This window comes from Panthera tigris, chromosome D1, assembly GCF_018350195.1.
Source record: "Panthera tigris isolate Pti1 chromosome D1, P.tigris_Pti1_mat1.1, whole genome shotgun sequence".
Classification (NCBI taxonomy): domain Eukaryota; kingdom Metazoa; phylum Chordata; class Mammalia; order Carnivora; family Felidae; genus Panthera; species Panthera tigris.
The window spans coordinates 61,981,965-62,054,053 of NC_056669.1; the positions used below are offsets into that span (position 1 = coordinate 61,981,965).

Genomic DNA, 72,089 nt, shown 5'->3' on the forward strand with positions numbered 1-72,089 from the left:
CTTTTTGCAGATGACATGGTATTATACATGGAAAATCTGATAGACTCCACCAAAAGTCTGCTAGAACTGATACATGAATTCAGCAAAGTTGCAGGATACAAAATCAATGTACAGAAATCAGTTGCATTCTTATACACTAACAATGAAGCAACAGAAAGACAAATAAAGAAACTGATCCCATTCACAATTGCACCAAGAAGCATAAAATACCTAGGAATAAATCTAATAAAGATGTAAAAGATCTGTATGCTGAAAACTATAGAAAGCTTATGAAGGAAATTGAAGAAGATATAAAGAAATGGAAAGACATTCCCTGCTCATGGATTGGAAGAATAAATATTGTCAAAATGTCAATACTACCCAAAACTATCTACACATTCAATGCAATCCCAATCAAAATGGCACCAACATTCTTCTCAAAACTAGAACAAGCCATCCTAAAATTCATATGGAACCACAAAAGGCCGCGAATAGCCAAAGTAATTTTGAAGAAGAAGACCAAAGCAGGAGGCATCACAATCCCAGACTTTAGCCTCTACTACAAAGCTGCCATCATCAAGACAGCATGGTATTGGCACAAAAACAGACACATAGACCAATGGAATAGAATAGAAACCCCAGAACTAGACCCACAAACGTATGGCCAACTCATCTTTCACAAGCAGGAAAGAACATCCAATGGAAAAAAGACAGTCTCTTTAACAGATGGTGCTGGGAGAACTGGACAGCAACATGCAGAAAGTTGAAACTAGACCACTTTCTCACACTATTCACAAAAATAAACTCAAAATGGATAAAGGACCTGAATGTGAGACAGGAAACCATCAAAACCTTAGAGGAGAAAGCAGGAAAAGACCTCTCTGACCTCAGCCGTAGCAATCTCTTACTTGGCACATCCCCAAAGGCAAGGGAATTAAAAGCAAAAGTGAATTACTGGGACCTTATGAAGATAAAAAGCTTCTGCACAGCAAGGAAACAACCAACAAAACTAAAAGGCAACCAACGGAATGGGAAAAGATATTTGCAAATGACATATCAGACAAAGGGCTAGTATCCAAAATCTATAAAGAGCTTAACAAACTCCACACCTGAAAAACAAATAACCTAGTGAAGAAATGGGCAGAAAACATGAATAGACACTTCTCTAAGGAAGACATCCGGATGGCCAACAGGCACATGAAAACATGTTCAACGTCGCTCCTCATCAGGGAAATACAAATCAAAACCACACTCAGCTATCACCTCACGCCAGTCAGAGTGGCCAAAATGAACAAATCAGGAGACTATAGATGCTGGAGAGGATGTGGAGAAACGGGAACCCTCTTGCACTGTTGGTGGGAATGCAAATTGGTGCAGCCAGTCTGGAAAACAGTGTGGAGGTTCCTCAGAAAATTAAAAATAGACCTACCCTATGACCCAGCAATAGCACTGCTAGGAATTTACCCAAGGGATACAGGAGTACTGATGCATAGGGGCACTTGTACCCCAATGTTTATAGCAGCACTCTCAACAATACCCAAATTATGGAAAGAGCCTAAATGTCCATCAACTGGTGAATGGATGAAGAAATTGTGGTTTATATACACAATGGAATACTACGTGGCAATGAGAAAAAATGAAATATGGCCTTTTGTAGCAACGTGGATGGAACTGGAGAGTGTGATGCTAAGTGAAATAAGCCATACAGAGAAAGACAGATACCATATGGTTTCACTCTTATGTGGATCCTGAGAAACTTAACAGAAACCCATGGGGGAGTGGAAGGGAAAAAAAAAAAAAAGAGGTTAGAGTGGGAGAGAACCAAAGCATAAGAGACTGTTAAAAAACTGAGAACAAACTGAGGGTTGATGGGGGGTGGGAGGGAGGGGAGGGTGGGTGATGGGTATTGAGGAGGGCACCTTTTGGGATGAGCACTGGGTGTTGTATGGAAACCAATTTGACAATAAATTTCATATATTAAAAAAAAAAAGAAAAGGAGTAAACTATATATGTTTGTAAATGATATAATCTTATATAAAGAAAATTATAAAGAATATACAAAACATCCATTAGAACTAATAAATGAATTCACAAAGTCACACAATACAATGTCAACATACAGAAATTAGATATATTTAAATTCCACCAGTGAATAATCAAAAAGAGAGTTGAGAAAAATTCCATTTACAATAGCTTTGAAAAATAAGAACATACATATTTAGGAATAAATTTAACCAAGAAAGTGCAAGATTTATATATTAAAAGCTATAAAACCCTGATAAAGGAAAGTACAATATATTCTCTAGATATATCTGGAGTTTGAAAATGGGACTACATATTGGAAATCTACAGGATTAATAAATTATATTCAGATTATTCTGGACTTGATATCAAGATTGGCTTTGTGTTTAAACCATAGATTATTCTAATTTCCTTTTCAAAATTTTCTAAATTTTGAAGGGCAACAGTATATATAGCAAACAAGGGAAATTTTAGGTACAATTCAATTGGAACTAGAAACAGAACACATATAATTATTCATATCTAAAATGACTTTGCTGTAACGAGGAAATAATGTCATGTATACCTAATCCTAAACTGTAGTCTCTTACATTAGCCAATTCTCAGAGACTGAATTTATTGGGTAAATAGTAAGAAGGAGAAAGAGAGAAACAGAGAGGTAGAGAAAGACAGAAAGAGAAAGAGAAAAATTGAAGGAATCGGGTTAAAAAGAAGAAAGGGAACAAAAATGACAGTAAGAACAAGATAGGGGAACCATTAAAATGAAAATGAGTAATGACTCTAGAGAAGGAAGGCAAAACTTGAGGATTAATATACAGAATATAAATCTGTGGAACAGATGCACTAATTTAGACACTGTCACCAAGCCATGGCTTATACCTTATTTTCCTCATCTACAAAGTGAGATTGTTGGATCAGTGTTCCTTCAGGGTCTGAACGTACCTAAAGAGAAGACACATGGAAAAATGGGGAGTGTTCTCATCTTTTCCCACCAGCCATTCTACTCCCAAACCACTGCTGCCTCCAGGACATCTTCCTTTTCCATCAGTGCTTTCCCTTCGTCCAGTTACATGGGGCGGGTGGGTAGAGCAGACAGCAAAGTTACCTGTCAACTCTAAATGAATTCCAATAAAAAATAAAAATCTGGCTACTGCTATCTACTCTAATAGGAAATTTGAAGCAGAGCTCAGATTATTAAAATGTGGGTGGTATGTGGATATATTTTCCAAATGTTGACACAGAACTATTATTTCTGTACAAATATCTTCACAACTCTCTCTCGGATGCGTTTGGTCCTGACTCCATAGATGACCGGATTAAGGGCCGGTGGGACAGCCACATAAAGATTAGCCAGAAGAATGTGCATATAGTGGGGAATGTTTCTGCCAAAACGGTGTGTCATAAAAGAAAAAAAAAGCTGGTGTGTAAAAGCACAGCATGACACAGACATGAGAACCACAGGTATTGAGAGCCTTTAGCCGGGCATCGTGAGAAGGAAGGCGGAAAACAGCTCGAAGGATAAGCACATAGGAGGAGGCAATCAGGATCACATCCACAATGATATTAGAAATCACCATGAGCCCATAGATAATGTTGACCTTGATGGGTGCACAGGCCAACCGGGCAAGACCCATGTGCTCACAGTACGTATGAGGGATGATGTGATGCCCACAGAAGGGCAACCTCAGAATGAGAAACACGAATGGAGTCACAAGAATTAAATTTCTTCCAACAACAAGAGAAGCTAGGATGCTGATGGTTTTATTGGTGAGGATCATGGTGTACTGGAGAGGGTTGCAGATGGCAACAAAGTGGTCATAAGCCATGGCCACCAGGAGAATGGTCTCCATTCCTGTGAACATGTGGATAAAGAACATCTGGGCAAGGCAGCCCCCAAAGTTGATCTCTTGTTGGTTGAACCAGAAGATGCCCAGCATTTTGGGGATGGTGGACGTGGACAGACCCAGATCGATCATAGACAACATGGCCAGGAAGTAGAACATGGGCTGGTGGAGACTGTGTTCAGTCTTGATCACAAAGAGAATGGTGATGTTCCCCACAAGGGCAATCAGGTACACAATGCAGAATGGGAAAGCAATCCAGATATGTACAGTTTCCAGTCCTGGGATTCCTAGCAGGTGAAACAAGGGGGGATGGAAGTGGGTGTCATTGATGGAAGTCATTCTCCCAGCAAGTGTCATTGAATTCCTGTTGAGGCATAGGTATCTCACTCTCGTTATGACCTTTTCTTTATCAAGGTCCTGGAAAGATGTAAGAACTCTGTGTGTGTTAGAGTGCTATGGGTGGTGTGCTACAGGTCTTGGTATGAGTAGTTGGTTACAAACATTAGAGATTCTGCTCTTTGCAAAGGGTAATTGGGTAACTCTCTTTTTTTTAAATAACTTTTATTTTTTAATATTTATTTATTTTGACAGAGAGAGATAGTGTGAGTGACTGGGGGAGGGGGCAGAGAGAGAGTGATAGAGAGAATCCCATGCAAGCTCTGCACTGTCAGCACAGAGCTTGACACAGGGCTTGAACTCACAAACCATGAGATCATGACCTGAGCTGAAAGCAAGAGTCAGAGACTAAACCGACTGAGCCACCCAAGCACCCCCTTTTAAAAAAATGTTTATTTACATATTTTGAGAAAGAGAGAGAGCAAGAGAAAGAATGTGAGCCAGGGAGAGGCAGAGAGAGGAAGACAGAGGATCCCAAGTGGGCTCTGCGCTGACAGTGGAGAGCCCAATGAGGGACTCAAACTCAGAAACCATGAGATCATGACCTGAGTTGAAGTCAGACACTTAACCCACTGAGCCACCCAGGCTCCATTCTGATTTCTTTTTAATCTCCCTTTTTTACTGATGCCCCAGGCCCTAGTAACCACCCTTCTACTTTATGTTACTGTCAGTTTGGCTTTTTTTTTTTCAAGATTCCATAATAACTGAGATTGTGTAATTTGTCTTTATGTGACTGGCTTATTTCACTTTGGTATTTTGTCCACAGATTCATCCATGTTGTTGCAATACAGGATATCCTTCTTTTTAAAGAATGTATAATATTCCATTGCATATATAGACCACCTTTTAAAGTTTCTTTCCCCACGTAGAAATTTAAGATAAATTGGCAAAAGTGAATGTTAATCAGTGAAGTTTCTTTCCCATATGAAGTTTCTTTTTCAGTAGCTGTTGACTTTTGTAACTGTTGAGAAAAATTTGAGATCAGATCTAATAATCTACTGCCTAGAGCTGGAAGAATGGGAAGTGATTGATTAATGGGCATAGGATTTCCTTTTGAATTGATGAAATTTTATAGAACTAGATACTGTTAACAGTTGTACAATGTTGTGAATGTACTAAGTGTCACTGAATTGTAAAGTTTAAAATGGTTAAAGTGGCACTTTCATTTATATTTTATAATTTAAAAAAATTTCTGGTTATATAGATACCCCAAAAAGCCCAAAGACTTAGTCCAAGCATTTCAAAGACTGAAAACAGAGAATAAGGAAAAAGAAGGAGAAAAATAAAGTAAAATACTACCTGTTGTATATTTTATGTGAAATAACAAGAACTGACAATCGACCAAATAGCAGACAGCAAGGTTCATGGGGATTTCCCTAGAGCTTCTCTTCAGCAAGTTTAATGACAAAAGGGAATTCCTATTCATTTTAATTTCAATGTCTGAGACTCTCTGGCACCTGGAGACTTCATTATAAATCCCCTCAACACACACACACAAGGACAATTTATAAACATCTCTTAGGGCATATTGAGGGTGTATAAATACATAATTTCAGTAATTAAATTCACAGTTGCCAAATGACTTCCTAAGATGGAACATAGGGAATGTGGTAAGTGTTTGTGATCAATGCATCTGCAATGTGTGCTTAAGATTGGAATTTGGCTTCACAGAAATTGAGTTAAGACCTAGAGTATTGGGACTGGGAATGGTACAGATCACTGGTCTGGAGAAAGGTAGGAGGAAGACTAAGACTGGAGAGGAAATATCTACACCTGTAATATTTCAGGCATATATAACCTCATCTACTCAACCCAATAATAATCTGAGATAGATAGTACTATGTTTATTTCCGGATGAAACTGAAATACAGAATATGTGTGACTGACATAAGGTCAGAAGGCCAGCAAGAATAGAATCAGGACTCTATCCCATGCCACAATGCAAGTGATATTACACGGTGTCTACTTCTGCTTCTTTTCCCATACTGCTTTGATAGTGAGACACAAAGTTTAAAAAAATAGTCATAGTAGGCAAAAAAGGAGAGAGTAATGAGTTTGAACTCCTTTATAATTGAACTGATTCTACACATTCTATACCCTTGATATAAAAAAGGACACAATATGGTAATCAGTTGTTGGTCTCTCTCCATGCTTTATATTTCGAAAGGATTAAACTGAATTCAAACTTGATTATTGGGAGACCCAAATTCATGATTGATGCCATGAGCCAAGATAAGCCAAGAGGTGAAACGCATAGCTTGTTACAATAACAAAAAATGTCTTTGGAACTAAATGAATAGATGTATAGTGAGGAATTTTGCCTTACCCAAAAAGAGGTCTGGCCTTTGTTTTTGGCTTCTAGGAAGTTATCTGTCATATCTGATAGGAGTTTAGGATGAGGGATGGTCAAACTATCTCAGTGTAAGGTCTGACCACACTATAAATACCAACAATATAACTTAGGGTGAGAACTTTGGGTCATGTGGCACCAACCAATCTAGAGATTGAGTTCAACCATGTGTGCAATCAATCAATCACATATACATAAATTTGGACACCAAAGCTCAGGTGAGCCTCCGTGGTTGGCAATATAACTATGCATATTGTCACACATTAATTCCAGGAGGGTAACTCATTGTGACTCCATGAGGGAGGACAATGGATACTTCACATTTGCAAACCTCACATTCTACCATCAGCATCTCTTCCTTTGTCTGATTTATGATTTTAATCTTTCCCTATAGTAAACTGTAACCATGAGTATAATAGCTTTCAGTGAGTTCTGTGAGTCGTTCTAGTAGATTAGTGAACCTGGAGGTAGTAGTATGGGAAACTTCCTGAACTTGCAGTTGATGTCAGAAGTGAGAACAGTGTCAAGAACTGTGCCCTCAAATTTGTGGTTTGGCCAGCTCCAGGAAGCAGATCAGATCTGATGTCACATTTCCCTCTCACCAGTTACAGAAGTCAACAGGTTCTTCAGAAAGATCTTTATATGGGGAAGAAACTTCACAGATTATCATTGCCCCTTGCCAACATATCTCAAAATTGCTACTTGGGCATACCCTAAGAATTATGTGGATCTCCTTCTAGATTCTCAGTTCTGTTCCATTGTCTCTTTTTCTTTCTTTCTTTTTTAAATAGCAACACTGCCATAATCATCATAGTTTTACAGAAAATCTCAACATTTGGTAATGAAAATCTTTCAGATTTATTCTTCTTTGAGGTAGTTTGGTTATTCTAGGTCCTTTATTTCTCCACCCCTTATCTTTCTCTCTCTCTCCTTTCACTACTTTCACTAACAAGTTTGCAAACACAGGTCCATATCAGTGTCACAAAGCTTAGTTTCTCTTAATTTCACATCTTGATTCTGCTGCTTATTAGCAATGGGAAGTTAATGAGCTTATCAAAACCTCTCTCTTCCATAAACGAGAACTTGTGTCACAGAATTGTGGGGGGAGAACTAAATGAGATAGTGTATGCAAATAATGACAACAACAATGTCTGAAAAATTCTAGGTACTCAATTAATGATAACCATGATTATTGTGCCGGCTATTATTATGATCAATTTTATTATCTCCTAATAGTATTTATTTCTTCAGGAAGAGGAAAATTAATGCATTTAATTCCTCTGAACCCATCATTTTAGGAAAGACACAATGTTAGCTTCTACATTCTTTACCACTTATGCTGCAGGTCAGGAGTGATACTGGGATTATTTATGGAGAGCTGAAAAGGGGTAAAGAATCAAAGGCCTTTAGAAAAATTTGTTCCTATTATGAATCCTTTGTTAAGGAATGTTTTTATCTTTAATTTTTGTAGATCTCAGTTAACTGTGGATGAATTGTCCAGTGGGAACCACCAACAACTTTTAAAAATCATACCATCGTCAGCCTGCTGGAGAATGTCTTCTCCCAATGTCACTGAACCCCATCCTTCTTCATTCCTATTGCTGGGGATTCCAGGGTTGGAAGTTGCACAAATCTGGCTTGTATTTCCCTTCTGTGCTGTGTATCTGATTGCTCTTGTTGGAAATGTTATCATTCTGTTTGTTATCTGGGTTGATCATAGCCTTCACCAACCTATGTTCTACTTTCTGACCATGCTGTCAGTGATTGGCCTAAGTCTCTCTACTACTACCATCTCCAAGATGCTGGGGATCTTCTGGTTCAGCCTTCAGGAGCTGTGCTTTGGGTGCTGTGTTGCTCAAGTGTTTTTTATCCACTTTTTTACAGTCATGGAGAGCATTGTACTTCTTGCCATGGGTTTTGATCATTATGTGGCTATTTGCAACCCCCTCAGGTACAGCATAATTCTTACCGACAGAGTGATTGGTGTGATTGCTGTGATAGTGGTACTAAGAAGCTTATGCATGATTGTTCCCATCATTTTTCTCCTCCTGAGGCTGCCTTACTGTGGACACAGAATCATCCCTCATACCTATTGTGAGCACATGGGAGTGGCACGTCTAGCTTGTGTCAGCATTAATGCCAATGTCTACTATGGTCTTGGAAATATTTCTATCTTGTTTCTGGATGTGCTTCTTATCATTGTCTCATATATTAGGATCTTATATGCTGTCTTCCACCTCCCTTCCCAAGATGCCCGCCTGAAAGCTCTGAATACCTGTAGCTCCCCTATTTGTGTTATCTTGGTCTTCTTTGGTCCAGCTCTCTTCTCTTTTCTCACTCACCGCTTTGGTCATGACATCCCCGAGTATATCCATATCCTCCTGGCTAACCTCTATGTAGTCATACCCCCTGCCCTCAACCCAGTCATTTATGGCATCAGGACCAAGTAGATCCAGGAACGGGTAGAGAGTCTCTTTGTTAAAACAAGATTGATGAGAGGTAATTGATTCAAGTCATGAAATTATAGGGTCTGAAAGGACTAAAATTTATGATAAAATTAATAAGTTTCTTTCACCAAAATTAATTTTCTCTCTATATAGATATCTATAGCTATAACTATAGATGATATATATAGATATAAGATGATATAGATATATAGATAGAGATAGAGATAGAGATAGAGATGATAGAGATAGAGATAGAGATGATAGAGATAGAGATGATAGAGATATAGACATAGATATAGATATATGTGAGATATATATCAGAAAAAATACTGCCTGTAATTGTTGGAGGTATGTACACTTCTGTGTGTCTGAATGTGTACTTGCAATGATACTCTCTGTTGACCTCTGGCAGAGAATATTACACACAAGAATAAATTTAAAGGAGGAAAACTTTGATTCACTGAAATAACTTTGTGTTAAACTGTTTGGTGTTCTAGATCTCTTTCAGGCAATAATAAGATTTCTTTGACAGAGGTGTTCAATTAGAGATCACATAACCAATTACAGGTATTAAGTAAACTGCAACAAGTTTCTATAATTAATAAAGTACTGCTTAAAAATAAATAGTACAGTTTTAACTAAAGCTTATGCAAGCAAAATATGGGAATTAGACTAGATTTTTTGGTGTTTTATTTTTTCCTTTTCTGTTCTCTCAAGTTCCTGATCCTATGAAGTTCCTTATAAGCCTAACCTTCAATATAATACACCCTCATTCTTTTTTTTTAAAGATTGTTTTTTAATGTTTATTTTTTCAGAGAGAAACAGAGTGCAAGTGGGGGAGAGGCAGAGAGAGAGGGAGACACAGAATCTGAAGCAGGTTCCAGACTCTGAGCTGTCAGCACAGAGCCTGATGCAGGGCTCAAACTCACAAACCGTGAGATCGTGACCTGAGCCGAAGTTGGACACTCAACCGACTGAACCACCCAGGCACCCCATTACTCTGGACATTCTTGGCACTATTATTTGGCACCTATGGAAGATATGCCATATTCTGGCTTCTCAGATCCTCCCAGAACCTGTTAAGATTTCCCATCTGTGCAGCCTCTCTGGGTGGCTTTCCTTTTTCATTCTCCCTCTCTCTCTCTCTCTCTCTCTCTCTCTTTTCTTTCTTTCTCTTCCTTCTTTCCTTCCTTCCTACTAAGATTCTTTTTTAAGTTTTTTGTTTGTTTGTTTCTTTGCTTACGATGGATATTGAGAATTTTTAGGGCTTTTGCAGTGGAGGGGGAGGAGTTGTACTGTTTGAAGTGTTATGTGTTCTTTTCTTCATTATCTTCATCTTCGTGACACTGTAATCCTCACATTATCCCATATACCTCCTATAAGGAACCTAGAAATTTCCATCACATTTCTGGCACAATCCCTTCCCAACTCTGTTCTGCCTATTAGGCCTCTATTCTGAGCTGTGGCTGGCTTAACTGTCAACAGTTTTCTAGGCATAGAAGCCTTAGGGTTTGACTTTCACAGATAAGTGCATTGAACTATTTTGGGATCCCCTCTTTAATGATGTCATGCATTAGTCCAATGTTTCCAAGGAATATTTTATAGTAGCAACCTGAGACTTCTCTTTTGAGACTTTGAAGTCCATAATTTTTCCAAACATCATTTGAATAACATTCTCAATTGGACTATCCTACTATCTTTTGTGTTGAAATGTATCTTTGGTAAATAATTTTATTGAAATTTAATATTTCTACAGTATTTTCTTTATGTATCATTTTGTCTTTTATTTTTCCAGTTTTGTTGAGATATAATTGACATATAACATTGTATTAGTTTAAGGTATACATCATGATGATTTTATATAGATGTATTGCAAACTGATTACCACAATAGGTTTAGTTTATATCCATCAACTCAGATAGTTACAACTCTTGTGACAAGAACCTTTTTTTTTAGGATGTCTTTTTTTTGGGGGGGCGGCACTAGACATCTGGTTCTTGTCTATATTTGGGAGGTGCATTTCTGCATGCACTTTTGAAATGTTAGGTTTTGAAAGAGCCTTTTTTGGGGTCTATTATATCACATTTCATAGCATTGGTCTCATCAAAATATCAAGATATTGAGTTAGCTGAGCTCTGTCTTTTGCTTTCATACTTTCCAATCTGTCATTTCCATGTGTCTACCTAATGTGCCAGACACTTTATATACATTCTTATTTTACCTATACATTTGCCCTGAGGAGTTTTCCTGTTGGTCCTAGATGAAGAAACTAAAGCTCACAGAGTCAAATGATTCCAAAGATTACAGCAATTGAGCCAAGATAAATCTATGTCACTTGGGTTCCTGAAACCTGACCTCTTTCCACACTACTAATCCCAACTTTGGCTGTGTAATAGCATAACCTAGTGAGTTACATAAAACTCCTGAGTTACATCCCAATTTTCTCATATCCCCAGCCCAAGCTTGGTATCTGACACTTAGTAGGCATATTGTAAATATTAATTTGATGCCCAGCATTTTGTGGCAGATAGAAAGCAATCTATAATACATTTGAGTCATAGAATGATCATACATTTATAAAGAAGCAGCAGTATAGCTGTTGAGAAGAGATGTGTCCTTATTTAGTGTATTACCACATTTAAAAATCATTTTACTAATTTTATATATTTGTTTTATTTAAAAATTTTTACCTTAAATTTCCACCACCTTTACCCATTTCCACGAGCCCTCCACCGTCCACCTCTGGCAACAATCAATCTGTTTTCTGTATTTATGAGTTGTTGTGTTTTTTTTTTCTATTCCACATATCAATGAGATCATACAGTATTTGTCTTTCTCTGATATAGATATGTAGAGAGATAGATACAGCCTCAGATGAGACTGGAGCCCTGGCCAACAATTGATTGCCTTCTGTGGAGACTTATGAAGCAGAAAACCAAACTAAGCCATGCCTCAAGTTATGACCTATAGAACTAAGCTTACAATTAAAAAAACTAAAAAAACAGCAAATCAGAAAAATTAAGCCCTAAAAAGATAGAAGACAAGAAATAGTACAAATATAAGCAAAAAACGATAAAACAAAGAATATATATAACAGAAAATATCAACAAGGCTGAAGTTATATTTAGAAAAATGATGAGATAAACTTTTAGAAAAATAAAAAACACAAATTTAAATTATCTAGTATTTAAAAACAACATTGAAAGTTACAGATATTTTAAAATATAATAAGACTACACTATGAACCACTATGATAATTAATTTGACAAGGACACAGTATAAAAATTCCTTGATAAATACAACTTTCCCCCCAAAATCTGCATTATTCTATATCTGTTAAAGATGATGAAATCATAATTAAAAGAGAAAAGCCTGGGCCTAGTTACCTTCGTGGTAAAGTCTTCTAAAGAGTGAAAGAAGAAATAACATAAATGCTTTCAGAAAACAGAAAAAGAGGGAACACTTTCCAGTATATTTTTTTGAAGTTATCATAAACCTGGCATAAACACTGACAGAAATTACATACAAGAAAATTACAAGCCAACACCTCTCATTAACTTAGATATACAAATTCTGAACAAAATATTTGAAATTGAGCCCAAGAAAACCAAAAATATATTATGAATAAGTGAGGTCTATTATGGGAATCAGAAGTTGCTTTAAACATTGAAAATTGATCTATATCTAATTCACCTCATTAACCTTAATAATGGAGGGAAAATAAAAATTTCTCAACAGATCTAGGAAAATTATGCAAAAAAAATTCACCATGAGCTGGTGTAAAAATAATCTCATAAATGTAAGAATATAAGGGAATTGCTTTATCTGTTAAAGGTTATCTTCCTCAAATCTACAGTGAATATCAATCATATGCACTGGTGAATTAGTAAATGCTTGGAAAAAATGTATAAAGATCGTAAAGAAGTAAATAAGTCATTATTTGCAAATAACTTTCATTCTGTGGATAGAAAAATTGACAAGTATCAATAAATAGAATATTTGAATTTATAAGTAAATTTAGTAAGATCGCTACATAGACCTTCAATACACAAAAATCAATTGCATTTCCAAACTCTAGAAAAAAATGGAAAATGAAATTCGTAAGTCAATACCATTTACAATTGCATCAAAAAATCAAATACCTAGGAATAAAGATGTCCCAAGTTGTTTGCACTGAAACTAGAATACGTTGGTGAGAAAAAATAAAGAAAACTTAAATAAATCGAGATACATTATGTATGTGGATTAGAAGTTTCAGTGATGCAATGGTGTTAATTTTCTCCAAATTGATATATAGATTTAATGAAATTCCAATAAAAATTTCAACAGATATTTTTGCATAAACTGGCAAGCTGATTTTCAAATGCACAAGGTAACACAAAGAATCTCACAAATAAGACTTATATGACTACACACTTCAAGAATTTTTATGCAACTGCCTAATTAAGATAGTGTGATATTTGTAAATAAACCAATTGATCAGAATGGGTAGTACAAGAAAAAACACATGATTATATTGTGATCTGATTTATGACAAATATGATATTGCAAGGAATTTCCTTTTCAATATATGGTGTTGGAGCAATAGATATCTGGATGCTACTGATTTTGATTCTGAAGGCCATTTCCCTAGTTTTTGCATTCCACCCAGGGTGATGGTTAATTTTATATGTCAATTTGATTGGGCTATCAGGTGTTTGGTTAAACATTATTTCTTTGTGTATCTGAGTGTGTTTCTGAAAGATGTTAGCATTTGGGGTGCCTGGGTGACTCAGTTGGTTGAGTGTCCTACTCTCAATTTTAGCTTGGGTCATGGTCTCACAGTTTGTGGGATCTAGAGCCTCCGTGGAATTCTCTCTTCCTCTCTCTATCTGCCCCTCTCCTGCATCTCTCTGTCTCTGTCTCTGGCTCTTTCAAAATAAATAAATAGATAAATATTAAAATAAAATGAAAGCAGTTAGCATTTGATTTGGAAGATTGAGTAAAGCAGATTGTTTTCCCCAATGTGGGTGGACCTCATTCAATCCATTGAGAACTTGAATAGAACAAAAAGGTAAAGGGAGACCTCTCTCTCTCTCTCTCCCTCCCTCCCTCCCCCTCCCTGCCTGTCTGCCTGAGCTGGACATCAGTCTTCTCCTACTCTTAGACTGGGACTTATACCATCAGAGGTTTTGATTCTCTGGCCTTTAGAGTTGGACCTGAAATTTACCACTGGCCTTCTGCATACTATTAATATGATCATTGGGCTAGAACTCATCATAGATATTTAAGATATCACATGATAGTAAACTGCCTAACTAGCAACCTCTGCCTCATTGTTATTATCATAGTTTGTGGCACAAATGCGGAGATCAAATCTGCACAAATAACCTGTGAATAAAGGGGAATACTCTGAAGTATTCATTAGAAAGAGTGCTGGGTGAGGAATTCAGTAGTCTTTGACTTTAGTTTCTTTTCTGGCACTGATTGCTATGACCTAATTCTGTCTCTTGATTTTTCTGAATTTTATTTCCTGTCAAATGGTAAACGGCTTCTATTGCTGATATCCCAGAGTCTACTGCAGAGACTTGTAAAAATGGTGAAATGATTTATAAAATAAGTCAGAACTCCTTATTGCATTTTGACCACTATGTGTAGCTCTCATGAAGTGACCTCACCCAGTGTCATCTTGGGCAGTATAAAGCCCACAAACAATGCGAAACCATGACTGGACTACTGAACCAAACTAACCCCAAGGAAAGAGTCAGCTTTAGCTTGGCAATGCAGGGACTCCTTTTTCTCATCCTTCAAGCTCTTGGGAGCCCCAGGGAACAAATGCAACTGGGAAGTATAAAAGTATCACTAAAATTCTTACTCACTATAAATATTACTCCACAAACCCTAGAGGTTGTAGCATCCAAACAGTGACCATTTTGGAGATGGCAGAGCTACTAAAACTCTGGTGAGTTGGCTCCCCATGGTATAATGGAGTTTCTATAATGGTAGAAACTAAGAGCAGAGAAATAAAGGACAGAAGAAGAGATCGTGGAAAGAGTAAGATGACTTAGAAGCATTTATTACAAAGTCCTTGAAAGAAGGAAAAGGGATAAAGGAAATTATTCTCAATGGATGTTTAAAATAGGAGAGAGAGGCGCCTGGGTGGCTCAGTCGGCTGAGCGTCTGACTTTGGCTCAGATCATGATCTCACAGCTCTGAGTTTGGGTGCCATGTCAGGCTCTGTGCTGACGGTTCAGAGCCCGGAGCCCAGAGCCTGCTTCAGATTCTGTGTCTCCCTCTCTCTCTGCCCTTCCCCCACTCGTGCCATGTCTCTGTCTCTCAAAAATAAACATTAAAAAATTTTTAAAAATAAAATAAAATAGGAGAGAATGGCATAGAGCATCCCAACTGTTATGAAAACCTAGGATGTGTCCATCTGTTTTACCCTACACCCAACGACTAAGGATAAGGTAACTCTTATTTTCTTTATTCTCACCCCACCCTCCCTCTCACACACACTCCAGAGTGGAATTGCCAACCATAATCCTATGTTTTTCATCATCACTTGGTGAACCATAAAATATTGGTACACCACCTCCAGAAAAACAATAAATTAGGATATCTATTGCTAATTCTTGTTTTTATAGTTTTTCCTCTTCATTCTTCCATCCATATATACAACACAGACGACATGTATCAAACACACTAATTACTCCCAAATGTATATAATCAGCTATGTCCTTTTTCTGAGCTTCAGGCATATATATCTAATTGTCTTTTTGACAAGTCTACCGGATATTTATTTCCTTTGGTAAATATCTAAGAATTAAGGTGCTGAATAATAGTGAAAATGTATTTTTAACTTCATAAGAAACAGGCCAAGTGTTTTCTAAAGTCGTTGTACATTTCACATACTTATTAGCAATGAATGAGAGTTTCTGTTATTTCACATCCTCTTCAACCAAAGATAATGTGAATCGTTTTTACTTTAGCCATTCCAGGAGTGTCAAATGGAATCACTTTGGATATTAATTTTCATTTCCCTGGTAACTAATGATGTTTTATTTGCTATTGAACATTTGTTGTCTTATATTAAACGTTTTCCCTATTAGGTTTTTTCCTTTTTAAATTGATGTGTTTCTATTCTTATTGTTGATTTTTAATTCTACTTAATTTTATTTCCATAATTATTATTAGCTAGAGTCATTTAATTATTTTTACATGCTTATTGTTTTCCTTGCTAACTTAGAATATAAGCATTACAAAAATAGAACTGTTTCTTTATCATCAGCATATATACCATAGCTATTCCTACCTCTAATAACAACAGCTACAAAGTAAATAAGTATTAAGTAAATAAATACTTGAAACATTTATGTCTCAAAAGCACGTAGAGTACCCAAGGCATCCAGTCTTTCCATTATAATAACTTCGTGTTCTCCTAAGAATTAAAATTTTAGCTCCCTAATTTCATGGATTTCTTATCATCACAACTTAAGGATATGCAGTAAATTCTTTTAAATTATTTTAATATTGAATTATAATTTAATTGCTTATTTGATGTTTGAAAAAAATGTTTTCAATGTTTATTTATTTTGGAGACAGAGAGAGGGAGACACAGTGCAAGTGGGGGAGGGGCAAAGAGAGAGGGAGGCAAAGAATTTGAGGCAGGCTCCAGGGTCCAGGTTCCAAGCTGTCAGCACAGCACAATGTGGGGCTCAAACCCATGAGACATGAGATCATGACCTGAGCAGAAGTCAGATGCTCAACCAACTGAGCCACCCAGGTACACCCAAAACAATATTTTCAACTTTGTTCACTCTACACTTTCCAAACATGTTTATCCCCCACCACCCCTAACCCTCAATTTTGGTATCATTCATTAACAATTGCTACTATTTAAAAGCTTTCCTGCTGCACTGTAGATTTTCATTTCTGAGGCTTTGCTACACGTCACTTAGGTAGAAAGTGAGTAATCCAAATAGAAATGAGTGACAGAGTGACATCAGTAAGGCTAATTTCTATGTAGCTTACAAGAAAATGCATGCAAAAACTCCATTCATCACCAGTGCATGGTCCAAAGCTATAACATGAGGGGCATGCTTAGAAACAGCAGGGTGTACTGACAGCCTTCCCAAAAAGGCAAAATTGGTTAGGTATTTATTCAATCTTTAGAGCTTTTTATAAACTTAATTTGTACAAAGTCATCAACACTGCAAAGCTTAGAAGGAGTAGTTCTGCCATTCTGTGCCCAATGCTGTGTTGAGCACTGGATACTGGTCATAATAGCTGAGATCATTGTCTGTGAAGCATTAGCATGCTTCAAGCCAATTGAAAAGGACCAACTTGTCTCTCATTTCAAAATTCTAGGCTTACTGAAATCTGGCTCTTTGTGTACAGTCACCATTTTTGCTAGATGAATATTTTCATCAGTGGCAATTCTGATGCTCCCTAATCATTTGTATGAAAATAAGATTTTTAACAATTTCATCTCAGAAAACAACTAAACAAGACGAATCCATATAAGCACACCTGCACTAAAGGGAGTGCTTATTTAACCACAGTAAGTATACTCTCAATATCTAGGTATGGGCTAATATATGATCTATTGTTCTCTTTCCTGTGTTTATATGATTACATATAAATCATAAATTTATATGATTGCCCAACTGTGGGACATTCTTTTGTTATTTTTGTAGCTAGGCGCAATTAAGAAACACTCAAGCCTTGCTTTCCTGAATATTGTTACACCCCATTTAGCTGTCTTTAGATATCTCTGTTCTGATCATAGCATTTATTGTATTATTTAACTCTCGTATGACAACATTATTCCCCCTTTCAAATCTTATGCTTTGATAAGAAAAACACCTCTGGAAGAGATTTCTTAAATTTAACTTTGGGTTTATTTCATACTAAAAGTAATAAAATAAGAGCAACTACCAGTGTTTATAGATGGCAAATAAACACTGAGAAAAGGAAGTGAAATAAACCAATTTGCCTTGGGTAATCATGAATAATCATCTAAATGTTTTAAATCTCAGGTGTGATTAGGGGCGCCTGGGTGGCTCAGTCGGTTGGGCGGCCGACTTCGGCTCAGGTCATGATCTCGCGGTCCGTGAGTTCAAGCCCCGCGTCGGGCTCTGTGCTGACAGCTCAGAGCCTGGAGCCTGTTTCAGATTCTGTGTCTCCCTCTCTCTGACCCTCCCCTGTTCATGCTCTGTCTCTCTCTGTCTCAAAAATAAATAAACGTTAAAAAAATAAATAAATAAATCTCAGGTGTGATTAGATTTTATTTCAACATACAAAACAAAGCATTTAAGCCCATAAAAATTAGATCACGTTTTTTTAAGTTTATTTATTTATTTTAAGAAAGAGAGAGAGGATGAATGAATGAATGGGAGAGGAGCAGAGACAGAGGGAGAGAGAATCCCAAGCAGGCTCCGCAATGGAGCCAGATGTGGGGCTCAAACTCATGAACCACGAGATCATGACTTGAGCCAAAATCAATAGTCAACACCTAACAGACTGAGCCACCCAGGCACCCCAATTAGACCACCTTTGAAATAAACTGATTTTAGGAGTATGTATGTCAATGAGAAGTAAACTCCTTCTTCTGATGTAGCAACCTAAGGAAATCTACTGAGAAACAAATTCGCACCTATGGTGGAGGGAAAGTAGGAAAAGTACTATAAGAAGTTTGACGCTGCTGTTATCTTGTGTTCTGCTTATTTAGATGACACTTTGGGACTGAGTCTGACTTCTCTGACTTTCATTAAACAAATAATTGAACTGCTGGGGGTGAAGAATATCAGCTAAGACATACTCTAAGAGGAGACACAACCATAATTGTCCTGTAATGACATCCATCCAAGGAAGAACACTCAGACATTGAGGTCAAAGGGGGGATTTGGATGACATGAATGATGTGGATAGTTGACATTGCCACACTCTCCTTTTACTGAGTAGGCACAATAAAACAGGCTCTTTTAAAACCCCGGTGTTGAATTCTTATTCAGATCTCAGCTTATAATAGTAGCTTAGAAAGGAAAGGAATATAGCAGATATGCTACACAGAATAATGCCCACACTAAAATATGCCCATGCCTTAGTCCCACAGACAATATTTAACCTGCTGTATTATTTTGTTTGATTTAGTCAATATTATACAATATATTTTAACACAGATATACAGGCAGGTGCACAAATAGAGAAAATACATGAATCCCCATATAACGTATTTATGAGATTATTTTTCCTGAAGACGTTTGATTTGTCATCTTTGAGAATGGCTCTTGTCTCTACCTCTTTCTTCTTTCGTTACCTGAGGGGGCTTTGAAGATACAGACATTCATTTACTATTGTCATATTCTCCCCAGTATGACTCTCCAGAGATTAAATATTATGAACATGGGGAAAAAACATGATAGTCTTAATCACTACATGAATCCTATGGTTTCTACAGGCACATGCATAGATTTTTGGTACTTTATAAACTCACTGAAGCCCTAAAACTGAGTTTCAACAATAGTGGGAACTTAACTGATATTCTGCCTATTGAGAATTGCTACTTGATTCAATACGAACTTCATATCTATTTATTTCAGGACTGATGTCAACACCTACTCTCATAAACTAAAGCAAAAAAGAATCACTCCCATGATGTTCTCTATCTCACTGAATAGCAGCAATATTTGCTCATTTGCCTAACACAGAATTCTGGAAGTGAAACGTGACTTATTGCTTTCTTTCATCCCCCAAATCACATCAAATACTGTTCTCTGTCAATTTGCTATATACTCCTTCACCTCTCCATCTCCATTATCATTTATTTAGATCAGGTTAGCATCATCGTTCACCCTACTTGCATCAAACTCCAATTGCCCCTGCAACCCATTCTCCATTGTAACATTACAGAAGTTCCTCTAAAATGTAAGCACATCATTTTACATCATTACAGTGATGTAATTTTACATCATTCTTAAGACTATTTGCAGAGTATCAAGTTTGGGATGTATCTTGGACAGAAAAACAAGATGTCCAGAATCTGGTGAGTTCTGTATTTGGGAGCTTTTAAAATCATTTATCACTTTTCACTCCAGGTTCTTCTACTAAGGATTAAGGTGGAGAATTAATTCCATGTCTCTGCATGGCCTGAAAGAATGACATGAATGAGATCGGAGTCGTGACACAATGTGAAAAAACTTACCAGCAACCATGAAGATGGCCTATCATAATACTACTCAATCCCATCCTTCTTCCTTTGTCCTGCTGGGGATTCCAGGCCTGGAAATTTTTTACATCTGGATTGGTTTCCCCTTTTGTATTGTATATCTGATTGCGCTCCTGGGGAATGTTATAATCCTCTTTATAATTCAGACTGAGCCTAGTCTCCATGTTTTACTTCCTAGCAATGTTGGCCTTCACTGACCTAAGCCTGTCCTCTGCCACTATTCCCAAGATGCTGAGCATCTTTTGGTTCAATTTCAGGGAAATTCTTTTTGGTGCCTGCCTTGCATAGATGTTTATGACTCATCTATGCACTGGCCTCAAGTCTGGGATACTGACAGTCATGGCCATAGATCGTTATGTTGCCACCTGCAATCTCCTGAGATATACTATGACTCTCAAAAACAAGGTGGTGACCATTCTAGGTATAGTCATGATCATGAGATCTTTAATCTTTGTTATTCCTTTTGTTTTCCTCATCTTACTATTGTCATTCTGTGGTGCCCATATCATCACCCACACTTACTGTGAGCACATGGGCATTGACCGTCTTTCCTGTACCAGTATCAGGACCAATAATTTACTTGGTATGGTTGCTTTTTCTATGGGATTAATTGACCTTATTGTAATTGGTTTTTTGTACATGAAAATACTCTATACAGTCTTTTGTTTACCATCGTGGAATGCCCTATTCAAAGCTCTCAACACCTGTGGCTCCCACATCTGTGTCATGCTCATCTTCTACATCCCAGCATTTTTCCCTTTCTGACCCACCACTTTGGTCATAGCATCCTTGAATATATTCATATATTTCTTGCCAATCTACATATGGTTGTACCACCTGCACTCAACCCTGTTATCTATGGGGTCGGGAAAAAGCAGATTCAGGAGAAAGTCTTAAGAATTCTTAACCCTAAATATGTTTGATCCTCAACTTCTCAAGTCTTGATGAAATATATGATATACATAAATATATATACATGTTTTGTGTGTGTGTGTATAGTATACGTGTGTGTGTGTGTGTGTGTGTGTGTGTGTGTAATGATTGGATTCAGCTAGAAGGAAAAACCAAGGCCCAGTGCAGAGCTTATATTCTAAACACTATCAAGTACTATTGTATTATACCTGTGCTTTAACCCCTATGGACTTTCTAAACCAACTTGACAAAATCATCTCCACTGACATCACTAATTATGTTCTTGCCCTCACCACATGTCATGACCACTGTTCCACTATATGGCTATATTGTATGTATGCTATTCAACCTTACTCTTCACAACTGACTAAATTTGCCAAAGGCTGCCATAAGTTGGCATGATTTAATAGGAATATCTCTGTTATTGAGAAAGACAGATACCATATGGTTTCACTCTTATGTGGATCCTGAGAAACGTAACAGAAACCCATGGGGGAGGGGAAGGGAAAAAAAAAAGAGGTTAGAGTGGGAGAGAGCCAAAGCATAAGAGACTGTTAAAAACTGAGAACAAACTGGGGGTTGATGGGGGGTGGGAGGGAGGGCAGGGTGGGTGATGGGTATTGAGGAGGGCACCTTTTGGGATGAGCACTGGGTGTTGTATGGAAACCAATTTGACAATAAATTTCATATATTAAAAAAGAAAAAAGAAAAAAGAAAAAAAGAAAAAAAAAGGAATATCTCCATTATTAAATTTCTATAAGATGATTCTGGATTCTGAAATCTAACAGAATTAATCAGTTCACAAAAAGAAGTTCTGTGAAACTTTCTAAAAGAAAACAGCTAGACTTTATCTTATTTTTCCTTCTCTTACCCTATGTTCATCTGTTTTGTTTCTTAAATTCCACATATGAGTGAAATCATGTATTTGTCTTTCTCTAATTGACTTATTTCACTAAGCATAATATATCCTAGTTCTGTCCACATTGTTTCAAGTAGCAAGATTTCACTCTTTTTGATCACCAAGTAATATTCCATTGTGTATGTATATATATGTATGGAATATTATACACACACACACACACACACACCCCACCTCTTCTTTATCCATTCATCAGTCAATGGACATTGGGCTCTTTCTTAATTTGGCTATTATTGACAATTCTGCTATAAAATTTAGGGTGCAAGTGCCTCTTTGAATCAGCATTTTTGTATCCTTTGGATAAATACCTAGTAGTGCAATTGCTGGGACATAGGGTAGTTTTATTTTTAATTTTTTTTAAGAACTTCCATGATGTTTTTCAGAGTGGCTGCACCAGTTTGCATTCCCACCAACAATGCAAGAGGGTTCCCATTTCTTTGCATCCTTGCCAACATCTCTTGTTGCCTGAGTTGTTCATTTTAGTCATTCTGACAGGTGTGAGGTGGTTATCTCATTGTGGTTTTGGTATGTATTTCTCTGATGATTAGCAAAGTTGAGCATCTTTTCATGTGTCTGTTAGCCATCTGGATGTCTTCTTTCGAAAAATGTCTGTTCATGTCTTCTGCCCATTTCTTAACTAGATTTTTGTTTTTTGGGTGTTGAGTTAGATAAATTCCATATAGATTTTTAATACTAACCTTTTATCAGATATGTTGTTTGAGAATATCTTCTCCCATTCCGAATGCTGCTTTTAGTTTTGTTGATTGTTTCCTTAACTGTACAGAAACATTTTATCTTGATGAAGTCCCAATAGTTCATGTTTGCTTTTGTTTCCCTTGGCCTCAGTGATGTGTCTAGTAAGAAGTTGCTCCAGCTGAGGTCCAAGAGGTTGCTGACTGTTTTATCCTGTAGGATTCTGATGGTTTCCTATCTCACATTTAGGTCTTTGATCCATTTTGAATTTATTTTTGTGTATGGTGTCAGAAAAGGGTAGAGTTTCATTCTTCTACATGTCACCATCCAGTTTTCCCAACACCATTTGTTGAAGAGATTGTCTTTTTTCCATTGGATATCCTTTCCTACTTTGTTGAAGAGGAGTTGACCATATAATTGTAGGTCCATTTCTGGGTTTTCTATTCTGTTCTATTGATCTATGTGTCTGTTTTTTGTGCCAGTACCATGCTATTTTGATAACTACAGCTTTGTAATACAGCTTGAAATATGGAATCATGATGCCTCCAGTTTTGTTTTTCTTGCTTCTTGATATAGGCATGAATTACAATATACTTCCCTCTTAGGACTGCCTTTGCTGCATCCCAGAGGTTTTGGACTTGCTGTTTTTTTTTTTTTTTATTTTCATTTGCTTCCATGTATTTTTTTAATTTCTTCTTTAATTTTCTGGTTAACCCATTAATTCTTTATTAGGATGTTTTTTAACTTCCATATATTTGAGGGCTTTCCAAATTATTTCTTGTGATTGACCAATTCTCGTAGCATCATGATTGGAAAATATGTATGGTATGATCTCAATCATTGTATAATTGTTCAAGGCTGATCTGTGACCCAGTGTGTGATCTCTTCTGGAGAATGTTCCATATGTACTTGAGAAGAATGCATATTCTGCTGCCTTAAGATGGAATGTTCTTAATATATCAGTTAAGTCCATCTGGTACAGCGTGTCATTCAAAGCCATTATTTGCTTGTTGATTTTCTGCTTAGATGATTTGTCCCTTGCTATAAGTGGGGTGTTAAATCCTCTACTATTATTATATTTTATCAATGAGTTTTTTATGTTTCTTATTAATTGATTTATATTATTGATTTCTTCCAAATTTGGGGCATAAATATTCACAATTGTTAGATCTTCTTGATGGATAGATAGATCCCTTAATTCTGATACAATGCCCTTCTTCACTTTTGTTACAGTCTTTGTTTTAAAATCTATGTTGCCTGATACAAGCATGGCTACTCCAGCTTTCTTTTGATGTCCATTAGCATGACAGTTCTCTATCCCCTTACTTTTACTCTGTGGTTGTCTTTACGTTTAAAATGAGTCTCTTGTAGGCAGCATATAGACAGATCTTTTTTTTTAACCATTCTGTTACCCTATGTCTTTTTATTGGAGAATTTAGTCCATTTACAATCAGTGATTATTGGAAGATATGAATTTAGTGCCATTGTGTTGCCTGTAGAGTTGGTGTTTCTGTGATGGTCTCTGGTCCTTTCTAGTTGTTGTTGCTTTGATATTTTTTGTTTGTTTGTTTGTTTGTTTATTTGTGTTCTCCACTCAGCAATACCCCCTTAAAATTCTTCCAGGGCTAGTTTAGTGGTCATGAACTCTTTTAGTTTCTGTTTGTCTGGGAAACTCTTTATCTCCTTCTATTCTGAATGACAATCTTGCTGGATAAAGAATTCTTAAGAAATAAATAAATAATAAAATAAGGATTATTATTATTATTTTTTATTATTATTATTCTTGGCCACATATTTTTCTGATTCAACACATGGAATGTTCCCTGCCACTCCTTTCTGGCCTGCCATGTTTCTGTGGATAGATCTGCTGCTATGATCTGTCTTCCCTTGTAGGTTAAGGACTTCTTTTCCCTTGCTGCTTTCAGGATTCTTTTCTTGTCTGTGTATTTTATGAATTTGACTATGATATGCCTTGGTGATGGTTGGCTTTCATTGAATTTAATGGGAGTTCTCTGTGCTTCCTGGATTTTGATGTCTGTGTCCTTCCTCAGATTAGGAAAGTTTTTAGCTATAATGTGTTTTAATAAACCTTCTGTCCCTCTTTCTCTCTTTTATTCTTCTGGGACTCCTATGATGTGACTATTAGTACATTTTAATAAGTCACTGAGTTCCCTAAGTCTGTCTTCTCATTCCATGACCTTTATTTTCCCTCTTTTTTCCAGCTATATTATTTTCCATAATTTTATGTTCTGTATCACTAATTCACAACTCTGCTTCATCCATCTTCATTTTTATGGCCTCCATTTGGGATTGCATCTTAGTTACAGCATGTTTAATTTTGGCCTGACTAGATATTAGTTCTTTTATCTCTGCAGTAAGGGATTCTCTAGTGTATTTTATGCTTTTTTCAAGCCTACCTAATATCATTAATATTGTTTAAAATTCTAATTTAGACTTATATATCTTACTTATATCTGCATTGATTAAATCTCTGGTCATCATTTCTTCCAGTTCTTTCTTTTGGGGTGAATTCCTCCTCTTGTCATTTTGGAGAGAAAGGGAAAAAAGCAAAATAAAACAAAATAAAAATTTTTTAATTGAAGAAAAATTTAAAAAATAAAATAAAATACATAGCTAGATCTTAGCTCTGTTTTATTTTGCTTGTTACAAGAAGCTTGATAGAAAAAAGGTAGAAAGAAAGAAAAGAAAAAGAAGAAAAAATTAAAATTTAAAAAATATATAAAAATAAAAAATAATTTAAAAATTTTTTAAAATAAAAAATAAATAAAATTTTAAAAATTGCTCTTTTTGTATCAAACAAAACAAAGACAAAAATAAAAACAAATGCCAAACGACACAAGATTTTTTCTTCTAGAGCTGAAGCTCTACAACACTCTATGATCAGTAGACTTGGTGTAGGCAAAGGGTTTGTACTGGTCTTCTGGGGGAGATGCATGTTCTGATTCTTAGGTGCAATTGCCCTAGTGGAGATGTGCCTGCAGGGTGCAGGGGTGTGGGACCTGGTGTAGCAGCTCCATTCTCCATTGGTGGTGCTGTTTAGCTCACTGAGGTGGATCAAGCTGGAGGGTGCAGGGAGAAAATGGCTTATGGGGATGCATGCCGCCCCTCTTCAGTAAGCTATCACAGATGCTCAGTGATGAGCCCATGTCCCTGGTTTCTGTCAGATCCCCACCTCACCTCATCTGTGTCTGAGCTGTCTGCCTACCAAATGGCACAGTACTTCTGTGTTTTATCTCAGGTATGACTGTGTTTCAAAACCCCACACTTCAGAGGCCCGCACAGCACAGAACTGCACTCATCATCTAGGAGAGGGTCTCTCTGTATTGTATCCAGTGACAGCTTGTCACAGAAGACAGCCACATGACCACACAGACGGTCAGTTTACGGTAAATTGCAATACACAACTGGGGCAAGGGATTGCTGCCTTCAACCAGCATCTTTATTCCTAAAATGGTGAGTGGCACAGCTCGATGGTGCCCACAGGGTCCTGTGTCCATGGAGAGGCTGCATCACTTATCCTGAAAGCACTCCAAGCAGGGGAACTGCTTCTCTCTGTTTGACCCTAGGGATCCTCAGGCTGCCTACTGCAGGGCTCAGGTCTACTCTCCCACTGCTCAGTTTCCCAGGTGCAAACCTGATAATTTTGCAGGCCTCCAAAACTTCAGAATCTGTGTTCCGCTGTTTATAGAAAATTGGCAGTACACTAACCCTCTCCTTTTTCCCTGTCAAAGGTTTTGGGGAGTAGTTTTCTTGGGCAGTCCCCTGAGTGTGTTTTCACTTTTTTTCCCCAGTGCTTTTTCTCTCTCTCCTCCTCACGTGCTACTCCCACCTCAGTCGGGGTTCCTTTGCCTGGGGAGTACTCCCAGCTCTTTTCTCTCACAAATTCTACACAGTGCCTACCTTCTGTGGGTCATTTTTCTGATTTGTAGATGTACAGCCTTGTTCTCTAAGACTTCTGATCAATTTCTTGGGTGTTCAGAATGATTTGATAATTATCTAGGTGTATTTGAGGGAGGAGGCAAACTTATGGTTGCCCTACTCCTCTGCCATCTTACCTCCAAAAAATTTCAGTAACACCTAAAATTAATATTATTATCTTAAGTCTAACCTCTGATGTTTCTTAGGTGCTCCCTAGTGATCTACATACCTCAATACCTATAGAGGTAACAATTGAATCCAATGAGACCTCACTAATATCTCAAATATCTTTACAGCATACATGCAGGGATCTTATGTAACATAACTTGCTTCTAGTATCATTATTAAAGCTATGTCCACCAGGATAAATCAGGACAAGACTGTGGTAGCAGACAGATACAAGTGATAATTCAAAGAACTGGAAAGATATTGCCATAACTTTTATCCATCATTATTTGAAAACTGTTTCTCAAATTTTTAATCCCCCAATACTTTTGGTCCTGCCCAAACCAGGAATCTAGCATGCTTCCACAGCCAGAGGGCACTCCCAGGCAGAGTCCCAGGTGTCTGCAGCACAGTGTTGGTGTGTAATGAAAGTGCAGGGCACCGACCATGTCTGCATCAGTTTACCCCCGTGCTGGTCAGATATTCCCATTCCCTATGCAAGTTAACTCTGTCCTGCCACTGGTTCTTCTAGATAATGTCTGTTACAATTTCTAAAGAGGGATTTAAGATATTCCTGCTACTGCAGTTGGTCCAGAAACTATAAATCATGTACTTCATCTCCCTCCTTTACCAGTCATTCTAGATATCTCTCACATACAATCAAAGTTTCTAGAAGTCATGACTTCTAGCTGCCTGGTTGTCCATTGCTCCCTCTTCTCTGACACATGCTCTGAGGTGGGCATTAATGTGAACTGTGAAGATCTGCATGCTTTGTGCCAAATCCCATTAGGGTATTCATATACTTTTTGCCTCTGATTTTCAAATATGACTAATCCTCTATACCAAGTCGATGACCAGATGTACTGCTCAGAGCACTGTCTCCATCTTTGCAGTTAACCCATGATTGAGGCTGCAATGAGGTAACAGTCCATTTCTACCTTGCACATCATGAGCTAACTCATTCATTCATACACCCGAGCTTCTTCCTCCCCTTTTATCTAATTAAAGGGAGCTTTCTTGAAGCCACAGGTGTTAGGAGAGGGAAGGACATTCATGTAAATTAGATAAGCCAAATAAGCCCTGAGACAAGAGCTAACGTAATTTGTGCCCTCTGTAGTTGCTCTAGGCAACTCCAAAAATACTATTCTCTTAATAGAATGGATTGCTGCTCTGTCTGTACAAGTTGATTATTTCTTGCCTCAGACAGTTGGAGCTGTGTTTTGGATTGTGACTAGCTCTCTGAAGAGGTCTTTGCTGCAAACTTTATGGGCTTATCCTGGGACCCTTATATTATGACTTGTCAGAGTCTACATAGATTCTTTATCTACCATTAATACCATTGTGTCTCCGAAACACAACTGTATCTCCAAAATCCTATGGTCGGAGAAGTGGGGCTGCTTGAACTTCAGCCTAAATGTGCTGCAGAGTTCTGTCTTGCTCTAGGCCGTAGTAAAAAGTGTGAGCCTTCAAAAAAAAATTGTTAACCTTCAATGTCACCTGTTGAACAGATCATGGATCATATCAGAATTCTCAGTGGTGTTACATGTTGTCTCCAATATCCAAAAAGGCTTCTTTCTTAGTGATAAGAGGTGAAAGATACAATAGTTTGTTCCTATAGATGACGGTGATGTCTGAGCATGCTCCTAACCAATGGAAATGTAAAAACATCCTGACTAAGGCAACCTCCTGAATCTTTTTGGCATTTCTCTTCTACCCTGTCATGTGCATGTGTCTTATCAGATAATCTAGGGTTCTTGACATTTTCTGTGTAACCAAACTGATTAATATGATGTCCATATAGTGGATCAGTGAGATTGGAGTATCAAAATGCTCCAGGTTCTATAGAGCGATGGAAGGGATAAATGAACAGAAGCAAGATCCATCTATATTCTGCGTACAAGATCCATTTTAGACCTAAAGACACATGCACACTGAAAGTAAAGGGATGGAAAACATTTATCATGCAAATGGAAGTGGAAAGAAAGCCAGGGAGCAATACTTATACCAGACAAAATACACTTTAAAACAATGATTGTAACAAAAGACAAAGAAGAACACTATATAATCATAAAGGGAACAATCCAACAATTACAACAATTACAATTACATATATTTATGGCCCCAAGATGGGGGCAATCAAATACAAAAAGCAGATATTAACAAACATAAAGGAGGTAATCCATACTTCCATAAAGGAAGTAATCCTAATTGCATAAAGGATGCAATCCTTTGTGATGCAGCAAAAGTTGTTCTAAGAGGGAAGTTTATAGCAATACAGGCCTATCTTAGGAAGCAAGAAAAATGTCAAACGAACAACCTAACCTTACACTTAAAATTGCGTGAAAAAGAACAAACAAAATCCACAACCAGTCGAGGGAAGGAAATAATAAAGATTAGAAGAGAAACAAACAAAAGAGAAACCAAAAATAAAACAATATAATAAATCAATGAAACCAGGAGCTGGTTCTATGAAAAGATCAACAAAATTGATAAAACTTTAGTTAGATTCATCAGACAAAAGAGAGATAGGAGTAGGGAGGAATGGAAGGATGGAGAGAGAACACAAAATCAGAAATGAAAGAGGAGATATAACAAACATCACAGAAATATAAAGGATTATAAGAGAATATTATGAATAACTATATGCCAACAAATTGTACAACATGAAGAAATAGATGAATTCCTAGAAAATATCCAGAAGCTGAATTAGGAAGAAACAAAAAATTTGAATAGAACGATTCTCAGCAATGAAATTAAATCAGTAATAAAAAATTCCCAACAAACAAAAGTCCAGGATCAAATGCCTTCAGAGGTGAATTCTCCCAAACATTTAAAGAGTTACTGCCTATTCTCCTCAAATTTTTCCAAAAAAAAGAAAAGGAAGAAAAGCTTCCAAGTGCATTCTATGAGGCCAGCATTACTCTGATACCAAAACCAGAAATAGACACTACAAGAAGAAGAAGAACAACAACAACAACAAAAACAACAACAACAACAACTACAGGCCAATATCTGTGATGAACATAGACACAAATATCCTCAACAAACTACTAGTAAACAGAATCCAACAATAAATTTAAAAAATCATTCACCATAATCAACTGACATTTATTACTGGGATGCAAGAGTGGTACGGTATTTGTAAGGCAATCAATGTGATGAATCACATCAATAAGAGAAAGGATAAAGAAGATATGATTATTTCAACAGATGTAGAAAAAGCATTTGACAAAGTATGACATCCATTCGTGAAAAAAACCCAACACAGTAGGTGTAGAGGGAACATACTTCTAGATGATAAAGTCCATAAATGAAAAATCCACAGTTAACATCATAAAAAAATGGTGAAAAATTAAGAACTTTTCTCTTAAGATCAGGAACAAGACAAGAGTGTTCACTCTTGCCACTTTTTGCTCAACATGATTATGCAAGTCCTAGCCACAGCAGTCAGACCAGAAAAAAAGTAAAAGACATCCAAATTGGGAAGGAAGAAGTAAAACATTCACTATTTGCATATGGCATGATAATATCAAAATAACACCAGCATTCTTAACAGAACTACAACAAACAATCCTAAAATTTGTATGGAACCACAAAAGACTTCAAATAGCCAAAGTAATGTTGAAAAAGAAAACCAAAGCTGGAGGCATCACAATTCTGTACTTTAAGCTGTATAACACAGCTGTAGCAATCAAGACAGTATGGTATTGTAAAAAAAGAAAAAAACAGACACAGAGATTAATGGAATAGAGTAGAGACCCAGAAATGGACCCACAAATATAGGGTCAGCTAATCTTTGACAAAGCAGGAAAGAGTATCCAATGGAAAAGAGACAGTATCTTCAACAAATGGTGCTGGGAAAACTGGACACTGACATGCAGAAGAATGAAACTGGACCATTTTCTTACATCATACACAAAAATAAATTCACCTAAAGGTGAGACAAGAAACCACCAAAATCCCACAGGAGAAAACAGGCAGCAACCTCTTTGACTTCGGCTGTAGCAACTTCTTATTGACATGTCTCCAGAGGCAAGGGAAACAAAACCAAAATGAACTATTGGGACCTCATCAAGATAAAAAGCTTCTGCACAGTGAAGGAAACAATCAACAAAAGTAAATGACAACTGACGGAATGGGAGAAGACATTTGCAAATGGCATATCTGATAAAGAGTTAGTATCCAAAATCTGTAAAGAATTTACCAAACTCAACACCCAAGAAAGAAATAATCCAATGACAAAATGGGCAGAAGACATGAATAGACATTTTTCCAAAGAAGATATCCAGATGGCTAACAGACCCATGAAAAAATACTCAACATCACTCATCATCAAGGAACTACAAGTCAAAACCACAATAAGTTACCTCACACCTGTCAGAATGGCTGAAATGAACAAAACAAGAAACAACAACTTTAGTAGGAGTGTGAAGAAAAGGGAACCCTTTTGCACTGTCGGTGGGAATGCAAACTAGGGTAGCCACTCTGGAAATCAGCATAGAGGCTCATTAAAAATTAAAATAGTACTATCCTAAGACCCAGCAATTGCACTACTAGGTATTTATCCAAAAGATACAAAAATACTGATTCGAAGGGGCACATGCACCCCAATGTTTATAGCAGCAATATCAACTATAGCCCAAGTGTCCATTGAATGATGAATGGATAAGGAAGATGTAACTACACACACACACACACACACACACACACACACATACACACACACACTGGAATACTACTCAGTGATGAAAAAGAACGATATCTTGCCATTTGCAACAATGGCAATGGATGGAACTAGAGGGTATTATGCTGAGCTACATAAGTCAGTCAGAGAAAGACAGATATCATATGATTCACTCATATGTGGACTTTGAGAAACAAAACATATAACAGAGGGGAAGGGAAGGAAAATAAGATAAAAATAGAGAGGAAAGTAAACCATAAGAGACTCTTTTTTTGTTTGTTTTAAGTTTATTTATTTTGAGAGACAGAGAGCAAGCTGGAGAGGAGCAGAGAGTGAGAGAGAGAATCTCAAGCAGGCTCTGTGCTGTCAGCACAGAACCTGACTCGGGGCTCAATCCCACAAATCGGGAGATCATACTTGAACCAAAATCAAGAGTTGGACGCTCAACCAACTGAGCCACCCAGGCGCCCCTAGAGATTCTTAAATACTGGGAACAAACTGAGGGTTGCTGGAGGGGTGGTGGGTGGGGGATGGTCTAAATAAGTGAAGGGAATTAAGGAGGGCACTTTTTGGGATGAGCACTGGGTGTCATTTGTAAGAGATGAATCACTAGGTTCTACTCCTGAAGCCAAGACTACACTGTATGTTAACTAACTTGAATTTAAATTAAAAAAATAAAAAGAAAACCCAAAGGACTCTACCAAAAAACTACTAAAACTGATAAATGAATTCAGTAAAGTCAAAGGATAAAAATCAATTTATGTATGGAAATCATTGCATTTCTATGTACTAATAATGAAGTAGCAGAAAGAGAAATTAAGAAAACAATCTAATTTATAATTGCACCCAAAATAATAATATAGCTAATAATAAACAAGGAGGTAAAAGACCTGTACTTTGAAAATGATAAAACATTTATGAAAGAAGCTAAAGATGACACAAACAAATGGAAACATATTCCATGCTCATGGATTGGGAAAACAAATATTATTAAAATGTTCATTCTACCCAAAGTAATCTACAGATTTAAAGCAATTCCTGTCAAAATACCAATAACATTTTTTTTCAGAACTAGAACAAATAAACCTAAAATTTGTATGGAACCACAAAAGACCCCGAATACACAAAGCAATCTTAAAAATGAGAACAAAACTGGAAGTATCAGAATCCTAGATATACAGATATACTACAAAACTGTAATAAACAAAACAGCATGGCACTGGCACAAAAATAGACATAGATCCATAAAAGAAAATAAAGATCCCAAAAATAAAACCACAACTACACGGTCAATTAATCTATGATAAAGGAGGCAAGTATATGTAAAGGGAAAAAGACAGTCACTTCAACAAATAGTGTTGGGAAAACTGGACAACTACATCCAAAAGAGTGAGACTGGATCACTTTCTTACACCACAGACATAAATAAACTCAAAATAGATTAAAAACCTAAATGTGAGACCTGAAATCATCAAAATCCTAGAAGAGAGCACAAGCAATAATTTGTCGACATCAGCAGCAGTAAAATTTTTCTATATATGTCTTCTAAAGCACAAGAAACAAAAGCAAAAATAAACTCTGGAGACTACATCAAAATAAAAAGCTTTTGCATAGCAAAGGAAATAATGAACATAACTAACAGACAACCTACTGAACGGGGGAAGATATTTGGAAATGAAACACCTGAGAAGGGGCTAATATCCAAAATATATAGAGAAATTATACAATTCAACACCACAAAAAAAAAATTAAAAGATGAGAAGAAGGCTTTAACAGACATTTCACCAAAAAAGATATAAAAATGGCCAAGAAGCAATTGAAAAGTTGGACAACATCACTGATCATCAGGAAAATGCAAAACAAAACCACAATGAGATATCAACTAACACCTGTCACAATGGCTAAAATCCAGAACACAAGAAAGAAGTTTTGGTGAGGATATGGAGAAAAATGAATTATCTTGTATTGTTGGTAGGAATGCAAACTGTGCAGGCACTGTGAAAAAAGTATGGAGTTTTCTCAAAAAATTAAAAACAGAATTACCATATGACCAAGTAATTCCACCACTGGGTATTTACCCAAAGAATATGAAAACACTAATCTGAAAATATATGATCGCCAGTATGTTTATACAGCATTATTTACCATAACCAAATTATGGAATCACCCCAAGTGTCCATTGATAGAAGAATGACCAAGGAAGATGTGGTTTACATATAGGATGGAATATTTTCAATCATAAAGAAGAATGAGATCTTGCCTTTTACAAAAACATGGATGGATCTACAAAGTATAACGCTAAGTGAAGTAAGTCAGTCAGAGAAAGCCAAATACCAAATGATTTTACCCAAATGTGGAGTTTAAGAAACAAAACAAATAAAGAAAAAAGGAACGGACAAAATTAGACTCTTAAATATTGAAGACAGACTGGTGGTTACCAGAGGGGAGGTGAGTGTGAAATGGGTGAAATAAGTGAAAGGAATTAAAAGTACACATAGCGTAATGATCACTGAGTAATGTATAGAATTGTTGAATCACTATATTGTACACCTGACTAATATAACTCTGCATGTTAATTAAACTGGAATTTAAAAATAAATGAATACACATAAAAACAAAATAAATTCATTTAAAAATATTTTTTAAAAAATCATTTAAAACAATGTTCTAGGTTCTTGTGGCTATATTGTGACAAAAAGCAAAATGGTTAATGTAGCCTAGAGAAAGTCCTTGACTGTATACTGCTGCCTACACCAGTTCAATAGAAACTGCTCTTGGCATATTTTCTGCATGGGAATTAACTGAGAAGAACACATCAGCCAGAATAATATCTGCATAGTAAATTGCTAGAGACTTTGTCAGCTTTAGTGCAGATGCCATATTTGACACAATTGTACTGAAACTATAACTTGGTAAAATTTACTTTGTCCACCTTTATCTGCTGTGAACTCTGGTTTATGCAGGGACTATCCTAGTGAATTTAAATGGATATGTGTTTGTGGACCACTACTCTATACCTTTTCAAGTCTCTGTACTATTACAGCACAGGATGCAGTTTGGGTTCTGACTCACTAAATTGATCATAATAAGGGGAGTTGTTCTTTTTTGGTTCAGGGGAAATACAGGATGCACTGATGAGTAAGTTATTGCTGTGCACAACTGGGGCTCAGTCCCATTGGGAATTCATGAGAGATATTAAAAAACAATATTCTATTTTTGTGTTTTAATATCTAACAAAATTCCCAGAACACAAAGTGTGCCTAGAAACTCTCCATTTAATATGATACAATGTTCAGATAATATGTTTTGAACATTTTAAATTATTATTATGGGATCATGTATTATAATCCTTATAATTCTTCAGTCAATAACAGAGCTATGTTTGCACACCATAAAGTATGATACCCTAGATCCAAAAGATAAATGTCGAAAGCACAAACACAATGGGGAGGAGAATTTAGAAGCCCCTTAAATCTAATCAGATTCATTGCTAATCACTGCACAATGAGAAACTCATGCAAAATCCCAATCCTCTTGCAATGCACATTTCAAAAGACCGCCCGATTTCAGACCAAATTATAGACCACAAGCAACTTTCCATCATTCAGGACTGAAATTTCACCCCTATGTCTTTGTCTCCAAAATGCTCCCTTCGATAAAAATAAGAATAAAAATACATTGCATATTACACAACTACCTCAAGATATCCAGAGTTGTATAGTCAAGAACACAAAGACATGGCACATTAATAGCTGTATATTCAAGAATAAAATTCTCACTAAGCTACCTATCCAAGAAATCCCAGTATTTTGTCAAAATAGGATAATGTGCATGGTGGAAAGGCAAAGGGATCAAGGATATTGTTAAAGTAAAAGTAAGAGAAAGGGAAACATACAATGAAACTTCAGTTTTATTAAAGAAGACACAATATCCAATAGCTATGAATTCCAGCCCACTCACCCATTATTGATTCAAAACTCATCCTATATTAGGAATGCAGAGATCTTGTCCTTATTAGCACACTTTCTTCAGTAATCTCTGGATGCCTTGCTTGATCTCCTGGGTCCGCACTCCATACACTATGGGGTTGAGGGCTGCGGGGATGACATGGTGGAGGACGTTGAGCAAGACTGGAACATCAGGGGAGACCTTCTTCTTCACCACATGAGTGAGCACGAAGACCAGAAGGATGGTGCTGAAGAAGAGGATAAGGATGAAGTGGGAGGCACATGTGCTCAGGGCCTTGGCCACAGCACCTTCTGCCTTGAGTCTCAGTACAGCTCGCAATATGAGTGTGTAGGAGAGGAAGATGAGGATGAGGTCAGATCCTAGCAGTGTCCAGCCTCCAACAAACTGGTAGATGCGACTAATGGTGACATCATTACAAGAGAGCCTGGAGACAAACATATTGGCACAGATGCAGTTGTCAATGACATTTGTCCCACAATAATGGAGTTGGGATGATAGAATGGGGATAGGCATTGTAATAATACTATTCCTGGCCAAAATAAAAATGGCAGCCTTGGCTACAAATTGGTCAGTGATGATGGATGGGTACCTCAGTGGGTGGCAGATGGCCACATAGCGGTCATAGGCCATGACCATGAATGTGCAGGATTCCATAGCAAAGAACCAATTCATGATGTACATCTGGAGGAAGCAGGCATAGAAACTGATGGACTTGAGGTCAAACCAGAAGATGGCCAGGACCTTGGGGATGACAGTGAGGCAGACAACAATGTCCAGCAGGGAAAGGATACTGAGCAGGTAGTACATGGGCTCATGCAGACAGACCTCTAGCCAGATGGTGATCAGGAGAACACTATTGGCCCCCATGGCCAGAAGGAAGAGAAGGCTGAGGGGCAGGGACAACCAGAACTTCCAGCTGGGGGACCTGACAAAACAATTCAGGAGGAAGTCTGAAACCTCAGAGGTGATGGTGCCATTTTGGTATATTGTCATATTTTGTCATATATATTTCTGCAGCTTTCTTTCAGTGATCTGTAAAATTAGGATAAAAATTAGATACTGACTTAAGACACATGAATTTAGAACAATTTGCTTTAGTTAGGTGAAACTCGTGAGTCCTAGCTGGTCATCCAGAGCCATGTGAATTCATCTGTTTATCCTTTGTGCCATGCTCCAGGGCCACTCCTATCACTAAACAGTATAGAAGACTGAGGTAATACGGTTTGTTTTTACATGTTTGATTTGTTCAAGGTTTATTTTTAATAGAATTGTAATGTTTGCAGAAACCAGAGGAGAAAATTACTTAGAAAACTATTTTTTGAAAGTTTTTCCCCCAATTTGTCAATTCAACTGTAACCATTTACACAGATAAGGAAACAGAACCTGGCACAAATAGGGACACAGATAAATGTCCCTGGGTCTCATGTCACCCCCATTCTGAGTTTTCAGCTATAGTTTGTTTTAATTACAGATTTAAAATACGATGCCCTGGGGTGCCTGGGTGGCTCAGTTAGTTAAGCGTCCAGCTATTAATTTCTGCTCAGGCCATGATCTCACAGTTCTGTGTTGACAGCATGGAGCTTCCTTGAGATTCTCTCCTTTCCTCTCTCTGCCTCTCTCCTGATTATATGCTTTCTCTCTCAAAATAAAGAAATAAAAACCTAAAAAAAGATGATGCCTTGTAAATAAAGTTAATCTTCATTATCTCAACAGTCATTTAATGAGGGAGGTGTGGATCCTGCCAAAAAATTGCTTTTCTCCTTTCTATATATCTTCATATTTGTACGATTCTTAACTTTGGGAAGAAACAATCTTAAGAGGAGAAGGAGCAATTCCACATAGCTTTGTGAGACCGATACCTGCCATCAGACAAGGTGAAAACTTTGATTGTTCTGGTTGCAATAGTGTGAGGGTGATGAAGTCTTATCTTTAAAGTTTTTGCATCCCGTTTCTATTTTATTTTTCCATTATTAGTATAATGATCCAGGTACACATTCCTCTGTTTCCAAGCCCAGTTCGATGTTGCCATGTTCTCTAACATTTGACGTCCTCCCCTGGCGTTCTGTTAGGTGCCAGGGTCACAATGTTGAAAAAGAAACTGTCCCTTTTTCAAGGAAGCAAACTAAGATCATTCAGGAAACAATGGGTAGAAATAAGAACAAATGACAGGTCTTGCACAATTAGGAGAATGTAGAGGAGACTGAGTACCTCTGACATGGGACATAGGCTGGCGAAAATTAATTTAAATGAAGTGAGGTGGTTCTCTCCTTTACATTAAGGGTGAAGGGTTCTAAGGTGCTTGTCCTCCTGAATTGTGAATGAGGTTTGAAAGATGACTGAAGGCTGGTCAAAGGTGAGGATCAGGTCTTTGTGGGGTACTTCAAATCATGCAGTCCATTGTAGCTGAATCTATCTACATGCACCAAGGCCTCTGTTAAACCATTACTTTGTGGGTTTAGAAACACTTTTTCATTGGGAGTTTAAATACTTCCCTATTTATTACTCTTGAGGTTCACTATATAAGATAAATTGCATATTGATTTGGAATTTCTAGAATTCCTAGGGCTTCATCCCATTGAATTATTCAGCATCCAATGAGATATGTTATAATATCACATTACCAACAAGGAAAATTATACCTCACAATTGTATTCACTCATTACTCTATTACGCTGATCTTCTTGCTTAATACAGTGGGTTGGGTTGGAGTAATTTCTAGGATTCCTCTGCATCTCATGAATAATTATAATGATAATATGTTTGCCCCCTCAATTCTATAAAAAAGAAAACACAAACTTCACCAGTGATACAATGAATAGTTTTGACAACAGAATCTGATGGAGGAGGAATAGTTTGGCATAGGGGTTAGAGTAGCAAGGAAGAGAGTTTTATTAAATCATGAACTCAGATCGGAACAATGTTTTCATACCTCTATGATGAGGAAGTATTAGGAAAGCTGAGGGCAAAGCAAAAGTTAACACCACCCTCCCCCACCCCATGGTGGGGGGGGGGGTGGCAGTGAGATATGTGTGACATTGCTCAGGCACTCCTGGCTGCCCAAGAACAAAGGAAAGGGGAAAACAAATGGTTAACTGATAGAGACCACAGTCATGCAGAATATGAGTCTCCATCAGTTCACATAAGTCATAGTAAATTATAAGAAAAAGGCAATCTTGTCAACAACCTAATCTCCAGAAACCTATAGATTTAGTTTCCCAGAGCCCCAATATCACCCTCCCTTCCACAATGATGTGGGGAACAAAAGCAAGAAGGAAATGGTAGGTATAGTTACATTCCTTTATAACCTGCAGCCCATTGACAAATACTTGAAGCAAATACACAGTGTAGCATTTCTCCATTAACTCCCTACTGACTTAATGTTAATGCTTGACTAGAGAGAAAACAACCTTAGCTTTACAATAGCAAGGCCTCAGGTATCTTTAACATATGAAAGTCCTTTTGTAGGCCTCCCTTTTGCCTTTACCTCCCTCAACTCCATGGTATATAACTGGTCACTCGTCACAACCCCAGTGCAGCTCTTTCTGCCCATGGGTCCTGTCCCTGTGATTTAATAAAATTATGATAGGGAAATATAGAATAAAATTGGCCGAGAGGGAAAGATGAGGACCTGAGGCCCCTGGATGGGGAAAAACACATATTTTGGAATAATGCTGGGAGTGTCTGACCACAGTAAACCCTCTAGGGTGTAAGGTTCCTCTTAAGACTGTAACTGATGCCGCTATTCCCCCTCAGGTTCCCCTCAGGAATTTGACAAAAGACCTGACGAAAAGTGAGTAGTAGACCATAAAACATATGACGCACAAGGAACGGTATGGCCATGGACCACCCCTCATGTAAAAGAAATGAGCCAATCAAAAAGGAATGAGTTGACATTTAGAGTTACCCAGCCAATAAGGGTCGGACCTGAGAAGAAACAAAGGTGGGAGGGAGGTGGTGACCAAAACCTTATAAAACAAAGACCCTTGCCTACAGTCACAGGCATTCACTTTCAAATACCTCCTCTCTATAAAGAGAGCTTTCATTCTATTCCTACTTTCTTATATTACTCTAATAAAGTTTTGCCTGCTGCTCATTTTGTGTCTACCTCTTCATTCTTTGAAGCTGCGAGACAAGAAACTCTAGGTGTTGAGGTAAAAAAAAAATCATAAAACAAAATCACCTTTTTGCACCAAACACATCTCAAGAATTCTTTCTTGGCCATCAGCTCCAAACCCCCACGACTCCAAAACCCCATCACTTTAGAAACACTCGTTTTCCTGGAGCGGCTCAAATAGTATTTTTGTTTCCAGATATGATTTTCTATTCCCCAGCTGCAGGCTGCTGTTAAACTCTCCCCATCAGGAGACCCTGTTAGTGTCTGGGGCTTGCTCTCAGAGCGGGAAGGAATGGCATTCCCTTCCAGGGCTCTTCTCTTTACTCCTGATCCTCTGCTTCCCTAAGCAAGGGTTTGTGCAGCTGGCACCTGCCAGGCATGGCTCCCACATGATATGTAGAAGAGATTTAGATGGCTTCCAATTCTTGTTCTCTTTCTAGCAGAATACATTAGTAGTGACTTTGGCAATTTTGGGATGAATTTTAAACATATTTCATATGTGACTCATAACATTCTGAAGTAGGTAGGTTAAGTACACCATTTTAACAATTTATCTTTTGAAATGGACAACTGAGACTCAGTGATATTATCTGTATTTCCAGCTTAATTAGCAGTGTCTGGATGTGGAAGAAATAAAAGTTAGGTCCAAACCACTGACTATATGAATATACCTGTGTCCTGTGTCACCACAGTGATACAGAAATGCATATCGTATCTGGCATTTTGTTTTATGTTTCTAGGTTTCTCTTACCTCCACCCCCATGCACATAAAATCCTTGGGCCATTTTCCAGAAATCTGGAATGTCCCTTGTTTTTGCACTTACAACTCTGACTCCTGCTTTCACTGCTCAGATTACAATTTTCTTCTTGTTTCCTTTTACTTTGTGTCCATTATTATTATTATTATTATGTATTAATTACTAATTATAAGGACCACCTAACTCCAGAAACTCAGAAGTTGAGACATTTCTCCAAAATATTGTTTAGGACGTTACTGAGTGCAACCAGTAATAGATACCTCAATGATCTTCTGGGCATAGTTTTCTGTTTTTACAGCATAGCTTTTAGAAATTCTTTAGATGAAGCTTAATCTGAGGAACTACTTTCTTACTCCCACTGACCCCAAATTGTGGTCTCTGTCTTTAACCTCTAATGTTACTTAGATTAAATTTAATTTCTCCTCCATGATTCAAGCATTTGTGTGCTGATTCTTTGCCTTAACGCCCCTTCAGTATGTTCAGCTGAAAACTCCAAATCATCTAAATTAAGCTGCAGATGATCACTCTTCAGGCTTTCCACCCCACCCCTATTCATCTCCTATGGACAAACTCCTGCATCTCTGAATCTGGCACCACTCAGTAAAAGATCAGAAAAGGCAACAGAAGGGCAAAAAGGAAGGTCCCAGAACACAGGTTCTTACATTTGCTTCCTGACCTGAGACAGGATGAAATCTCTACAACCTGGTTTGCAGACTGCTTCAGCAGTACTGACTCAGGAATGGAATGGAGCACAAATCTGTACTGAAAAGAAAGGTGTCCCCCATGTTCTGATTAATCTTGGAATAGCTGCCTCTCAGGGGCCCTCTATCCAGACTCACTTACAGAGGATGTGAGCAAGGGTCTGGCTCCACTGATATTGGAGTTCTGGTTAGTTCCTGAACTATCTGGGTATAGTTATAACTCCAGGGCCTCAGGGACTTTTCCCTCTGGGAACTACTCCATCCCTACTTTATTGTGCCTAAAAAGCCCTCTTGGGACAGACAGGCAGGAAGGAGAAGAAAATGATTTTCTTTCTCTCTAAAAGCAAGGAGCTCTGGTAATCCAGCCCAACATTGACTGTGTGTTCTGTGGACAGTTAATCTCCTGGGTATAGGGGTCTTACATTCATCCATCCATGTTCACAGTCATTTGCACATGCATACTCGATGCCCTCCATGGGTCCAATAAGCTCACTCATAAGTTCTCATGGGCTTCCAACAGACCGTTGTTAGATAGGTACCTCCCAAACCATGCTATTGAATGGATTGGTATTAATTTGTCATGACTTTTATGATGGCATCATGATAATGATGGTAGAGTAACTTGAAAAATATATCCCTGAGAAAATGCAACGTGCTTTTCTTAAAGAAAATCCTATCATGTTTTTTGCTGTACTGAAAGACTTTTCAAATGTGATGTATATACAGCTATATACTAGAAAGAATGATTTGTTTATTTTATTTTTCATTTTGAGCCTCATGTGAAATATTCATATGCCTCAAATTATGGGAGCAAGCATCATCAGTTCCTTTTTTTTCTTTCTTTCTTTTTCATTATTTTTAAAAGTTGATTGTAGTTGACACAGAATGTTGCATTAGTCAGTTGTACAACATAGTGATTCAACAAATGTATACAGTTATGCTATGTTCACCATTGGTAGCTACCATCTGTCACCACATAACACAATTACAATACCACTGACTCTGTTCCCTGTGTTGTGGCATCAGCATCAGTTTCTTTAAAGGCCTTCTTTTGCTCTATTTTTATTTCTCTGTCTCCTGCATATCTCAACTTTGCTCCTATTCCTCTTCTCTTTAGAAAAGTGAAAGCCCCAGTGTTCTTATTGTTTTTTTTAATGTTTACTTATTTTTGAGACAGAGACAGAGACAGAGCACAAGCAAGGGAGGGGCAGAGAGAGAAGTAGACACAGAATCTGAAACAGGCTCCAGGCTCCTAGCTGTCAGCACAGAGCCCAATGTGGAGCTCGAACTCATGAACCGTGAGATCATGACCTAGGCAGAAGTCTGATGGTCAACCAACTGAGTCACCCAGGCACCCCAAAGCTCCAGTGTTCTTAAAATGTGTCTTTTCAATTAATTTTAGATATGCTTATGTAGCTACATGTTCATGAGGATTATTTGGATATTGAATTTTATAAATAATATTGGATAATAAATCTGATGTTATTCTTTGTTTTCACTCAATACTAAATCTTAAACAACTGTCCATGTTGTTCTGCATAAGTCATTCTTTTTCATTGCTTATTCATTTCAATTCCCATTATGTGCATTTTTTATATAAGTAGTCAACACCCGAATGACCTATAATTACTGCTAACGTCAATATCTTTGTATACTTCTTTTATAGTCCTAAAATAGGTATATATGTGTAGGAGTGGGTTTTTTTAGTTATAAAGTAAAAACATTTAATTCCACTAGGAATTACCAAATTTTTCTCCAAAATACTTATAAAATCTCACTAGAAATTTCTATAGTTTAATTCTTCTATAGTTTAATTCTTCACATTCCTTACACCAATTGATGGTAGTTTTTTAATGCTTGGTGGATATAAAATTGTATCTCATTATTTTAATATGATTTTCTCCTGATAACTCAGCATTGTTCGTATACTGTTTAACCGTTTGTGATTTTCATGCTGTGAATTATATTTTGACATCATTTGCCTGCTTTTTCTATTAATTTTGTTTTTCTTGCATATTTTTGCAAAATCTCCATGCATAATTTAAATCTTAGAGCCCCCTTTTCACTAGATATTGCTAGTATCTCCTCTACTCTATTATGTATCTGTGAATTTTAGTGTAAACTTTCCATTATTCAATGGAAAATCTTCAATTTGAACAACTCAAACTCTGTTTTACTATGAACAGATTTTCTGTGGGGATCCTATTTAGGGAACATTTCACAAGATCACAAAGGTGCTTTTGTTTGTTTCATTTGTTTTAATTGTTTTTTTTAACCGAGTGGTTATTTTTCATAATAATTTATTCATTTATTTATTTGTTTACTGTTTCAAGTTTTTATTTAAATTCTAGTTAGTTAACATATAAATTAATATCAGCTTTAGGAGTAGATTTAGGGATTCATCAGTTACATAGAACACCCAGTGCTCATCACAAGTGCCCTCAATACCCATCACCCATTTAATCCATCTACCCACCCACTTCCCCTCCAGCAATGTTCAGTTTGTTTTCTATAGTTAAGATCCTGTATTATGATTTATCTCTCTCTCTTGTTCTTTGCCCCTATGTTCATCTGTTTCATTTATTACATCCCACATATGAGTGAAATCATATGGCATTTTTCTCCAACTGACTTATTTTGCTTAGCAATACTTTCTAGCTCCATCCTTGTTACAGAAGGAAAGATTTCATTCTTTTTGATGGCTGAATAATATTCTATTGTGTACATATACTACTTCTTCTTTATCCATTTATCAGTCAATGGATATTTGGTCTCCTTACATAATTTGGCTACTGTTGATATTGCTGTTATAAACATCAGGGTGCTGGTGTCTCTTCAAATCAGTGTTTTGAATCCTTTGGGTAAATAACTAGTAGTGTAATTGCTGTCTTGTAGGGTAGTTCTATTTTTAACTTTTTGAGGAATCCCCATACCGTTTTCTAGAATGACTTCACCAGTTTGCATTCCCACCAAGAGTGTAAGAGCATTCCCCTTTCTCCATATCCAGGTCAATATTTGTTGTTTTCTGAATTGTTAATTTTAGTCATTCTGACAAGTGCTAGGTGGTATCTCATTGTAGTTTTGATTTGTATTTCCCTGATGATGCGTGATGGTGAGCATCTTTTTATGTGTCTGTTGGCCATCTGTATGTCTTCTTTGAAAAAAAATGTCTTTTCATGTCTTCTGCTCATTTCTTAAGTGGATTATTTTGAAGGCGATGAGTTTTATAATTTCTTTATAGATTTTGGATACTAACCCTTTATCAGATATGTCTTTTGCAAATATCTTCTCCCATTCCATAGGCTGCCTTGTAGTTTTGTTGATTGTTTCCTTCACTGTGCACAGAAACACTTTTATCTTGGTGAAATTCTGAGAGTTCATTCTTGTTTTTGTTTCTCTTGCCTCCAGAGATGTATCTAGCAAGAAGTTGCTATGGCTGATGTCAAAGAGTTTGCTGTCTGTGTTCTCCTCTAGGATTTTGATGGTTTCCTTTCTCACATGTAGGTATTGCATCCATTTTGAATTTATTTTTGTTTATGGTACAAGAAAGTGGGCCAGTTTCTTTCTTTTGTATGTTTCTGTACAATTTTCCCAATGAATTTTTTTAAAAGACTGTCTTTTTTCCAATGTATATTACTCCCTGCTTTATCAAAGATTAGTTGACCATATAGTTGTGGGTCCATTTCTGGGCTTTCCATTCTGTTCCATTGATCTGTGTGTCCTTTTCTGCCAGCACCATACTGTCTTGATGACTACAGCTTTGAAATATAGCTTAAAGTTTGGAATTGTGATGCCTCCAGCCTTGCTTTTCTTTTTCAAAATTGCTTTGGCTATTCAGAGTCTTTTCTGGTTCCATACAAATTTTAGGATTGTTTGTTCTACGTCTGTGAAAAATTGCTGGTGGCATTTTGATAAGGATTACATCAAATGTGTAGTTTGCTTCAGGTAGTATAGACATTTTCAATAATATTTGTTCTTCCAATCCATGAGCAGGGAATGTTTTCCCATATCTTTGTGTCCTCTTTAATTTCTTTCTTTCTTTTTTAAATTTTAACTTGTTTTATTTTATTTTATTTTTTAATTTACATCAAAATTAGTTAGCATATTGTGCAATAATGATATCAGAAGTAGATTCCTTAGTGCTTCTTACCCATTTAGCCCAACCCCCCCCACAATCCCTCCAGCAACCCTCAGTTTGTTCTCCATATTTATGAGTCTCTTCTGTTTTGTCCCCCTCCATGTTTTTATATTATTTTTGTTTCCCTTCCCTTATGTTCATCTGTTTTGTCTCTTAAAGTCCTCATATGAGTGAAGTCATATGATTTTTGTCTTTCTCTGACTAATTTCAATTAGCATAATACCCTCCAGTTCCACCCACGTAGTTGCACATGGCAAGATTTCATTCTTTTTGATTGCCAGGGAATACACCATTGTGTGTGTGTGTGTGTGTGTGTGTGTGTGTGTGTGTGTGTATACCACAACTTCTTTATCCATTCATCCATCAATGGACATTTTGGCTCTTTCCATACTTTGGCTATTGTTGATAGTGCTGCTATAAACATGGGGGTGCATGTGTCCCTTCAAAACAGCACACCTGTATCTCCTGGATAAATGCCTAGTAGTGCAATTGCTGGGTCGTAGTGTAGTTCTATTTTTAGTTTTTTGAGGAACCTCCATACTGTTTTCCAGAAGGGCTGCACCAGCTTGCATTCTTATTCAATTTCTTTCTTAAATGTTCTATAGTTTTCAGAGTACAGAACTTTTACCCCTTTGGCTGGGTTTATTCCTAGATATCTTATGGCTTTTGGTGCAATTGTAAATGGGGTTTGATTTCTCTTTGTGTTGCTTCATTATTGGTGTATAGAAACGCAACAGATTTCTGTACGTTGATTTTGTATCCTGGGACTTTGCTGAATTCATGTATCAATTCTAGCAATGTTTTGGTGGAGTCTTCAGGGTTTTCTACATAGAGCATCATGTCATCTGCAAAGAGTGAAATTTTGACTTATTCCTTGCTTATTTGGATGCCTTTTATTGATTTTTGTTGTCTGATTGTTGTAAATAGGACTTCCAGTACTATGTTAGATGACAATGGTAAGAGTGGACATCCCTGTCTTGTTCCTGACTATAGGTGGAAAGCTGTTTTTCCCCATTAAGTATGGTATTAGCTGTGGGTCTTTCATACATGGCCTTTATGATGATATATGTTCCTTCTATCCCTACTTTATTGAAGGTTTTTATCAAGAATTGATGTTGTACTCTGTCAAAATTTTTTTTCTGCATCTAGTGACAGGACCATATGGTTCTTATCCTTTATTTTATTAATGTGGTGTATCAGACTGATTGATTGATGAATACTGAACCACCCCTGTGGTCCAAGAATAAATCTCACTTGCTCATGATTAATAATTCTTTTAATGTAATGTTGTATTTAAATTGTTAGTATCTTGTTGAGAATTTTTGAATCCATGTTCAGCAGGGATATTGGCCTGTAATTTTCCCTTATAATGGGGTCTTTGGTTCTGGAATAAAGGTAATGCTGGCCTCATAGAATGAATTTGGAAGTTTTCTTTCCATTTCTTTTTGTTTGTTTGTTTGTTTGTAGCAGTTTCAGAAGATAGGTATTAACTCTTCTTTAATTGTTGGCAGAATTCCCTTGGGAAGCCATCTGGCCCTGGACTTTTGTTTTGGGGGAGATTTTTGATTACTCATTCAATTTCTCCACTGGTTATTAGTCTGTTCAAGTTTTCAGTTTCTTCCTGTTTCAGTTTTGGTCATTTATATGTTTCTAAGAATTGTTTGATTTCTTCCAGATTATCCAATTTGCTGGCATATAATTTTTAATAATATTCTCTTATAATTTATTGTATTTCTGTCGTGTTGGTTGTGATCTCTCCTCTCTCATTTGTGATTTTATTTATTTGGGTAATTTCTCTTTTCTTTATGATAAGTCTGCCTAGGGGGTTATCAATTTTACTAATTCTTTCAGAGAACCACCTCCTGGTTTAATTGATCTGTTCTACTGTTTTTTATTTGTTTGTTTCTATATCATTTATGGCTGGTCTAATCTTTATTATTTTTTTTATTTATTATTTATTATTTATAATAAATATATTTAATAATATTAAATAATATTAAATATTAAATATTAATATTTATTATTATTTATATATAATATAATAATATTTATATATAATAATATAAATATTAAATATTAAATAAATAATAATAGATTTATTATTTCCCTTCTTCTGTTGGCTTTAGACTTAATTTGCTGTTCTTTTTCTAGCTCTAGCTCTAAGGTTAGGTTGTGTATTTGAGACTTTTCTTGCTTCTTGAGTAGTGCTATATTGCTGCCCACCTCCCACTTATGACTGCTTTTGGTGCATCTCAAAGATTTTGGATCATCATGTTTTCATTATTATTTGTTTCTATGTATTTTTTATTTCTCCTTTAAGGTCCTGGTTGTCCACACATTGTTTAATATCATGTTTAACGTCCATACTTCTGTGGTCTTTCCAAACGTTTTTTTTGTCATTGACATCAAGTTTCATAGTGCTGTGGTCTTTCAGACCACATGCTTTAATATGCATATTATTATCTCAATCTTTTTTATTTGTTGAGGCCTGATATGTGAACTGGTATGTGATCTATTCTAGAGAATGTCCTGTGTGCACTCAAAAAGAATGAATATTCTGCTGCTTTAGGATGAAATGTTCAGAATATGTGTTAATTCCATCTGGTCTAGTGTGTCATTCAAAGCCATTGTTTCCTTGTTGTTTTCTGCTTAGATGATCTGTCCACTGATGTCAATGTTAAATCCCCCTACTATTATTATGTTATTATCAATGAGTTCCTTTATATATGTTAATTGTTTTACATATCTGGGTGTTCCAAGTTGGGCATAATTATTTACAATTGTTAGGCCTTCCTATTGGATAGACCCTTCTATTATGATATGGTGCCTTTCTTCAACTCTTGTTACAGTCTTTGGTTTAAAAAAACTTATTTGTATGATATAAGTATTTTACTCCAGTAATGTGGTTTGTGTAAGCAAGTTAGGGAGCCAGTGTTGGTGCCTTGCTACTTCCTGTAGGTGGCTCTGTGTTTATGTTGGGAGTTAGGGGAGGAAAATAGTGCCAGCCAGCTCCTTTATCCTGGAGAGGAGACTCTGTGAATGTGCCATATCTGGGATGCCCTGAGAACAGCAAATACTCTGAATACTCTCCCTCTGTGTGTACTCCAGGCGTTCTTCAAATCATTATTTGCACGCTGTCTGCCCCTGGGTTATTTGCTTTTCTTCTCTCCAGGGGCAAGGCAATGCCTTCTGCGATCCATCCCAGCTAAGCCCACTGGCCTTTAAAAACTCCATGTTTTAATCCCACCGTTTGCAAGAATTGAGCCCATCTCATTTCCTCAATCGCTATATGTTAACTAACTAGAATTTAAATCAAAACTTAAAAAAAAAGAAATAAATGAAATAGAGACTAAAAAACTAATAGGTGAGATCACTGAAACCAAGAGTTCATTGTTTGATAAGAGAAACAAAATTGATAAACCTTTAGGCAGACTCACCAAGAAAAAAAGAGGAAGGACCCAAATAAGTAAAATCAGAATGAAAGAGAAGTGACAACTGATACCACAGAAATACAAAAATATATATATTACAACAAAAAATACATGTCAACAATTGGACAACCTAGAAGAAATGGATAAATTTCTAGAAAGATGCACTCTTTCAAAACTGAATCAAGTAGAAATAGAAAATAAGAAAAAGAAGAAATATAGAATCTAAATAGACCAATCGCCAGGAATGAAATTGAGTCAGTAGTCAAAAGACTACCAAAAAATAAAAGTACAGGACCAGATGGATTCACAGGTGAATTATACTAAACATTTAAAGAGTTAATACTTCTTATTCTCACATTTTTCTGAAAAATAGAAGCAGAAGGAAAGCATCCAAGTATATTCTATGAAGCCAGCATTATCCTGATACCAAAACCAGGTAAAGACACTTACAAAACAAGAGAACTAAATAACAGTATCTCTAATGAACATAGATGCAAGAATCCTGAACAAAATACTAGCAAATCAAATCCAACAATACATTAAAAAAAATCATTCCCTATAGCCAAGTAGGATTTACTTCCAGGATGCAAGGTTGGTTCAAAAATTGTAAATTAATCAACATGATATATCACATCAATAAAAGAAAGGATAAAAACCACATGATCATTTCAATAATACAGAAAAAGCATTTAACAAATTGCAACATCCATTCATGGTAAACCCCCTCACAAGTAGGTTTGGAAGGAGCATGCTTCATCATAATAAAGGCATTATATGAAAAACCCACAGTGAACATCATATTCTGTGAAGAAAAATGGAGAGCTTTTCCCCTAAGGTCAGGAACAAGACAAGGATGTCCCCTCTTGCCAATTTTATTCATCATAGTGCTACAAGCATTCAGACAAGGAAAAGAAATTAAAGGTATCCAAATTGTGAAGGAAGAAGTAAAACTTTCACTAGCTGCAGATGACATGATATTATATATTAATAACCAGAAAGACTCCACTAAAATAGTACTAGAAGTTATAAATGAATTCAGGAAAGTCATAGGATACATAATCAGTATATGGAAATCTGTCACATTTCTACACTCGAATAATAAAGTAGCAGAAAAAGAAATTAAGAAAACAATCTCATTTACAATTGTACCCAAAATAATAAGACATGTAGGAACAAACTTAACCAAGGAGGTGAAAGACCTATTCTCTGAAAACGATAAAACATGATGAAAGAAATTGAAGATGAGGAAAAAAATGGAATGGTATTCCATGCTCATGGAATTAGAGAGCAAATATTGTTAAAATGTCCATTCTATCCAAAGCAATCTATAGATTTAATGCTATCCTTATCAAAATACCAACAGCATATTTCTCAGAACTAGAACAAAGAATCCTAAAATCTCAGTAGAACTACAAAAGACCCCAAATACACAAAGCAATCTTGAAAAGAACAATACTGGAGGTATCAGAATCTCACATTCACAGATATACTACAAAGCTGTAGTAATCAAAACAGTTTGGCCCTGGCACAAAAATAGACATATTGAACAATGTGACAGAAGAGAGATCAGAAATAAACCCACACACAATTACATGGTCAATTATCTATTTAAAAAGAGGAAAGTATATGCAAAGGGGAAAATACAGTCTCTTCAACAAATGGTGTTGGGAAAACTGGACAGCTACATCCAAAAAAGGGAAACTGTACCACTTTCTTACACCATACATAAGAAACCCAAAATGAATACAAGATCTAAATGTGAGACTTAAAACCGTAGTATTCACAAGTATAGTATTTTTCTAGATATGTTTCTAAGGCAAAGTAAACAAAAACAAAAGTAAACTCTTGGGACTACATCAAAATAAAAAACTTCTTCACAGCAAAGGAAATAATGAGCAAAACTAAAAAAACAACCTACCGAATTGGAGAAAATAGTAGCAAATGATATTTCTAAGAAGGGGTTAATATCCAAATATCTAAAGAACCTATACAACTGAACACCAAAAAACAAAAACAAGAACAAAAAAAGCCCTCAAATAATCCAATTAAAAATGGCAGAAGACATGAACAGACATTTCTCCAAAAAAGACATAAAAATGGCCAAGAGGCAATTGAAAAGATGCTCTATATTTTGAGCTCACTTATCATCAGGAAAATGCAAATCAAAACCACAATGAGATATCACCTCACAGTTGTCACAATGGCTAAAATCCAAAACGCAAGAAACAATAAGTGTTGGTGAGGATGTGGAGAAAAAGAAATCACTTGTAATTTTAGTGAGAATGCAAACTCGTGCAGGCACTGTGGGAAACAGTATAGAAGTTTCTCAAAAAATTAAAAATAGAATTACCATATGACAAAGTAATTCTATTGCTGGGTAGTTGCCCAAAGAGTATGAAAACACTAATCTGAAAAGATATGTGTACCATTCTGTTTATTGCAGCATTATTTACAATAGCCAAATCATGTAAGTAGCTCAAGTGTTCATTGCTAGAAGAATGGATTAAGATGTGTTGTACACATAGAATGGAATATTATTCAGTCGTAAAAAGAACGAGATCTTGCCATTTACAACAAGATGGATGGATGTAGAGTTCATATTGCTAAGTGAAGTAAGTCAGTCAGAGACAGACAAATCCCATATATTTTCACTTATATGTAGAATTTAAGAAACAATAATGAAGAGAGACAAAAATAAATAAACAAAACCCTCAGAACAATATGAAGAACAAACTGGTGGTTACCAGAGATGAAATGGGTGGGTGGGGGAATGCGTGAAATAGGTAAAGGGGATTAAAAGTACACTTATCATGATGATCACTGAGTAATATATAGAATTGTTTAATCACGATATTGTACACCTGAAACTAATGTAACACTGTATGTTAATTGAAGTGGAATTTAAAAATAAATAAAGGATCACTCTCTTGTACTTCCATAACACCATGAACACATCTTATTTTGGTGAGCCACACTATACTGCTATTCTTCTGTCTGACATTTTTGTGCCCTACTTTATTCAATGAGTTATCCCAAAGGCAGAGATGAATCATATTTGATATTTTCTCCCAAGGTCAAATACAGTGATTGACAATCTGACTAACCAGATTATTATGTTATTTCCCATCCTTTTTTTTTTTTAATTTTTTTTAACGTTTATTTATTTTTGAGACAGAGAGAGACAGAGTATGAACGGGGGAGGGTCAGAGAGAGAGGGAGACACAGAATCAGAAGCAGGCTCCAGGCTCTGAGCCATCATCAGCCCAGAGCCCCACGCGGGGCTTGAACTCACGGATCGTGAGATCGTGACCTGAGCCGAAGTCGGACGCTTAACCGACTGAGCCACCCAGGCGCCCCTCCCATCCTTTTTTAATTTAGTTTGATGCTTTCCACAAAGCTTCTTACATGGTTCTCCACAAGCTTAAATGATTTACTAACAAGTTTCTTCTTTTTTGGCTACTTGTTGTCCTCTTCAAAGATGGGATCAAATGTCATATTATCCTCCAGCAACATCTGCTCTGCTGACATATCCAAGTACTTATAGAACTGTTTTGTCAGGTTCCCAGCTGGCAGCACTGATACCTTTCATGCCCTATTCCTCCTGGCTATGGGGCCAGTGTCACCTTCCTGATCACTGTCTTGATTCCAAATAATCAACCAGATCCTTAGAAGTTCCTCACCTAGTCTTTCATTGATCAAGGACAGAAAGTCAAGGTCCTTCCTGTCTTTTAGGAAAACGTATACTCTTTGTAGAGCTGATGCTAGTGTTACTGCAACCACTGCTAAACTCCGGATGACATGGTTTGTATGAAGCCCTCTTTTGTGTTTATTTAAGATGGTTTTGAAATGCTCATCAGATAACTGCATGCAATGAAATCGTGATCACTGAAAACTAATAATTATTTAACATCTTAGCAGTTTAAAAAACATCTAGAATGGTGGTTGCCAGGGGCAGAAGGGAAGAGGTCATGGGAAGTTATTGTTTAATGGGCACAGAGTTTCAGCTTTGCAAGATGAAGAGAGTTCTGGAGACGGATCCTGGTGATGGTTGCGCAGCAAAATGGATGCACTTAATATCAACGAACTGTATATTAAAGTGGTTAAGATAATAAATTTTGTGTCATGTGTATTCTACCACAATAAAAAGCTGGAAAAAAGAAATACAATTTTAGCAGCTAATATAAATAATTCACTAGTAATTTTAGTAGTGTTTAACAGTTTAACATCTTCAAAACCTCCATCAATTTCAATTTAAAGCATTATTAAGACATCTTCACTAGTGTCTTCATTATTTACCACACTTTACTCCTGTGGCCTATTGACACATGCATATTGAAACACACACCCATTGTTCTCATTGTAATAGTCATATTGATCTTTAAGATCATTTCTTCTTCTTTGGTACCTAAGTTAGACCATGATATCTAAGTGTGTATATTTATTTTTATTTTTTAAAGTTCATTTATTTCTGACAGAGAGAGAGAGAGTGCGAGCATGAGCTGGGGAGGGGCAGACAGAGAGGGAGACACAGAATCTGAAACAGGCTCCAGGCTCTGAGCTGTCTGCACAGAGCCAGACGCAGGGCTCAAACTCACGGACCGTGAGATCATGACCTGGGCCAAAGTTGGATGCTTAACCGACTGAACCACCCAGGAGACCCAACTAAGTGTATATATTTAGATATATCCAGGTGTACACTTTTTTTGATTTCTCCCACCCAGGATTTATTGAAATTCTTTTTTTTAAGTTTACTTTTTATTTTGTGTGTGAGAGAAAGCACAAGTGTGGGAGGGGCAGAGAGAGAGCAACAGAGAGAATCCCAAGCAGATTTTGCGATGACAGCAGACAGCTTGGTGCAGGGCTCAAACTCATGAACCTGAGATCATGACCTGAGCCAAAGTCGATGTTTAACCGACTGAGCCACACAGGTGCCCCTTATTGGAATTCTTGAATCTGATTACTGATGTAGTCTGTCCTGAAAAGTTCAGATGTTTCTGTCTCATTCTCTTTCTTCTTCAACTGGGAGCTCTTATTAAATGTATTAAACATGCTCATCCCATCTATTTCTCCTACATTTTCTTCATTTTTTCCCATATGTTTTTATTTTATTTCCATCTTCATTCTCAGTAGATTCTTCTGACCACCTCTGACACTTTACTGACTCTACCATTAGCTGGCCCTAATCTACTGTTTAATTTAGTTCTTATTGTTGATATTCTGTTTTTCAAGTATATCTGGTTCTTCTTCAAATCTGCTTTGTTACGTTTTAGAGATTCCAGTGTCCTGAGCAAAATATTAATTCTGGACATCATCTTATTAATCCCAGGAAAACAGAAAAGATAGAGGGACTCTGAGCAGTCAGAATCCCGTATTTTGCTCTTTACATGTTTGCATTTTCTGTGCAAACATTTTCTGTGCATTGGAGCTTCATTCTAAAACATTTCTCAAGTTCTATCTTCTAGGTCACTAACTATCTTTCCAAGTGTGGCTAATCTATTCTTAAATCTGTCTCTTGCAATGTTAATTATTTTATTTTTTTCATTTTTGGAGAGAGGACTGATTCTCCTTTTCTGTGTGTTTTTTTTGTTGTGTATATTTTAAAGCTTTTCTTTGTTTTCTTTTTTTTAATGTTTGTTTATTTTTGAGACAGAGACAGAGTATGAGCAGGGGAGGGGTAGAGAGAGAGAGAGAGAGGGAGACACAGAATCCGAAGCAGGCTTCAGGCTCTGAGCTGTTAACACAGAGCCCAACTCGGGGCTCAAACTCACAAGCCGTGAGATCATGACATGAACCGAAGTTGGATGCTTAACCGACTGAGCCACCCAGGCTCCCCTAAAGCTTTTCTTTCATTACCTAAAACCCAGTAGGGCTAGGTAATGAACAAAATAATTTTGTTCAATATCTTTTACCACACAAGTAATATCTTAAGTTTTTGTAGATTGGATTTGGCTATCATTTTTGTGGGCTTATATTCATTTTTTAAATTAAAAAAATTTTTTGATGTTTCTTTATTTTTGAGAGAGAGAGAGAACATAAGCAGGGGAGGGGCCCAGGGAGAGAGAGAGAGAGAGAGAGAGAGAGAGAATCCAAAGCAGGTTCCAGGCTCAGAGCTATCAACACAGAGCCTGATGCGGGGCTTGAACTCATGAACCATGAGACCATGACCTGAGCCGAATTCAGATGCTCAACTAACTGAGCTACCCAGGTGCCCCATCATTTTCTTTTTAAGTAATTGTCTTTTTACCACAAGCAACTCAATTTCTTCAGAAGTTTTTGTGCTGAAATTCTTTGAGGCCTGAGATGAAGTTTCTTTCTCAAGAAAGGATTTGGGCTTGTTTCTGTTATTTTCTGAAACCACCACCAATCCAGGATAACTTTAAATTCCTTTCTGAGACAAACAGTTGGTGTGAACACAGGCTGCCAAGTCAAAAGAGAACCAGCCAGTAGTTCAGGATTTACAGGGAAGATTTCTACTATATAACAAGCTTTGAGGTTATTTGAAGTTCCAGGTATAAGTGAAGGACGAAGATGAAGGAGTGGTATTATTACTAGTGCCCACCTTTTTATTCAGGATGTAGTGTTGTAAAGCCCTATCTAAATGGGAGATCCTCTGCTACATTCTCCACATGCTTGAGCCTAGATTTATCTTCTGTCCCTGGAGTTTAGATTTCAAGCTCCCCTAGGTAATGAAGATGGGTGCTTAAGTTTATAGAGTGCTGCAAGTGCTCTCGGGTTGAAAGCCAACATCAATATTTGATTTTGATGTCTGGATTTTATTCAATCCTTAGCCTGATAATTCTTTCTTTTTTACTTGTTCATGGGTGTATTCAAGATATTAAAATATAAATAATAGATGTAAGTATAGGTATAAGTGTAGGTATGGATATGGGTATGGGTATTGATAAAGATAGAGATTAGATATAGACATAACCATAGAAATGATTTGTATACCTTTTCATCAGGAGATTTGCTCTAAGTACCCCAGTTCATCATGTCACTGGATATTATCATCTTTTTCTTCCTTAAAATCTTGAAAATGAATCCCATCTAACCTTTGGAATGCATTTCTGTTCATTTTAAAATTTAAACTGAAATGTTTCATCAGCCTTTGATTTTATGTATTTAATTTAAATAACATTTGATGTTTAAATAATTTCTGATTCATTAAATATTAACCAAGCAAACAAACTGAAAATATACATTCACATAAAAGAAAGATAAAACACAGATGAAATAACAAAGATGTGGAAACATTATATTATATATTCAACAAATGTCTATCAGCCACCTGTTATATGTCAAAAAATGTGCTAGGCACAAGGGCTGTGGGGTGGATGAAGTGGACTATGTACTTACCCTTATGGATTTTACAAGCTAAGTACATAGCCATTAGAGTATGATAGATTTACTCCTCTCTTCTGCAGCTACTCAAAGACATCTGCCTCACTAAAGTCACTGCCATTGCTGCCTTAGAATAGCAGCTCCTTCTCTATTGAAGTCTCAGACTTCATCCTGAATTGCTTTGTCAGGTCCCCCATCTGGAAGCATTGGTTGTCTCTGCCCCTCAGCCTCCTCTTCCTCCTGGCTATGGGGCCAACGCCACCCTCCTGATCACCATCCGGATCAGGATGGAGGTCTCTTGGCATAAGCCCATGTACTACCTGCTCAGCCTCCTTTCCCTGATGGACATCATGCTCTGCTTGACTGTCATCCCCAAGGTCTTGGCCATCTTCTGGTTTGACCACAGGTCCATCAGCTTCTCTACCTGCTTCCTCCAGATGTTCATCATGAATTCCTTCCTGCCCATGGAATCATGCACCTTCCTGGCCATGGCCTATGACTGCTATGTGTCCATCTGTAAGCCTCTCTACTACCCATCCATCATCACTGACCAGTTTGTAGGAAAGGCTGTTCTCTTCATCTTGGCCTGGAACACATTTCTTACTGCACCTATTCCCATCCTCTCTGCCCAGCATCATTACTGTGGAAAAAATATAATTGAGAACTGTATGTGTGCCAATCTCTCTGTGTCCAAGCTCTCCTGTGATAACATTGCCTTTAACAGAATTTACCATTTAGTTGTGGCTTGGACTCTTCTGGGCTCTGACCTCATCCTCATCATTTTCTCCTATACTTTCATCCTATGAGCCATTTTTAGACTCAAGACAAAAGGGGCAGCTGCCAAAGTTCTGAGCATTTGTGGCTCTCACTTCATCCTCATCCTCTTCTTCAGTACCATTCTGCTGGTTTTTGTTTTTACCCACATAGCCAAGAAAAAAATTTCCCCTGATATCCCTGTCTTACTTAATGTGTTATACCATGTAATTCCTGCAGCTCTCAACCCCATTATCTATGGGGTATGAATGCAGGAGATTAAAGAGGGGATTAGGAAATTGCTGAGGAGGGTGAAAGCAGCAAGTAATTGTGTTCTAGCTTGACTTTTCTTAACCAAAATACTCAAAATCACTATTGGAATACAGGGACTTGGAGACAAAATTACAGTCTAATCCTCTCTCTGGACATGCCTGATGATATGAATTGTATGGTTTTTCTCTTACCCACAGGTACATCACATTTCTTACATTCCATCATTTTCTGGAAGTGACTAAGGATACAGATGTATATATAATCTCTCATCATGGCACCCAGCCCAGAAGCTATGAATTTTGATGAATCAAGCATCACACCTCACTGTCTGCTCCTGATTAAATCCCTTTTAGAGTCAGTGTAATGGATGTGTGGTTGATGGGAAGTATCAGTACTTAAAGATAGTGCATTGACTTTGGAAAAGCAAGTAAAATCTAAAAGCAACTGCTAAAAAATGCTGAAAATAACCATTAGGTTTTAACCTTTCCCTCAGGCATTTAAGCATATTTATTGAAAGCTATTTTATATCTAGCACAGAACTAGAAAATGGGATTCTAACACACATAAATCTTGGTCCCATTACTCAAAAAGGTCCAATGAAAATTTCAAAAGTTAGAATTAAGAGTTAGATTAAAACACTTAAATAAGCCCAGAAGAGAGATAAATTTTGTTCCTGTAGGTGGGACTCCTTTACCTACCTGACCTCCTCCTTCAGACCCTCAGTCAGAACTGCCTCCCTAAGAGCTGCTTAAAAACATGAACTATAGTCCTGTCTCTGGAACTTTTTGCTTATTGTTCCTCTGTCCACATAGCTTCCTCCCCCAGGTCCACTGGGTCTCCCTGACCACAGTATTTAAAATAGTATCCAACAATATTCCCCCCAAACACAAACAATGTCCTTACACCTTCTCTGTTTTCCTGTTCTGCACAGAATTTATCACTGTTTAATGAACCTACATTTACTCATTTATTTGTTTAGTCAGCCTACATTCACTAAAATTTAAGCAGTAGAAGGGCAAGAAGTTTTGTTTTATGTTCACTGTTGTATTTTGAGTGTGCAAACAGTGCTCAGTGTATGGCATAGACCAATGAATGTTTATGAAATTAATGACTGAATACATGTTGAATAAATGATTGAATGTATGCTGGTTATCCAAAAATGAGACAAAACAATTGTAAATATTTATGTACCCAAAATGAGAACACCCAACAATTAATTATAATATATAGGAACTAGTTGATAATAATACAAAAATAGGGTACTTTAACTCTCCACCTCCAGCAATGGATATATCATCTAAGTAGAAAATCAACAAAGAAACAATGGCTTTGATTGACACACTGGACCTGATGGACCTAATAGGTATATTCAGAACATTCCATCCTAAAACAGCAGTATACACATCCTTTTAAAGTCTACATGGAACATTTTCCAGAACAGACAACATATTAGATCACAAAACAGGCCCCAACAAATACAAAAAAGACTGAAATCATACCATGCACCTTTTAGGACACAACACTATGAAACTAGAAGTCAACCACAAGAAAAAATTTGGAAAGACCACAAATACATAGAAGTTAAGCAACACAAAATCCTACTAAACAATTAATGGGTCAACCAGGAAATCAAAGAAGAAATAAAAAATACATTGAAACAAATGAAAATAAAAACACAACAGTCCAATACCTTTGGGATGCAGCAAAAGTGGTCCTAAGAGGGAAATAGATAGCAATACAGGTTTCCTCAAGAGTTGGAAGAAAACTAAAAAAAATTAGAACAGGTCAATGAAACCAGGAGATGGTTCATTGAAAAAAATTAATAAAATAGATAAGCCTCTAGCTGGACATATCAAAAAGAGAAAAGATCCAAATAAACAAAATCACAAATGAGAGAGGAGAAATAACACTCAACACCGTAGAAATACAAAAAATTATGAGAGAATATTATTAAAAACTATATGCCAAGAAATCGGACAACCTGGTACAAATAGATAAATTCCTACAAACATATAAACTTCCAAAAATTAACAGAAAAAATAAAAAACTTGAACAGACTGATAACCAACAAAGAAATTAAATCGATAATCAAAACAATCCCAACAAACAAAAGTCTGGGGCCAGATGGCTTCACAGGTGAATTTTATAAAACATTTAAAGAAGAGTTAATATGGGGCACCTGGGGGGCTCAGTTAGTTGAATGTTGACTCTTGCTTTCAGTTTAGGTCATGATCCCAGGGTGGTGGGATCAAGCCCCACATTGAGCTCTGCACTGAATGTATAGCCTGCTTATGATTCACTCTCTCTCTCTCTCTCTGCCCCTCTCCCTTAGGCTTTCTCTATATATAAAATAAAAAAGAAGAGTTAATATTTATTTTTCTCAAACTATTCCAAAATATGGAAAGGAAAAAAAAAACACACACAAATTTATTCTATGAGCCAACATTACCCCGATACCAAAACCAGATAAAGCCTCCACTAAAAAAGAAACCTATAGGCCAATATCCCTGATGAACATGTATGCAAAATTTCTCAACAAAATACTAGGAAATCAAATCTAACAATATCTTTAAAAAATCATTCCCCACTATCAAGAGTGATTTATTCCTGGTGTGGTGGTTTAATATTGGCAAATCAATCAATGTGATGGAGCACATTAATAAAAAAAAAGAAGAACCATATGATCATTTAAACAGAAGCAGAAAAACCATTTGACAAAGTACAACATTAACTGATGGTAAAACAAACAAACAAACAAAAACCTCACAACAGTAGTTTTAGAGAGAAAATACTGAAACATAATAAAGGCCATCTATAAAAAATCCACAACTAATATCATCCTCAGTGAGGAAAACCTGAGAGCTTTTCCTCTATGGTCAGGAATAAGACAGGTATATCCATTCTCACCACCGTTATTTAACAAAGTACTGGAAGTCATAGCTAGAGCAATCAGACAACAAAAATAAGTAAAAGGCATCCAAATCAGCAAGGAAGAAATAAAAGTATTTGCAGATGACACGGCACTACACATAGAAAACCTGAAAGACTCCACCAAAAAAAAAAAAAATGGCTAGAACTGATAAATGAAATCGTTAAAGTCACAGAATGCAAAATCAACATACAGAACTATAATAAAGCAAAAGAAAGAGAAATTAAGAAAACAATCCCATTTACAACTGCACCAAAAGCAATAAGATAGGAATAAGCCTCCCCAAAGAGATGAAAGAACTATATTCTGAAAACTATAAAATACTCATGAAAGAAATAAGAGGACACAAAGAAATGGAAAAACATTCCTTGCTCATGGATTAGAAGAATAAATATTGTTAAAATGTCTATGCTTCTCAAACAACCTATACAGTTAACACAATCCTTATCAACATGCAAATATCATTGTTTATAGAGCTAGAATAAACAATCCTAAAATTTCTATGAAACCACAAAAGACCCCAAATAGCCAAAGCAGACTTGAAAAAGAAAATCAAAGCTGGAGGAATCACAATTTCTAACTTCAGTTTATGTTACAATGCAGTAGTGATCAAAACAGTATGGTACTGACACAAAAACGGACTCATAGAGAAGGCACCTGGGTGGCTCATTCAGTTAAGTGTCTAACTTCAGCTTAGGTCATGATCTCACAGTCTGTGAGTTCGAGCCCCGCATGGAGCACTGTGCTGACAGCTCAGAGCCTGTAGCCTGCTTCAGATTCTGTGCCTGCCTCTCCCTCTGCCCCTCCCCTGCTTGCTCTCTCTCTCTCTCTCTCTCTCTCTCTCAAAAATAACAAACATTAAAAAAATGGATAGGTCACTAGAAGAGAATAGAAAACCCAGAAAAGAACCCACAAATATATAGTCAATTAAATGCAAACAAAGCAGGAAAGAATTTCTAAAGGGAAAAAGACAGTCTCTGTAACCAATGGTGCTGGGAAAACTGGACAGCAACATGCAAAAGGATGAAACTGGACCACTTTCTTTTATTTATTTTTATTTTTTTAATGTTTACTTTTGAGAGAGAGGTGGGGAGAGGCAGAGAGAGAGAGAAAGACACAGAATCTGAGGCAGACTCCAGGCTCCAAGCTGTCAGCACAGAGCCCAATGCTGGGCTTGAACTCATGAATTGTGAGATCATGACCTGAGCCAAAGTTGGATGCTTAACCAACTGAGTCCCTGGACCACTTTCTTATACCTCACACAAAAATGAATTCAAAATGGATGAAAGACTTAAATGTGAGACATGAAACCTTAAAAGCCCTAGAGGAGAATACAGGCAGTATCTTCTTTGACATTAGCCATACCAACTTCTTACTAAATGTGTCTCCTGAGAGAAGGGAAACTAAGGCAGAAACAAACTATTGGGGCTACATCAAAATAAAAAGCTTCTGGATGGTGAAGGAAATAATCAATAAAACTAATAGGCAGCCTATGGAATGGGAACAAATATTCACAAATGACATATATGATAAAGGGTTAGTATCCAAAATATATGAAGAACCTATAAAACTCAACACCCTCCAAAATAAAAAATGAATTTAAAAATGGGCAGAATACATGAATAGATATTTTTCCAAAGAAGACCCCAGATGGCTAGCAGACACATGAAAAGGTCCTCAATATCACTCATCATCAGGGAAATACAAATCAAAACTACAATGAGATATTACTTCACAGCAGTCAGAATGGCTAAAATCAACAGCACAAAAAACAACAGGAGCTGGTGAGGATGTGGAGAAAGGAGAATCCTCTTGCACTGTTGTTGGGAATGCAAACTGGTGCAGCCACTCTGGAAAAGAGCATGGAAGTTCTTCAAAAAGTTAAAAATAGAACTACCCTACAAGTTAGCAATTACACTACTAGGTATGTATCAAAGAATACAAAAAATACTAGTTAAAAGGGATATTCTACCCCAATATTTATAGCAGCATTATCTACAATAGCCAAATTATGGAAAGATCCCAAATGTCCAATTACTAATAAATGGATAAAGAAAATGTGCTATGTGTACACAATGGAATATTACTTAGCCATACAAAATAATGAAATCTTGCTATTTGCAATCACATGATGGAGCAGAGTATCATGATAAGTGAAACAAGTCAGTCAGAGAAAGACAAATACCATATTTCACTCACATGTGGAATTTAAGAAACAAAAAAAATTAGGAAAGGGAAAAATAAAAGAGAGAGAGGCAACCAAGAAACAGACTCCGAACTATAGAAAACAAATTGATGGTTACCAGAGAGGAGGGGGTTAGGGGCATGAGTTAAATAGTTTGTGGGGATTAAAGAGTGCACTTTTTCTGATGAGCATGGGTGATGTATGGAACTGTTGAGTTACTACATTGTACATCTGGAAGTAATATTATACTGCATGTTTACTAATTAGAATTTACATTTTAAAAAAGTAAACTAAACAAAACAATACAAAAAACACACCCAGGACAGTTTACATAGAACACATAGGTCAACAAGATAGGTGGATAGGTTAAAACACTAAAGCATAATTAAAACGGCTTAGATAATTTTGTTTAAACTGGGGGGGAAAATGCTTAGTAACTGGTACAGCACCTCCATCAACAAAACAGAAGCTATTCAGACCGTGCCCTGTCGCTGCCACTGATGGACCCTATTCTGCTGTCAATAACGCACACTTTGTGGATCATGGGGAAGTCCAGGAGACACCATGAGAGTGCCCAGAGTAGTGTTGAGGGGCTAGGGGACTCAAAGTAGAAGATATTTACAATAGCAACACAGTATTTGATAGCTGCACAGTTGTGAATATAGCAGTTTGTACTAACTTAATACCACTCCTTACTCTTGGCATTATAAACCACAAACAGATTTAAATACATTGGTATGAAACATAATGCATGTTTTAAAAACAATTAAAGTAAACAAAAGCATCTTTGCGATCTTCTGGAATGTTCGCTAAATAGGATCCACAGAGAAAATCTATTTATAGAAAAAATAGAGTTTGACTTGGTGAAATTGAAAGATGTCCATTGAATACTGGGCAGCAGACAATAATAAAATTGAGAGCTTTATAGCAAACTAGAGGAGATACTAGTAATATCTAGCCAACAAAGGGTTCTAATATTTAAAATATGCACAGAGATTTTGTAAATATGCAATAAAAACAAATATTAATAGAAAAATCAGGCAAAGGATATGACCACATAATTTACAGCCTGAAAACCACAAATGGCCAAACACTATATGAACGATGCTTACTTATCAGGAGAAAATCAAATTAAAAACAATAAAATAGTATGTTACATCTTTATAGGTTTTTTTTTTAACAAGATAGCATCAAATGCTATAAGGATTATGAAAAATAAAGGAACTTTAGGAATTTCTAGTAAGATTTTGTAAATATTTTGGAGAGAAATTTGGTAATTCCTAGTGAAATTAAATAATTTATATGCTATGACCGAATCAAAAATCCTCCACATATATCTACTTTAGGTCTATAAAGAGAAGTGTACAGGATATTGACAGCAACAATATTTTTAGTAACAATTACAGGTCACTTGGGTGTTGACTACTTACATAGAGGGAAAATGCATATAATGGGAATAGAACAGCCACCAAAAAAGATCAAGTGGACTTAAAGCAACATGGACAGATTTTTAGAAATTACTTTTGGGTGTAAACAAAGAATAACATCAGATTTATAACACAATGACATTCTTAGAAAGCCAATTTCCAAAGTATTCTCCCATAAACAAACAGATAACTAATGAGTGTACTTAAGATTAATTAGAAGGACATATTTTAAGGACACTAGAGTTTTCATTCTCCTGAAGGAAAGAGAAATAGGAGCAATGTTGAGATATACAGAAGAGAGAGAAGTAAAAACAGAGTAAAAGAAGACCTTTAAAGAGACTGAAGCACAGGATAAGGTATATAATGAATGGTATTCTAATAGCTCTGTATGGTGACAGATGGTAGCTACACTTGTGGTGACCATAGCATAATGGATAGACTTGTTGAAATGCTAGGTTACACACCTGAAACCTATGAAACATTTTGTGTCAACTACACTCAAATAAAAAAGATTCATGAAAATAAATAAATAAATAAATAGTAAAGAAAGTGTTCATGTTTGCTCCATATTGGAGGGGTATGAGTAATTCACATGAGGTTCAAAATGAAAGTAAGAAATGAAGGAACAGATCATGTTTCCTAATATATAGCTCTATATACATCCCAGCTGAAAAATCTTTCACTACAGCAAAAATTTCTATGGGATTTTTTTCTCTGAAAAACATAATGCATTTTCTCAGGAATATTCTTTTTAAGTTTCTCATGGATTTTTGCCATTATAATGCAGTGATAAAAGTCATGATAAGTTAACATCAATCCATTCAATAACATGGTGAGGGGGTACTTATCTAACAATTACGTGCAGGAAGCCCATGAGAACTTCTGAGTGAACTTATTGGACCCATGGAGGGCACTAGGTGTGCATCTGCAAATAACTGTGAAAATGGATGTATGGATGTAAAACCCCTACACCCAGGAGACTAACTGCCTACAGAACACACAGTCAATGTTCGGCTGAATTACAAGAGCTCCTTGCTTTTAGAGAGGAAAAAAATCATTTTCTTCTACCTGCCTGCTTGTCTGTCCCAGGAGAACATTTTAGGTACAAGGAATTAGGGATGGAAAGTTCCCAGAGGGCAAAGTCCCCAAGGTTCTGGAGTTATAACTCCACCCAGATACTTCAGGAACTAACTGGAACAGCAGTATCAGTGGAGCCAGACCCCTACTCCATCCTATGTAAGTTTGTGTAGAGGATGCCTGAAAGGTAGCTATAGCATGATTAAGGAGAACATGGGGTGAAGGTGGGGGGATCTCTCTCTTCAATGCAGATCTGTGCTGCATTCCATTCCTGAATCACTACTGCTGAAGTAGTCTGAAAATGGGGTAGTAGAGACTGCATCCTGTCTCAGGTCAGGAGGCACCTGTGAGAACCTATGCTCTGAGACCTTCCCTTTTGCTCTTCTCTTGCCTTTTTGGATCTTTTGCTGGGTGCTGCCAGAGATGCAGAGGGGCAGGAATTTGTCTCTAGTAGATTAATGAACAGAGGGAGTCAGGTAACTATATCATCTGGGACTCAGATTTGCAAACGTGGGGGTTTCATGTGTGAATATGAAAAATTTAGTTTAGGGCAAAGAATCTTCTGCCCACAAATGTTTGAATCATGGCATAGGAATGAAATTTAATCTCGGGGCACCTGGGTGGCTCAGTCAGTTAAGTGTCTGAGTCTATGATCTCATGGTTCAGTTCATGAGTTTAAGCTCAGGTCATGAGTTCAAGCCCTGCACCCAGGCACCGCACTGACAGTACAGAGCCTGCTTGGGATTTTCTCTCTCCCTGTCCCTCTGCCCCTCCCTGACTTGTGTGCTTTCTCTCTCAAAATAAACAAATAAACTTTATATTTTAGGTTTAGGACAGAGATCACAGTTGGAGGGTCAGTGAGAGTCAGAAGGTTGTTCCTCCTATGTCAGCTCAATATAAAGAATTTCTAAAAGCTATTGCTGCCACAAACAGAAAGTTATGCACAGATCATAGAGGTATCTGTCACACTGGTTGGTTTAGATCAATGATGTCTGAAATGATACTTGGGAGAGAGGTCTCACAATTCTGAGTTTTGGAGTTAGGTGGTCCCTAACAACCCTTCCCCTTTTTCAAACAGGGCTTCCATAGTGCTATCCTGCAGTCTAATAAAAGTTAACCCTGCAGGGTCTCTGATTTTATCATTGCTCTTCAACCTCACTGGCTTCTTCATCCTGTCCCTACCCACAACCTGTAGTCATTAGCTCTAGGTCCTCAGCCCTAGTGCTCCACTGGCTAGCTCTGATTGCAATCCAAGATTTTAAGAGGGGAGTAGAACATCATGGTCTCAGATACTTTACTTCTAAGGCTGAGTAGGTAGTTCAATGTTTTTTGGATAAATTATGGATTGAACTCAGAGGAACATCCAGAGAAAAGAGAAGAAAGGAAGAGTCAGTGAGTGGAAAGAACAGATAAAAAACACTCCTATGTTGTCCTCAGAAATTTCATCCTAGGGCTATAATTATCCTAAAGTTCTTCAGGAGACAAAGAGAATATGCTTCTTCTTCTGTACCTCTCCATGGATACTCATGCCTGAATTGCCATTTTTTTCCATTTGGCTATACCCTCTAATGGTCATTTCAAGATATTCCTTCCTTTCATGTAATTAATTCCCAATTCCTGCCAAGAATACTCTGAATGATTGAAAATTAAAAGATTCTTGAGCATGGTGAATTTGGGGGCTCTGACCTATAAGAATAAGTGTAAAAATTTTGCAAAGAGTTAGATCAGAGGGTGCAATCAAAGAGTTTTGCAAAGACTTAGATCAGAGGGTGGGAAAGATCAAAGACAAACCTAAATGACGAAAGTGGTGTTTGGAGGGAGTATTTCAAATTTGGTGGCATGAGGTTGTGCATCCTGTAGGTCATTGTGGCAAGGTCTGGGCTGTTCAGGTGCAATTAGTTATGTCTCAAACTTACAAGTGAATGTATCCAATAAGAAAAATTTAAGGAAAAACAAAGTTCAATGAACACAGTGGCCAAGACCGGAGAAGGTCCTTTGTTAACTAACTCAAGACTGGATGTTTTTTTTCTATGGGTGTTTATCTTCATGAACACGTGTATGTGCAGCATCTGCCAATCCTTGTGAGTACTCCACCAAGGCACAGCATAACCACTAGACAAGAGGACCTGGATTGTTACAGTGAAGACCGAAAGGGATATAGAAAGGAAACGAAAGGACTTGAGGTAGACTTCATCACCCTCACATTATTGCAATCAGAACAATCAACTTTCATCTTGTTTAAAGACACATATCATTCTCACATTTCTATGTGCACATTCTACTTTTAAGGTTGTTTCTTCACCAAAGTTAAGAATCCTACATATATTAATATGTACTGGCAATTATTTGGCCACTGTCACACACACTTATGTGGAATTGCACATTCTACTGTTAAAACTGTTCCCTGAAGCTAATAATCCTACATATATGAATACATATTGGCAATTCTTTGGTGGGATCAACACCAATGAACTAAAATAACATTTTAGACAAGGTGAAAATTAACTAACATTAATTCCAGGGTATCATTTTTTCAAACTGTGATTAAAGCCAACTATAGCTGAAAATACGGAATGCGGGGTGGCATAGAGAACTAAGGCCATGCGCCTGAGTCCTTACTTTGTGCCAGACTCTGCTACTCATTTGTGCGTATTGCTAAATTGTCATGTGGTAGTCTAGGTGGTAATTAAAGAATAAAAACACAAAAGGGAAGAAATTTAAGAGTACAAATTTAGAGACTCACCTTTCACAAAGTAGTTTCCAAGTAATTTCTCCTTCTCTTTAGTTGCTGCAAAGATATAAAACTTCCTTAAACTTAACTGTTGAATAATTCAAACATATCTAAACAAAGCACATATCCTCAGTCCTCTATACTGCTTAAGTTGATAAGATTATCCCAGTAGCATGGCACAAAGGACAAACAGATGAATTCACATGACTCTGGATGACTTGCTAGGACTCAAGCATGTCACCTAGGTGAAGCAAATTGTTCTAAATCCATGTGTCATGTGTCACTAGCTAATTTTTATCCTAATTTTACAGACCACTACAAGAAAGCTGTAGAAATATATGACAAAATATGACAGCACACCAAAATGGCACCATCTCCTCTGAGGTTTCAGATTTCCTCCTGAATTGTTTTGTCAGGTCCCACACCTGGCAACTTTCTTTTTCCCTCCCCCTAAGCCTTCTCTTCTTCCTGGCCATGGGGGCCAATGGTGTTCTCCTGATCACCATATGGCTGGAAGCCTCTCTGCATGAGCCCATGTACTATCTACTCAGCATCCTCTCCCTATTGGACATTGTGCTCTGCCTCACTGTCATTCCCAAGGTCCTGGCCATCTTTTGGTTTGAACTCAAGTCCATCAGCTTCTATGCCTGCTTCCTCCAGATGTACATTATGAACTGTTTCCTTGCCATGGAGTCCTGCACATTCATGGTCATGGCCTATGACCGTTATGTGGCCATCTGCCATCCACTGAGGTACCCATCCATCATCACTGACCAATTTGTAGCCAAGGCTGCCATTTTTATTTTGGCCAGGAATGTTATTTCTACAGTGCCTATTCCCGTTCTCTCATCCAGACTCCATTATTGTGGGAGAAAGGTCATTGAAAACTGTATCTGTGCCAATATGTCTGTCTCCAGGCTCTCCTGTGATGATGTCACCATCAATCGCCTCCTCCAGTTTGCTGGAGGCTGGACACTGCTAGGATCTGACCTCATCCTCATCTTCCTCTCCTACACACTCATACTGCGAGCGGTGCTGAGACTCAAGGCAGAGGGTGCTGTGGCCAAGGCCCTGAGCACATGTGGCTCCCACTTCATCCTTATCCTCTTCTTCAGCACCATCCTTCTGGTCTTCGTGCTCACTCATGTGGTGAAGAAGAAGGTCTCCTCTGATGTTCCAGTCTTGCTCAACGTCCTCCACCATGTCATCCCCGCAGCCCTCAACCCCATAGTTTATGGAGTGCGGACCCAGGAGATCAAGCAAGGAATCCAGAGATTACTGAAGAAAGGGTGGTAATAAGGACAACTGGATCTCTTCATTCCTAATATAGTTTAAGTTTGAATGAAATAATGGGTAATTCAGCTGAAATTTTATCTATGAGTTACAATTTCAAACTGGTTATTGGATATTGTGTCTTATTTAATAAAATTTAAGTTTCATTGTAAGTTTCCTTTTGTCTCACTTTTACTTTAACAATATCCTTGACCACTTTACTTTTTTTCTCCACACATATTATCCTATACTAACAACATACAGAGATTTCATGGGTAGGTTCTGAAGTGACAAATTTATATTCCTGAATATACAGCTGTTAATATTTCATGCCTTTGCATTCTTGAATATACAACTGTGGATATTTGGGGGTACAGTTATGTAATGTGTAATGCATTCTTATTCTTATTTCCACAGAAGGAAGCATATTGGATACAAAGACATAGGAGTTGAATTTCAGTCCTGAATGATGGAAGATTGCTATTCATGTGTAACTGGGTCTGTAATTGGGTTGTCTTTTGAAATGTGCATTGCAAGAGAACTGGGATTTTTCTTGGATTTCTCATTTGTGAAACAATTAGCAATGAGTTTGATCAGATTTAAGAGATTCCTAAATTCTCCTCCCCAAAGGGGAGGACATTTATCTTTTGGATCCAGAGTGTCATATTTTATGATATGCACAGATAGCTCTGCTGAAAGAGTTAAAGATTGCAAGGATTATAATATATGATGCAGTAATAATAATTTAAATATCAAAACTGTAATATCTGAACATTATTTTCATGTTAATTGTATAGTATCTAAAGATACTTTGTGTCCTGGTAATTCTTCAGATATGAATACACAAAAATAGAATATTGTTGCTGTCAGGAGCTAAAACTATGGTTAGTGGTAATACAATATGAGTTCCAAGAACATATTTTTCTCAATGGGAGAGAATGAGGAATGGAATAAGGCATATCTATATGTAGCAAGTTACCTGACAACATAAGAAAGCACTAGATAGAGAGTTAAAGGTCTGAAAGGTAAGGCTTACACAACTACACAAAAAGTTGGGTTCTGGGGAACAAATTATGTGGTCTCATTGTGTATCATGTTACTCATCTGTTACCCTTGTGAATAGTGAAAAATTTATTTTAAAAGATTCTTTCTAAATATAAGCTTTTGAGGGGCGCCTGGGTGGCTCAGTTGGTTAAGCGGCCGACTTCAGCTCAGGTCACGATCTCGCGGTCCGTGAGTTCGAGCCCCGCGTCGGGCTCTGGGCTGATGGCTCAGAGCCTGGAGCCTGCTTCCGATTCTGTGTCTCCCTCTCTCTCTGCCCCTCCCCCGTTCATGCTCTGTCTCTCTCTGCCTCAAAAATAAATAAAACGTTAAATAAATAAATAAATAAATAAATAAATAAATAAATATAAGCTTTTGCACCTTAATAACAACTCATAAGTGTGTTTCCTTGTTTCATCATGGAAGGAAAATCTCTCAACAGTCTAATGCCAATACTGTCCCCAAAATCTAGGCCTGTTAGCCTTCATTGATTCATCCTGGGCCTACTTAAGTTTTCATTCTGCAAAACTGTCCATTTCTTGTTCTTCTCTGTCTCACAATAAAGAACAATGAATTGGTATCTCACTCCTCTTCTTCTAGATACCATTATGAGCTACTATTGGAAAAAAGAACAAACACCAAAAACAGGTACTGACATAATTAAGAATCAATAGTTAAAAGAACATAATCAACATTTTATTGGGAATAATATAACTATCAAAAGTACAAAAAAAAAAAAAACAGAAAGAAAAAACAATGTCAAGATACAATTAGGTTCATGCCATAGATAACCTTTTTCTCTGTTACTTGAAAAAGAGCTCTCCAAAATCTCATTCTCTCACACATTTCAACCATAAAAAATTATTTGGTTTAAAATACGACTTACGGGCTCTGTGCTGACAGCTCAGAGCCTGTAGCCTGCTTCAGGTTCTGTGTCTCCCTCTCTTTCTGGCCCTCCCCCGTTCATGCTTTGTCTCTGTCTCTGCCTCAAAAATAAATAAACGTTAAAAAAAATTTAAAAAAAGGGGGGGCGCCTGGGTGGCTCAGTCGATTAAGCGTCCGACTACGGCTCATGTCATGATCTCCCACTCTGTGAGTTCCAGCCCCGCATCAGGCTCTGTGCTGACAGCTCAGAGCCTGGAGCCGGCTTCAGATTCTGTGTCTCCCTCTCTCTCTGGCCCTCCCCTGTTCATGCTCTGTCTCTCTCTGCCTCAAAAAATAAATAAACATTTAAAAAAATTTTTTTAAATACAACTTAAAAAGTGGAAAAACATTCCATGCTTATGTATTGGAAGAACAAATATTGTTAAAATGTTGATACGACCCAAAGCAATCTACATATTTAGTGCAATTCCTATGAAAATAACACCAGCATTCTTCACTGAGCTAGAACAAACAATCCTAAAATTTGTATGGATCCAGACAGGACCCCAAACAGCCAAAGCAATCCTGAAAAGGAAAACCAAAGCTGGGGCATTGCAACTCTGGACTTCAAGTCATATTAAAAAGCAGTAATCATCAAGACAGTATGTTACTGGCAGAAGAACAGACACATCAATCAATAGAACAGAGTAGAGAACCCAGAAACAAACCCACAAAGGTATAGCCAACTAATCTTTGATAAAGCAGGAAAGAATATCCAATGGAAAAAATACAGTCTCTTCAGCAAATGGTGTTGGGAAAACTGGACAGTGACATGTAGAAGAATAAACTTGGACCACATTTTTACACTATACACAAAAATGAACTCAAAATGAATGAAAGACCTAAACATAACACAGGAAGCCATCAAAATCCTAGAAGAGAAAACAGGTAACAACCTCTTTGACCTCTGCCACATCAACTTCTTACTCAACATGTCTCCAGAGGCAAGGGAAACAAAAGCAAAAATGAACTATTAGGACCTCATCAAGATAAAAACCTTCTGCACAGCTAAGGAAACAATCAGCAAAACTAAAAGGCAACTGAAACAATGGGGGAATATATTTGCAAATGACAAAACAGATAAAGAGATTGTATCCAAAATCTATAAGTAATTTATCAAACTCAACACCCAAAAACCAAATAATCCAGTGAATAAATGGGCAAAAGACATGAACAGACACTTCTCCAAAGAAGACATCCAGATTGCTAAGACACACATGAAAAAATGCTCAACGTCACTCATCATCAGGGAAATACAAATTAAAACCACAATAAGATACCACCTCACACCTGTCAGAATATGAACAATTCAGGCAACATCAGAAGTTGCTGAGGATATGGAGAAAGAGCAACCCTTTTGTAGTGCGGTGGGAATGCAACCTGGTGCAGCCACTCTGGAAAACAATATGGAAATTCCTCAAAAAAATTAAAATAGAACTACCCTATGACCTAGCAATTGCACTACTAGG

General features: G+C 37.0%; 4 protein-coding genes and 2 pseudogenes across 4 annotated transcripts; 4 read left to right on the top strand and 2 right to left on the bottom strand.

Moving 5' to 3' along the window:
- Positions 1-3,247: 3,247 nt before the first annotated feature.
- LOC102959860 (olfactory receptor 52E4-like) lies at positions 3,248-4,202 on the bottom strand. The gene is given in 2 exon segments (XM_015537935.2): positions 3,248-3,415; positions 3,417-4,202. Coding segments are annotated over 2 exon segments (954 nt in total).
- A 3,942-nt stretch (positions 4,203-8,144) lies between these two features.
- LOC102951861 (olfactory receptor 52E8-like) lies at positions 8,145-9,041 on the top strand. Its single transcript, XM_015537936.2, has one exon. The coding sequence runs from the start codon at positions 8,145-8,147 to the stop codon at positions 9,039-9,041; it is 897 nt and encodes a 298-aa protein (XP_015393422.1).
- An 11,193-nt stretch (positions 9,042-20,234) lies between these two features.
- On the top strand, positions 20,235-21,167 carry LOC102952161 (annotated as a pseudogene).
- A 14,403-nt stretch (positions 21,168-35,570) lies between these two features.
- Positions 35,571-36,518, bottom strand: LOC102952441 (olfactory receptor 56A3-like). Its single transcript, XM_007083268.1, has one exon. The coding sequence runs from the start codon at positions 36,516-36,518 to the stop codon at positions 35,571-35,573; it is 948 nt and encodes a 315-aa protein (XP_007083330.1).
- A 1,339-nt stretch (positions 36,519-37,857) lies between these two features.
- On the top strand, positions 37,858-57,105 carry LOC102952720 (annotated as a pseudogene).
- Positions 57,106-67,731: 10,626 nt separating this feature from the next.
- LOC122231268 (olfactory receptor 56A3-like) lies at positions 67,732-68,679 on the top strand. The gene has a single exon (XM_042958830.1). The coding sequence runs from the start codon at positions 67,732-67,734 to the stop codon at positions 68,677-68,679; it is 948 nt and encodes a 315-aa protein (XP_042814764.1).
- The last annotated feature ends 3,410 nt before the right edge of the window (positions 68,680-72,089 follow it).

Bases quoted from the DNA above. Each gene is read 5' to 3' on its own strand.
- LOC102951861 (XM_015537936.2), top strand. From the start codon at position 8,145: ATGTCTTCTCCCAATGTCACTGAACCCCATCCTTCTTCATTCCTATTG.
- LOC102952441 (XM_007083268.1), bottom strand. From the start codon at position 36,518: ATGACAATATACCAAAATGGCACCATCACCTCTGAGGTTTCAGACTTC.
- LOC122231268 (XM_042958830.1), top strand. From the start codon at position 67,732: ATGACAGCACACCAAAATGGCACCATCTCCTCTGAGGTTTCAGATTTC.